At 50.8% G+C, this 51,781-nt stretch overlaps 3 protein-coding genes across 4 annotated transcripts; 1 reads left to right on the top strand and 2 right to left on the bottom strand.

The window, feature by feature from the left end:
* Positions 1 to 1,981: 1,981 nt before the first annotated feature.
* YIF1B (Yip1 interacting factor homolog B, membrane trafficking protein) lies at positions 1,982 to 9,149 on the top strand. 2 transcript variants are annotated; one of them, XM_080828738.1, is made up of 8 exons: positions 1,982 to 2,102; positions 5,580 to 5,818; positions 5,903 to 6,007; positions 6,196 to 6,274; positions 6,409 to 6,466; positions 7,556 to 7,711; positions 7,806 to 7,899; positions 8,762 to 9,149. In XM_080828738.1, exons 1-8 carry the CDS (start codon positions 2,051 to 2,053, stop codon positions 8,915 to 8,917), a joined length of 939 nt encoding a protein of 312 aa, XP_080684864.1. In that variant the 5' UTR covers positions 1,982 to 2,050; the 3' UTR covers positions 8,918 to 9,149. The 2 variants fall into 2 exon arrangements, with proteins under 2 accessions (XP_080684864.1, XP_080684865.1); XM_080828739.1 differs by having other exon boundaries at positions 1,990 to 2,093.
* A 103-nt stretch (positions 9,150 to 9,252) lies between these two features.
* LOC308358312 (immortalization up-regulated protein) lies at positions 9,253 to 10,050 on the bottom strand. Its single transcript, XM_080828478.1, has 4 exons — positions 9,926 to 10,050; positions 9,698 to 9,804; positions 9,525 to 9,599; positions 9,253 to 9,411 (listed from the first exon to the last, which is right to left on the bottom strand). The coding sequence occupies exons 1-4, from the start codon at positions 9,945 to 9,947 to the stop codon at positions 9,298 to 9,300; spliced, it is 318 nt and encodes a 105-aa protein (XP_080684604.1). The 5' UTR covers positions 9,948 to 10,050; the 3' UTR covers positions 9,253 to 9,297.
* Positions 10,051 to 18,875: 8,825 nt separating this feature from the next.
* Positions 18,876 to 48,948, bottom strand: SPINT2 (serine peptidase inhibitor, Kunitz type 2). Its single transcript, XM_080828477.1, has 7 exons — positions 48,459 to 48,948; positions 25,621 to 25,791; positions 23,326 to 23,385; positions 21,986 to 22,039; positions 21,215 to 21,376; positions 20,838 to 20,876; positions 18,876 to 19,575 (listed from the first exon to the last, which is right to left on the bottom strand). The coding sequence occupies exons 1-7, from the start codon at positions 48,562 to 48,564 to the stop codon at positions 19,409 to 19,411; spliced, it is 759 nt and encodes a 252-aa protein (XP_080684603.1). The 5' UTR covers positions 48,565 to 48,948; the 3' UTR covers positions 18,876 to 19,408.
* Between the last annotated feature and the right edge of the window lie 2,833 nt (positions 48,949 to 51,781).

The following is a 51,781-nucleotide window of genomic DNA, read 5'->3' as shown; positions in this document are numbered from 1 at the left end:
AGGGCGCCTGGTGGAATGAGCACTGGGCATCACTAATTCTACCCCAAAATTAATAATACACTATATGTTAACTAACTTGAATTTAAATAAAAATAATGATAATAATTCACAACAAGGGACACCACAAGGCAGGTGTCCCCTATCCCTCATGGACAGAGTGAGGATCCTTAGCTCAAATCTCTGTTCAGCACCTACTTTGTGTCTGGCCCTTTGGTGGGGATACAGCAGTGACCCAGACAGCTCTAGACCTAGCCCGCAGTGGCAGGGGGTGGGTGGGGTCCCAGCACCTCAAGTTCTAGACCTTGGCCTAGGGGGCCCAGGGGGCGGAGGGGTGGGGTGCTTCCAGAGTAGCAGCCAAGAAGGTCAGGGGTGTGATGAGGGAAGCACAGACAGAGTGACTGGAGCTGGGACGGGGGACACCGAAAAGACTGCGGATGGATCCCCCAGGAACCCAGATCCAGCTTAGATGGGGTGAAGAGAGCTTCCTAAGGAAAGGGATGTGTGAACTGAGGCATTAAGGGAGAACAGGAGTGAGCCGGGGTCCCTCTTCCTAGCAGAACCACAGTACACCCCTCTATTTAGGGGGGTGGGGGTTCTTCCCTGGTCCCTGTTTTTCTCCACATACACCTCCAGCTGTAACTCAGGCCCATTGGAGGGCAGCCAGGAATCCCGACCACATAAGAATGGCAAAGGAGCAGGGCTTGGGGCCTGGCTTGGACACACCCCAGCTGGTTCTATTTATGAAGCTGTGACAGTTCTAGGGGCAGAGCCCAACTTGAGGCTGACAACCCACAGGAAGAGACACTTGATAATAAAAACAGTAACGGCAGCTGCCAGTGATCACAGGCTTACACTATGTCAGGCCCTGTGGACACAGTGGCCTTGTAGTGAATCCTCGACCTCTCCTATATCGTTCCCATTAAACAGATGAGAACATTAAGGCTGAAAAAGGGTCCAGTCGCACAACTGGTAAGGGGTAAATATGAGGCCAGCTGGAAGCCAAAACGCTTCCTTTATTAATACTGTGAATATCACAAAATAGTCACGGAAGAACTTAAGACAGGGAGAGCTGCGGATGGAAAATGGTGGGGGGAGAACTGGATGCTAAGCCAGGGGTCCAGAGGAGGAAAGGGGGTACCTCAGTCATGAAAAAAGGACCGCGACTGAGCCAGGACTCATAACTGAGAGGCCAGACCAGTCCTCGAGGTCCCTAGAAAAGACAACATCTCAGAGGAGGAAAGGGAAAGCCACAGTGACAGGGTCACTTGCTGACATCCTTCCGGAGTGCTCTCACTGCCCAGAAGTAGCTTCTACCGTTACTTTTGCCTGAGATAGGCGGAGGGGACTGAGAGACAGAGAAAGGGGAGAGAAAGGGGGACACTGAGGGACAGAGAGGCTAAGGAGCCTTCATTTTTAGGGTTGCTCGCTTGCGGGTGTACCTGTGCGTGCTCTGTGTGGCGGGAGGTTGCGCAGTGGTTTCGGCAGACCCTGCAAAGCCAGGTCGCGACGCAAGAGCATTTTTACGACACCTGGTTCTTCCTACCTAATTTATCGGGTACCCTTTTCTCATTCTAAATACTCACCTTAATACCTAAGGTCTGCCGAAATTGTACAAGCGTTAGAGTCTGCACACTCCGCGTAGCCCCCTCGAGAACACAAATGGATCTCTCCTCCCCCGCTCCACACCCTTCCCTGGCTCCCCAGTGCTCTCAGCGACCCAAATCGATCGTCTGTCTCCATTTCCCGTCGGTCTCATCCCTCGATGCCTACACTTCCCATCATGCACGATAGAGCCAACTCCTAGGATTGTCTTCGGCTCCGCCCTCCCACTTCACTAGTGCTGACTCTCGCCTTCCGCCACCGGCCTCCAGTCCCCGCCTCTTACCCACTGCCAAACTCGTAAAGGCCTCCGCGAGGGGCGTGGCCTCTGAGCTATCGTGACACTCATTGGCTGTCGCGTCGTCTGTGGGCCGTGGCTACGGGAGCCGGGCGGGCACATTTCGAACCGTGGCTGGGGCGGCGGCGGCTGCGGCGGCTGCGACGGTGAAGGATGCACCCGGCAGGCTTGGCGGCGGCGGGGACGCCCCGGCAGCGTAAGTGGCGTACGTGGCCAGTCGAGGAGATCGGGGCGGTGGGGGTGGGGTGGCTGGCGGGGGCGTGGCGGAGCCGCCGCGGCAGTTGGCGAGGTCGCTGCAGGTCGGAGGTCACGGGGTCAGGGAGCTGGAGCTTCGGGGTGTGCACTGCGCTGGGATGCCAGGTCCGGGTAGGGGGCGCGTTGGGGTCGATCCTTCTTTTCTTTAGGAAATTCCTTTGGAAGAAAACAACTTTGGGCAGGATATTGTGCTGTGCAGGAAAACGGGACTTTCATTCATTTGCAGTTAGCGATCCTCCTTCTCCCCAGCCTTCGGTGGCCTCGGGCTGTCGCCCACGCTCCGCAGGACAGCGTTCAGAGCCCTTCGTGAGCTGAGAGGACCCTGTTTACCTCTCATTTAAGATTTGAACCTGTAGATCTTGTACTCTACACTCCTTTTTCCGTCTCTGTTAATTTGTATCTCTCTTGAAGTTCTTCATCTCGGCGAGTGTGCGTGCATCTCATTTCTTCATTGAGCATATTCTGCCTCAGCTCCCCTTGGGCCAAGCAGGACCTGTGCTGGAATCTGGATACCCGGTCATAACCAGCCTAGCACTAGTCCTTGGTAACTTCCAACTCCGAGTTTAGCGGTGAGACAGACGCTAAACTCGGAACAAGCAAGTCAGGGGGAAAATCTGGGGAGTGATTTTTCCCTGTAAAGGGAAAAATCCAGGATGCAATGGAGGTTCAGAGGCCTGATGCCCTCATTCCTCCCTTCAGCCATTAATAGGGTGCATGGTGGGCCACGTGGTGGGTGATGCTGGGGCCACAGTCCTGGTTCCTGTCCTCAGGGAGCTACCAGTACAGAGCCTCCGTGCTATGTTGCAGGTGTTAATCAGTCGTGGGAAGATATTCCACAATGCTGGCACTGCATGTTCCAAGGCCTGTGTGGGCCAGGAGCTTGGCAGAGTCAGGGCCCAAGAGGCCAGTGTATGACTGGGTGCAGTGAGGCCCAAGTGGCAGCAAACGAAGGTGGCTGGCCGGGCTGGGGTCATGCCGGGCCTTGTAGGCCTGTAGATTTTATTCCCAGCACAGTGGGGACTGATCTTAGGCAGGGGACAGGAAATGTTCTCTTGCACATTTAAGAAGATCACTGTGGCTGCTGACTGGAGAGAAGGTTGGCGGAGCACGAATGGGCAGGGGGACTTAGGAGGAGGACATTTAAGTCACGTTCAAGACCAGGGAGTCTGCAAGGGGAGGGTAAACATTGAGACATAGTGGGTGAGAACTGGCAATTAGTTGGTTGGGTGCCAGAGAGAAGGGGAATCAGAGGCTTGGACACTGCGGGGAGGGCACTGTCAGGAGCTGGACGGACCTGGGTGTGGGGCCAGGAGAGAAGTGGTGCCTGGAGACAGGGCCCACCGCCCAAGGCGCACAGTGGCTGGGAAAGCTGCGGGCGGGTGAGAGGCAAAGCCAGAAGTGTGCGAAACTGGGCCACACGTTTCAGGAAGCTAAAAAAAAAAAAGTGCTGGGTGGAGAGGGACCAAGCTGGAGACCCTCAGCTCCGTAAAGGCAGGACTTTTGGTCTTTTTGATCATTGCCCTGTCCACCACGCCTGCAGCAGAGCCTAACACACAGGGGTGCTCAAGAGATGTTTGTGGGTCTCAGGAAAGAGGAGGTGGGTGCAGTGTCTCAGAAGCCAAAAGAACAGAGAGCACGGTGACGTCACATGCTGCTCGAGCCAGGTGACAGTGGCTAATGGCCTCGGGCTGGCAGTGTCGAGGGGTGTTTAGGAGGTCAGTGGGGGGCAGAACCCCAAATACTGAGAGCTGAAGGGGGGCAACAGGGAGGAAGGAGGGGCTTGCACTAAAGGGGCAGGGGGAAATGCCGGTGAGCCTTGGGGCTAAGTGGGCTGGATCAGTGCTGCTGGCTTTGGGATTGGGGGCCCTTGGATCTGTCTTCAGGCGACAGATAACTGAGAGGAAGAGACGAGGGCCTTGTAATTGACAGTAGGGGACAGGGATTGACAGGCCAGGGGCTGAGGAGTTTGTGAGCATCACTGGGCCTTGGGCCATGAACTGTTCCACGGAAGGGAGAACTGAGATGCGGACAGAGTCAGCACACAGATTATCGAGTTCCTCTCCCCCATCCGACTGTAACCCTCTCACCCGCTCCCTGGGTCCACGGTGGTGCTTGGGACACAGGAGGAGCTCACTCAGTAACTGCTGGGTTGGCGTTGCTTCGGGGTTGGGAGCAGGGACCCTGGGGCCAGAGCGCTGGGTTCAAATTCATCCTCTCCACATTCCCTTTCTCTTCCCTCGTCCCTACCCTACCCTGACTAAGCACGCCTCCAGCAAGTCCTGACCCTCCGAGCCGCAGCCCCCTCTCCGCCACTGCCCCCACCCCTCCATCCCTTCTTCTCCCCACCGACTCCCCCACTGGAGCAGCTCCCTCCCTCCCCCTGCCCCCCCACCCCAATCTGTTACCCATAAGAAGCCAGAGGGACCTTTTAAAAACTTGAAGCCTGGCTCTGCTCCATTCTGGCCCAATGACTTTGGGCAAGGGCCTGAACCTCTCTGAGGCTGGCTTTTCCTGTCTGTAAAGCAGGGGCGGGGGGTGGGGGTGGACAATAGCACTGACGCAGATAAATGAGTTAGTCCATAGCACGTAGAACACAGCCCAGGATGTGGCAAGTGCTCACCTGGGATTTAATTACCTTTAACATCGAGCAGGCCCTCCTGGGCTAGAGTCCTGTCCTGTCACTCGCTCCGCCGGGCGCTGCGCACAGGTCATTGCCCCCTGTCCTGGCCTGTCACCACCTCTGTAACGTGGGGTGGGCCCTCATTTCTCAGCATTTCATCAGCCCTCTACTCCAGCCCTGTGTTAGGGGCTGGGGATCCAGGCATGAACAAGACCAAGCTCCCCACCTTGGGGGGCTCCCGTTTGAGTGGGGAGACAGTGAACAAAATAAAGCAAGTGGCCAATGTATGAGCTAGTGTGTTCTGGGTATAGTGAGTGCACCAGGGAAGGGGGACGGGGAGTGCTGACAAGGACCATGTGGTCGAGACAGGATGGTAGGGAAGGCACTGCAGAGCCAAGACCTCAAGGAGGGGAGGGAGCTGGGGCTGGTGGGGGGGGGTGTGTGGGGGGAAGCATTCGGGCAGAGGAACAGCCCTCGCAAAGGCCCTGAGGCGGAGCATGCCTGGTGTCTTCGCTGGACACTGAAGCCCACGTGGCTAGAGCCAACAAGGAGGGGAGCGCAAAGGGAGACACTGACCGAGCCCGTTTGTAAAAGGCTTAGGACAGGATCCTGCGGACAGCAGGCCCAGCACAAAGTAGCTCTCGACATCATCGTCACTGTGGTGATTTGGATGGATTGAGGACAGGCAGACAGAGCCCGCCCCGCACCTGCCTCGACGCCCATCTGACCTGCAAACCAGTGCTTCACGGCAGCTGGAGGAGAGCGCCTACGGCCTGAATGACGCCCCCCCACCCTCTTCCCCTGCAGCGTCCAAGCGGAGGATCCCGGTGTCCCAGCCCGGCATGGCCGACCCCCACCAGCTCTTCGATGACACGAGTTCGGCCCAGAGCCAGGGCTACAGGCCCCAGAGGGCACCCGGTGGCCTGGGCTACCCTGCAGCCTCCGCCTCGCCCCAGGCTGCCTTCCTGGCGGATCCCGTGTCCAACATGGCCATGGCCTACGGGAGCAGCCTGGCCGCCCAGGGCAAGGAGCTGGTGGATAAGAACGTGAGTGCCCTGGGCTGCCCCAGGTCGGGGGAAGGCGGGGGCCGTGAGGCCAGGGCTTCAGGCTTGGGTTCTGCTTCCCCCTAGATCGACCGCTTCATCCCCGTCACCAAGCTCAAGTACTACTTTGCCGTGGACACCATGTATGTGGGCAAAAAGCTGGGCCTGCTCGTCTTCCCCTACCTGCACCAGGTCAGCACTGCGCCACGGAGGGCAGTGCCATCCGAGGATGGGGCTGGTGGGGGGTGGGGATAGAGGGTGAGTCAGAGGCCAGGCAGGTATTGGGTGGGGGGGTAGGTTTGCCCCGAGAGGGGGCCTGGAAGCAGCATGGGAGGAGCCCACTTTGTGGGTCCCACCTGCTCCCCTCACTCTCCCCACAGGACTGGGAAGTGCAGTACCAGCAAGACACACCTGTGGCCCCCCGCTTTGACGTCAATGCTCCTGACCTCTACATTCCAGGTCTCCCCCTCCCCATCACCGCCCCGCACCCTCCTCCCTCTGGGTGGGCACGTCTAGGGCAGAGGTCTAGGTGCCTAGTGGCCCGGGATGGTCCATCTTCCTCTGACCAGTGTCTGTGTGTCTGCCTCCCACAGCTATGGCTTTCATCACTTATGTCTTGGTGGCTGGCCTGGCGCTGGGGACCCAGGATAGGTAAGGGAGGCCTGGGGTAGGCAGAGTGGGGTGAGGTTTGGGGGGCTGAGGGGCAGCCAGGAAGGTCTCTTGGATCTCCCTGTCTTGGAACAGCACCACCACGCACCCATCTGGTCCAGGACAGAGCCCTTCAGGTCGCAGTCAGCGTCACCCTTGCCTCCTCCCCTGCTTTCCACCCACGGGCAGCTCATCACCACACCTGTGGCGGGTGACTCCATCCTTCTTAGCCTCCACCACCAGATCCAGCTCCTCCTCACTGCCTCCTAACCCGCTGCTTTGCCCACATGCCCTCTGTACCATGACTCCAACAGCAGCCAGGAAGATCTGGTCTGAGACCTGGGTCTGGCCTGTCTACTCTGCTCAGAAGCTGTCCAGAGCTCTCCCATCCCCAGATCTAGCCCTGGCTCCTTAATCTCACACACTGCACTGCCTCCCTGCAGTCTCTCTCTGTCCCTGACTCTGCTTCACCATTCTAGTCCTCGTTCCATCCTCCAGAGGGCCTGGTGCTGTCCGTCCCCACCCCAGAGCCTTTGCACATCCAATTCCCTTTGCTCCAGAGTGTGTTCCTCCCTTGCATCACCTGCTGAGCACCTGCTCACCTGCGATGTCTCCACTCTGGTGTCAGTTACTCGGGGAAGTCTTCCCTCCCCCAACTGGGTGAAGCCCCCACATCTCGCTCATAGGCTCCAGTTCATTTCTTTTGTGGCACTGAAAACAACTGTCATTAGAATCAGTTAATTGTTGTACTTAGGATATGGCAGAGGCCATGGTGCTTCCCCGCCAGTCAACTCCTTATTCCTTAGGCCTCAGCTCAGGTGTCTTCTCCTCTGGGGTGCCCTCTCTGATACCTTCTCCTGAGTGGGTCAGGTACCTCCCATGCCCTGTGCTTCCCTCATCCCAGCCCCGACCTCTCGGGGCTGTCACTGAGGACAGGTCCACCTTCCCTGGCATGAGGTTTCCAGGAAGATAGAGTCCAGATCCCTCTTGGTCACTGTTCAATCTCTAGCCCCACCCAACACAGGCTGTCCCCAGCTGGATGCTCTGGGAGGGTGTGAGCCGGCCATCAGGGTGACAGCCTGGTGCTCGCAGGTTTTCCCCAGACCTCCTCGGGCTGCAGGCAAGCTCTGCATTGGCCTGGCTGACCCTGGAGGTGCTGGCCATCCTGCTCAGTCTCTACCTGGTCACTGTCAACACTGACCTCACCACTATTGATCTGGTGGCCTTCTTGGGCTACAAATATGTTGGGTGAGTAACCCCTTCCCCACTTCCCACCCCACTCCCCACCACCACCCCAGCCCTGAGGCCTTGCCCTCAGACCAGCCTTCCCCTCTCTCTCCAGGATGATTGGCGGGGTCCTTATGGGCCTGCTCTTTGGGAAGATTGGCTACTACCTGGTGCTGGGCTGGTGCTGTGTGTCTATCTTTGTGTTCATGGTAAGCCAGGTGGGGCTGGGGAGGAGGAGGGTTGAGGGCACAAGCCCTGAGTCGGGGTCCCCTGGGGCATTCAAGCAGAGGATGTTAGGCAAGGGGTTGAGGTGAGAGCCCCGTTGCTGAACTGAGGAGGCTTTAAGTGCCTGTCTCAGCCTGGGGGTCAGCAGGGCTTCCTGGAAGAGGGGGTGTCTAAGCTGGGGCAAGAAGGCAGAGCAGGAGCCAGGCAGCCTGTCAGGCTGGGCTCTCACCCTCACACCACCCTTCCATGGTGGGCTCTCCTGCCAGTTTGTTAGGATGAAAAGAGGTTTGGTACCCTTGGAAACAGCTTCTCTGGATCCCCAGCAAATTCTTTCCTCTCTTTAAACATGTTTCCCGTTTTGCAGAAAGGGGGGTGTTGATAAAGGCATCCCAGGGCCCTGGGAGGAGGCAGCGTGAGCATGTGTGAGGAGCAGAGGGCAAAACTGGTTGGCCAGATCTCACCCTCAGAGAAACTTTGACTTAGAGGTCATTACTTAAAGGTTAAAAACAAACAAACAAACAAACCTTCCTGGATTGTGTTGAAAACTGTCATCTGGCCAACATAAGCTGGGTGGCAGCAGCCACGGCTGAGCCTGCAGCCCTCCTCGGGCAGGGTATGAAGCTCCGGGTCCACTCAGCTCGGAACCCTCACATTTGCTCCCGGGCCTTGGGGAGAAGCAAGTCCTCACCATCCCTTAGAGGAGATGTGGGGGAAAACCTAGGCTCCCCACGAGCAGAAAGACTCGAACCCAGCCGCCCCGGTGGAGGGAGAGAGGCAGGGCTTGGGAGTACCTACCGGCGCCTCCGCCCGGCCCGGGACTCACGGGTGAACCCCCTCCCGCCCCAGATTCGGACATTGCGGCTGAAGATCCTGGCGGAGGCGGCGGCCGAGGGCGTCCCGGTGCGCGGGGCCAGGAACCAGCTGCGCATGTATCTGACCATGGCCGTGGCGGCGGCGCAGCCCCTGCTCATGTACTGGCTCACCTTCCACCTGGTGCGGTGAGGGCGGCCCGGCCCACGCCCCCAGCTGCTGCTGCTCCTCGCGGCCGCGCGCCGCTGCCGCTCCTCCGCCCGCCCGCCCGCGGGGGCTCCGGCGTCGCCCCCACCCCGAGACCCTGCTCCCCCGCCCCCCCCCCCCCCCCCCCCGTCGCCGAGGTGCCGAGATCTCCAGCTGCACCCGCCGCTCGGTAGAGCGGCCGCTGTTCCGGAAACAATAAACGGTGATGGGCACGGCGTGCGCACCTCTCTCTGGCGCGGCCGCCCGGCAGGGGGCAGGCCCGGCCCCGAGAAGGGGGACGGGCGGGGCGGGGCCGGTACCCAACTTGGCGACCAGAAGGCGACCCGAGAGCCGAGAAAAGGTTTAATAAGACTTCACCGGGCCAGTCAGTGAGAAGCCTCCTTCTTCGCCTTCCCTTTCTTTTCCTTCTTCTTTTTCACCTTGGGCTTCTTGACCTTGGCCTGCGTGCTTTTGTGTCCTTGCGAGGCGGCCGCGTGAGGCTGTGGGGCCGAGAGTGGAGGGGATGGAAGGGGAGAGCCAGGGTTAGGACGGTGAGACGACTGTCCGGGACTCTCCCCTCACTTGGGGCGTCTGCTCGCGGGGAGCCTCTTACCTTTCCTTCCATGTCCGAGTCGCTGGAGCTGCCGCTGCTGCTACTGGAGTCCGAGGAGCTGCGGTGACCGTGGCCCTGCCAGTTGGGAGGCGAGGCAGTGAGGCCGGGACCCCTGACCCCGCCGCTGTCCCCTTCATCCTGGGAGGGATGTGCCTGGTCCTAAGGTGACTTACCCTTGGTTTATCAGCCGCCCCTGTCTCTGACGCGCCCTGAACTTTGTGGGGGCCGTGTTTATGGTCTCCCCCCTGGTTCGTCCCCTGGGGCTTCTTGGAGTCTAGGGCTGTGGAGAGAAGTTGGGTGGGTGGGTGGGTGGGTGCAGGTGCTGCGCATGCGCCCTTGGAGGAGGTTGCTGGATTTTAGCCTGGCCCCCTGCGTCTCAAATGCCCCACTTCCCAGCTCACCTGCGGCCAAGTCGAACTCCATGGTGGTGAGAGGAGGTCTGTGGAGAGGGCTTCGAGTGCCCGGAGGGCAGGGGGAAGGACGAGGGGAGAAGCAGCGGGAACTGCCTGCCCAGGGACTTCTGAGGAGCCCCACCCAACCTGGGTCAGAGTCCTTAGCCTTGACTCATAGCTCCTCCCCAGCACCACCCAGCTTTTTTTCTGTGGGAAATGGGGTGGGTGGACAGGTGATTGCTAAATTTCCACCTGGTGAGCCTTGGCAAGTGAGGGGGTGGTGCTGCGTGGGCAGCTGTAGATATCTGGGGAGAGGGCTGGAGCTGTCATCTGCTTTCCCCAAAGGGTCAGATGCCTGCTTTTGAAGAAATAAGAGGGCGCCTCCCAGGGCCCTCTGTACCATTGTAACGCTAACACTCTGTACTTAACTGCAGGCCAGGCACTGTTCCAAGGGCCTCACGCACAGTAGCTCCTTTTTTTTTTTTTTTAAGATTTTATTTTATTTATTTATTTGACAGAGATCACAAGTAGGCAGTCAGGCAGAGAGGTGGGGGTTGGGGGGAAGCAGGCTCCTGCTGAGCAGAAAACCAGATTCGGGGCTTGATCCCAGGACCCTGAGATCATGACCTGAGTGAGCCAAAGGCAGAGGCTTAACCCACTGAGCTGCCCAGGCGCCCCACATTAGCTCGCTTTAACCACCCTGGATGGCTGCGTGAGAAGCTATGCCGGAAGAGGTTAAGTGCGGGAACTTGGAAACAACCTGAATTTGAAGACCCACTGTATCACTCAGTAGTGGGATGAGCTCAGGAAAGTCATTTTGCCCATCTATGCCTCAGTTTCTTTGCGTACATGGCAGCCTCCTTATGGGGTTGTTGTCATGGATTCGTTTCTAGAACTGTGCTCGGCACAGACTAAGTGCTTTTAAGATAATGTTTAGGCTTTTTTAAATTAAAAGGCATGTATTAGTTACTATCCCTATTTTACCCATGAGACCACTGAGGGACCAAACAAGGTGACAAGGGGCCAATGTAGTATGAATGGCTAGAGCTGGGATTCACACCAAGACAGTGTGGCTCAAGTCCAAGGCTCTGGCCCCTGTGGCTCTCCCTGGAAGGCTCCCCAAGCTGGGCTGTGCCAGTCAGGCTGCTGGGAGGTGGTGGGGAGGGGAGGCCCGAGCCATCCCCTCCCCTTGCTGTGAGGCCAGCTCTGCCACCAGCAGCTGGGCCTCCACCCTGGCAGGGCCCAGGCAGGAGTGACGGCTGGGGCCTGGGGATGATGAGAACCCGTGCACTCAGGTCTCTGCTCCAAAGTGCATTCCTCAGAGAGGTCTGCCCTGACTGCTGGCTCCACACGGCCTGTCACTTCGACCTCTTTCCCCTGCTTCATGACCAGCTTAGCCCGTAAAGGCAATTAAAAGTTATCTTTATCGTCAATTCCTTCAGCATGTATTTGCTGAATACCTACTATGTGCCTGGCATAGCTGAGGGTGCTGAGGATACAGAGGTTAACAAAACTAGCAGAAGCCCAGCCACCCGGAACTTGACATTCCAGTGGGGTAAACAAGGTGTAAAATGTACAAAATCTTAGAAAACAACTGGAAATGAAGATTTCTATGAACTGGTAAGTGGATGTACAAAATGTGAATACATAACAGGACTCTGCTCCACCATACAAAGGAATGCACTGACATGTACTGCCTCATGCATGAACCTCAGAAACGTTCTGCCCGGGTGCAAGCAGCCAGGCCCAAAGGACCACATACTGTTGGCCATTGCTCACATCGAGTGTCCAGAGAAGGGTTACTGAGGCAGCAGGTCAGGGGTTGCTGGGAGCTGCACAGGAAATGGGGATTAACTCTTGAGCATGAGAGAGCTAATTGTGGGGGATGAAAACACGTTTGAAAACTGATTTATGGTAGTAATTCCACCACTTGGTAAAAATGATTAAAAACTGGGGCACGTGGGTGGCGCAGTCAGTTAAGTGTCCCGCTCTTGACTTAGGCTCAGGTCGTGATCTGTGTGTGGTGGGATCAAGCCCCATGTTGGGCTCCACGCTCAGCAAGGAGTCTGCACAAGATTCTCTCTCTTCCTCTCCCTTTGCCCCTCCCCCCAACTTCTCTCTCTAAAAATAAGTAAATCTTGAAAAAAAAAATTAGAAACCCCTGAAGTGTACATTTAAAATGGGTGAGTTTTATGTAACTTACACTTGAGGCATAAGTAATATGTGCTAAGAAGAGAAATACAGCAAGAAAGGGGACTAGGGGATAACTACATGGTATGTGGGAGAGAGATTGGATTTTAGGTAAGAGTTACCAAGGAAAGCTTCACTCAAGTCTTTTTTGAATAAAGATCTGAAGATGAGGGGTGCCTGGGTGCCTCAGTCGGCTGGACATCTGCCTTCAGCTCTGGTTGTATGATCCCAGGACCCCGGGATCCAGCCCATCAGGCTCCCTGCTCAGTGGGGGGTCTGCTTCTTCTCTCTGCTGCTCTCCCCTCTTGTGCTCTCTCTCAAACAATCTTTTAAAAAGATTCTCTTAAAAAAAAAAAAATCTGAAGATGAGGAGATAAACCATGCAAACACATGGAGGAAGTGTTCTAGGCAGCGGGAATAGCAAGTGCAAAGGTCCTGAGACAGGAATGTACCTGAGTGATGAACTGCAAGGACTTCCCAATGGCAGTGAGAATGGAGGGAAAGACACAGGAGAGGAGGAAGGATGGTAGGGGTAGAGAGTTGGGGGACTAGTACATCAAAGGCCTTTGATCTTTACTCCTCTGAATAAGAAGTGGTGGTAAACAATGATTACGGCTTTATGCATAACTGGATGCAGTATATGAGAAGTGTTTTCCCAAGCAAAACAAATTCCATGAGGGTTAGGGACCTTTTCCGCTTTGCTCAGCACCCAGAACAGTGTGACTCAGAATTTGGTGCTATCATTTTGTGAACTGGTGAGGTTACATGATGCCAGGCCCTCTGCTAATGTAACGGCAAGGTAGAGCAAGCACAGAGTGCCTAGGAGTTTGTGTTACGGAGGTCAGTCTGCTCAAGGTGAACCCTCGCTCTACGCCTTACTGCCCTATGCTAAGTAAGTCAACTAGTGTGCACCACAGTTTTGTCCTCTGTAAAACGGCAGACTTACTTCATGAAGTATGGTTGTTTCTGGAGCCTGCCCAGCACAAGGGAAATAGATGCTCAGCAAATATGAGTTTTTATTACTCACAAACACAATCTCATATGCTTATCTGTGAACCTGGCAGCAGGATCCCATGTTCTATATGAGCAGTTGAGCCTCAAAAAAAAAAAAATGGTCTCGTGTCCAAGGACACTGACCTAGTAGACTGCAGATTGGTAGTGGGAGACCTTCCAGACCTAAGACAAAGTAGCTCCTTACCACTTGGCTCAGACTGTGGGGGAGGGTGAATGGGCCCAGGGAAGGGCATGGCCTGATCCTCCACATTCCCCTCCCCCCCTCACTCCTGCATCACAGTTAGGATGTGGCCACTCTTACAGAGACCAGAAAGAGCCTTAACAAGATAGCTGTACTTTTCTCTTCCATAAAATCATCCAGGGACCCAGACTAACTCTAGTTGTTCTGCATCCTTCCCGGGTGTGGCCAGAACAGAGAGGGACACTGGCCACCACCATCAGATTCGTGGGAAGGGAAAGGGCAAGTGGAGGGCACACCAGTCCCTTTCAAGGGCTGCACCCAGAAGCAGCACCTGTCCCTCTGGCCCCATCAGACACAAGGTCACATCTAGCAGCAGGGGAGGCTCAGAGAATACAGCTCCAAGCTGGGCAGCCACATATCTCACAAAAATCTGGGGACTTCTTTACTGAAAGGAGGAAAGGGAAAATGGTCACAGGAGCCTGGTGGTCATGACTCCCTCTGGGCGGCAGTGAAAATACCCTCATTTCCTGGCTCTAACCCAGAAGACTTACAGATGGAAGCCAGATTAAAGCTGGGAAGGTGAACCCAAATGCTCGATGAAAAACAGGGCTGAGGGCCTAACACGAGCACGCCCAGCCTTCTGCTCTTCTCTTCGGAAAATAGCCCCTACCATTCACTACTCACCTAGAACGCTAAAGGGCACAGGGACAGTAGCTTACGGCCCTCCCCAGGCCCGGCCTGCCCCCGACCTCTAATGGCTCTGCCCTCCTCTGCTTGTTTCCCCCTTATTTCTGCCCAACAGGACTCAGTGCTAAGGGTATAAGCAATGCCTTCTCCCCTGTAGGAAAAAGGAACTTGTGTTCCCAACTTGCCTGCAATGCTGCCATTCCCTAGATCAGCTCCCACTTTCTCTAGCGTTTCACCAGCAGACCCTCTCTGGAGGCTCATCCCAGCCCTGAAGTTTGTACTTAAATCACTGCAATTTAGGAAGAGACTGCCGGATGCCAACTTCAGTGGCTAGGGAAGCCAAGGTGGGGTAGGACCAAGGAGTGGGCCGCTGGGACACAGTCCTCCACGGATGTGCTGCACTCAGTCAACTGCCACGGCTCCCTGGAAAAGCAACTTGCGCAAGGCCTGCTTTCCTCTCTTTCCTGAAGTTTACGTGAACGGAGTGCCCTGGTCCTATAAACATCATAATCCTGGGACTGGGATGTTTTCTTTGAACTTAACCACATCCCAGGAGATGGAGACTTTTAAGCACACAGTATACAGGGACTCAGTTTCCTTTCCCACAAGACCAAAGTGCTGCCCTGGCCCTGGACATTCTGGAACACTAACGATCACATCTTAATGGACCACCCTTTGGGACTGGCCAAGGGGTGGACAGCCTGGCCGGGGAAAGCCGAGCTTGGCCACCACCCAGCTGACTGTTGTGTCTGGGATTTGCTTTCACTCTATTTGCAAGCTAACAAGTTAGCCCGTAACTGTTTTCAAAATGCTGGCAGAAGCTGGAGCTTCCTGGATCAGAGACAAAAAGCCTTATTACTTGCAGCAAGCAGCCTGAACATCAGCGTGTGTTGGTTTCCTTGGCCCCATGGGGGACAGTGGGTGGTACCCCAGGAGCAGGACGTGAGCTGGGGGAACCTGCTACTTGACAGTAAGCGCCCAGCAAGCCTGCTCCTTGTCCTAGAGGGAGCTGTTCCCTCATCCCTCAAGGTGCTCACTGCAGACCCGACCCTGAGAAATGGACCAGGTAAACAGCTGTCAGGGTCACACACTCCTGGCCTGCCCAGGAGGCCTTGTAGCAGCGTGAGACAGACGCCCTGGAGGCCTGTCTCTACCAACAATCCATCCTTCCTGCCTCCTGGTAAATTTTCATGAGTATGCCACTCTGATTAATCTAACAGCCCGAGAGCAAATTTATTCAATTTCTCTCACACATTTATTTAAAGTGACCTACGAAAAGGACTGCAAGCAGCAGCGAGTCCTGCAGATAGGCCAACCTTCCGTCCATGATCCTGGAGGTTTCCAGCCTTGAAGGAGAGGGCATACTTCAGCCAGCCAGGATGTAGTCGGAGACCAGTCTATCCCCCATTAGGACCCACGCAAGGGACTTCCGACCGACGTGCAGCTCTTTTTTTTTTTTTTTTTAAGATTTTTTTTTATTTATTTGACAGAGATCACAAGTAGGCAGAGAGGCAGGCAGAGAGAGAGAAGGAAACAGGCTTCCTGCTGAGCAGAGAGCCCCATGTGGGGCTCGATCCCAGGACCCTGGGATCATGATCTGAGCCGAAGGCAGAGGCTTTAACCCACTGAGTCACCCAGGCGCCCCCGACATGCAGCTCTTTGATGTCCTTACCAATAATTACAAGGCCCCATAGCAACCCTCCTGCCCAACGGGGAGACATCGTGGCTCATTCTTTCCCACGTGCGAACACAGAATCCTGGAGCACAGTGCGCTCCAGGGGAGGATCTGTTAAGCCGGACTTGTACCCTCACCACAGGACACTGGCAAGAGGCCGGGGCTGCTTGGGCCTCCCAAGTGTGATTCTGTCATCAGCCAGACTGGAGCAAGGTCATGCAGGTCCCGGTGTCTGTCCTTATCTAGGGTGGGGCCCACACTCAGGGGCTGCCACTGAGGGCACCAGGCACTGCACGATCATCTGGGCCTAGCCATGTCACTGGGCCACGCTGCCCGGCACAGGGCTCAGGGGACCAGGTGCCTAGCAGGTGGTGGTGCTGGATCTAGAGGACAGGCACTGGATGCACCGCCTACCATCCTGGATCTGAGGGATTCCCTCCCCCGAGGGCTTTCCATCCCAGTAGGTAGGGCTGCCCCTCTCCTATCACCAACTCACCCCCAGACCTTTTGTTTGGAAGGTTCCTGTGTGAACGCAGCTGGTGTGTTTACACAGTTCCACACACCGTGTGGACCACTGCAGGGAGACTCGGCGCGCAGGGCACTGAACGACCAAGTGGTCAGTCACTGCCTTTGCGATTAGGACCAGGCAGTCCCAGAAGAATCCAGGCAGACTCTTCAAAATTCACTTCAGTTCTTGAGGGCCCCCTCTGGTCGGCCAGCCACCCAGAAGGTGCACCGATCAGGTGGGCCTGGGTTTGACGTTGGAGGGGAGAAAAATGCATCTTACACGCAAATGAGGAAAGAATCCCAAATTTTCAAAATAGTTTCTGTAGCTCCCAATCCCTCTGACCTGATCTTTACCTAGGAGATGGCCTAGAAATAACCCCTTTCTAGGGGCAGCCACAGTCGGTGAACAAACTCCTCACTCAAGTGTATGGAGCAGGAGGGAACGGTGACAGGTCTTTGCTGAGTGACTTTTTAAAAATCCATTCCACTGCCTGGTGATACCAATAGCCTAGGGATGGCAAGGACTGTCAAATGGCCACTGAACACCTTGGCTACTGGCCCACTGTTAGGCAGTCTTTCCAACAAGTGTACCACTGTTAGCCTGTAAATGGTCCAGAAAGTCCAGATAGTCCTGGTTTCATTTCAAGGGCCACAGTGGCGTGGCTCGAGTCGGCTGCCCAGGCTGGAGAGCAGCCCCATGGCCTGAGAAAGACACGGTGGTTGAGACACCACTGGCCAGCCAAGCAGGGGCCACAGGTCCAGCGTAGTCCATCAGCCAGGAGCAAGGGGACCATGGGGCCTCCCATTCCGTGAGACAAACGGGACACGTGTTGGCAGAAGTGAGTCAGCATGACGACTTCTTCATGGGAAACGTGAAAGGACACTGTATGAAAAACCTTAAAGTTCAACGGTCTGGGTGGTCTTGATCTTCCTACAACACAAAGCGATTTCCAACAGTTTCTTTTAAAATCTAAACACAGGGGTGCCTGGCTAGCTCAGTCCAGAGGTGCACATGACTCTGATTTTGGGGCTGTGAGTTCGAGACCACATTGGGTGTAGAGATAATTTAATAAAATCTTTAAAAATAAATGAATAGGGGACACCTATGTGGCTCAGTCGGTTAAGCATTTGCTTTCGGCTCAGGTCATGGTCCCGGGGTCCTGGGATCGAGCCCCGCATCAGGCTCCCTGCTCAGTGGGGAATCTGCTTCTCCTACTCCCTCTGCCCCCTGCCTTGTACTCTCTCTTGCTCTGCTCTAATACACAAAATCTTTAAAAACTAAGTAAATAAAAATAAAATCCACGACTACGGGAGAGACAAGTCTTGCTAGAATAGGTGGAGAAAGGCCCCCTGCTCAGCCAGAGCCATCACTGGGCTTGAAGTCCCCCGTAGGGAGCTTGAGGGTGGCAGCATGGGTAGAGAGGAGAGCTGCCAGCTACCGAGGAGGAATAAAGAGACAGGCAGGAAGGCAGAGGCGGACACCAGCTCTCTGAAGGAGGCTTGCTGAGCACTTCCCTTGGGCCACCCAGCGCCTATGATCTCACGTAACCCTCACACCCACCCAGAGTACAGGTGAGGAAACTGGGGGTTCCAAGGAGTTGAGTGACCTGCTCCCTGCTGCACACCTGGAACGGTGGGTGGAGAGTCTCTTCCCAGTACCGCCTCCTCCCGGGACCACAGGCTCTAACAGAGCTGGGTCCTCATCTATCTGGGATACAGCAGGCAGGTTTCATCTGCTCACCATCCTCTGAGGCTAGATGGCCAGGCTGCCTAGAAAGCTTGGCAGGGAGAGGGCCAGAATCCCCGCGTAACGTCTCCACAAATAAGGAAGGCTACAAAGGAGGACGTAAGGTATTTGCCTAACTTGCCTCTGGAACAGAGGTCTAAGCCCTATGGGGTACAAGTCTCTCTGCCAGTGCACAGAACGGGAGCTTTCTGGCCCGAGGGGATTTCTAGAAGAGTGAAGGGAAGGAGGTCCTGCTCAGCTTCCTGAGTCACCTGTGCAAGTGGAAGCCCCAGGCCACCTGCCTGACCCCATGGGTTCCCCCAACACTGCTCCACGTTTGGGACTGTGTGTGTGGACAATGGGGAGAAGAAAGGAAGAGCCTCCAGAGTTTAGAAACGGAGGGAACGCCCACAGGCCGGCAGCAGAATGGGGCCAAGCCTGGAGGCCGAATTCAGCCAGGTGGTGGTACCCTGTCCCCATTTCACCGCAGAAGCACATGGGAGACCCGAGAAAGATTGCAGAGCCACGGGGAGAGATGACAATCATGGATGCCAAAATGATTTTGGTCAAAGCCACTCCAGTCTCAGGAAGGTCGAGTTTTCCCCTGGCCAGGACACACCCTCAGTCCGGTCCTCCTGTGCCCTCACAGGCAGTGTCTCAAGGTGTGGGTTAGTCTATAGTGGGTCATTATTTAAAAAACAACAAAACAAAACAAAGAAAAAACAAAAACCAACTGAGTGGGGTATGGCTAGAATTTTTCAAAAGTAACAGAAGGAAATGCCAGAGATTATCGCAGGTGGTAAAGTTAAGTATTGTTTGGTGAAACTTTATGGGCACTCAGTGGCGATGCAAGATGTATTTCATTCAAAAAGATTTGAGAGATGAGATTTTTTTTAAGGGGTCCATTTCTAGAATGGGACATCTCACATAGCGCTCTGTTAATTCTGGTAGAGTTTAAATCAGCAATCCTACAAAGAAAGAAAGCACTTGCTGAAATTTATTTTAAAAGGGAAGACCCTTTTTATTAAACTTGTACATTTTCTTCTCTTCCTTTCAGAATCCTAATTTAAAAAAAAACTTTTGTTTCTGTTTACAAAAACAAAACAAACCAAAAACACATACATCGAACAAACAAAGGAAACTATGAAGACATTACTTTTGCGGTGGGAAAGGACACTACAGGATTCCATGTAAGCCCAGAAAACTAAGACCTGGAGCAGAGAACTAAAGTGAAGAGCAGCCGACTCCGGCCTGGGGCCAGACCACGTGCAGTCTGAGGCAGAGCCCTCCTCCGAGAAGGTTCTCAAAGCAGACCCAGCCAGGAGAGCAGAAGCCCCCTCACCTTCTGGAGTAACAAACAGACCCGAAGCCCTAATGATCATACAAGTACAAACCAATCACTCTATTTTAAAAAGCACACACACACACACTACACTTGTCTCCCCTCCCTCCCCAGGTTCTCGCCATCAGCAGGGAGGCCCGAGGAAGGGCGGCCTCTGGCTGGCAGGGCCTTCACAGGACGTAGGTGTTCTTCACCAGGTGCTCCTTGTCATCCCCAGTGCTCCAGACGGTGCGGAGGGTGCGCTCCTGGTTCCTCCGGGCCACCCGGATCAGGCAGACCACAGAGGCGCCCAGCAAGACGATCAGGACCATCACGAAGAGCCCCACCAGGACCACCACTGGGGAGCAGAGAAAGGCTTCAGAACCGGAAGGGCGAGGAGAAGCACAGCCAGCGCACGGCCGCACGGGGCGCACGCAGGACTCGTGCACACGGGCTCAGGGCAAGGACCAGCAGCCCTTGTGCCAGACCTCCCTGGACCCCACCCCCGGAGGGTCTGGAGGAAGGACACCACCCACCTGAGGAGTCCTCAAGGAGTCTACAGTCCTGAGGAGGAGGTTACTGAGAAAAGGTGGTGCCGTGCTATGTGCACCCAGTGGCTGTGTGTGTTCTTTCTGAACAAAAAAAAAAAAATCCCACTTCCACTTTGTACTTCCACCTCTCGGGGGCAAATCGTGCAGGAATCCAAAGCCTCCAAATGGGTACCAGGATGTAAAAAGCACACACCTCTGGCTCGTGTGTAAACATAAAACACTGAGGTTTTGTGTTCACACAGCACAGCCTGTGTAGGCATCAGCTAAGATGCCTTCCTTCAGGTGAGGCTGCAGCTAAGAATGTGGCCTGCTGTGCCAGCGCCCCGGCTCCCTCTCCCACATGAACCCGTGTGGCTACAGAATGGACAGGGGCCATTCCTTCTCCACCCGCAACCCTCCATGGCTGGGCTGCTTTCTGCCCCATGCCTGGTAACCCAGATTCCAGCTTCGCTCGTCTAGAACAGAGCAGACGTGCAGGCCAGGTCTGGGCTCCTGAACAGGAAAACAGGTGGAAAGAGGCCAAACCAGTGTGGCCAGTCCTTGTGCAAACACCATCACCCATGACTCAGGCAAATCAGAAACAAAAGCGAGAGGCGGCCCGGGGTCTTGTCAGACCAGCCTGCTTGGGGACAACAGCATTGGCCCTGCCTCGCTCGGCCCACACACAGTAAGGGCTCTCCAACTTCCTGTCACCCATGAGTAACTCAGCACACCCCTCAGCAGCTAAGTTCCCTCCAAACCTAGAGAGAGCCTGAGGCCTGTGTGCAGCAGAAGGCATAAGCCCAACAGTAGGACTTGTCCTCCAGTCACCCCGGGGGGCTGCCCGGGTGGCTGCGGGTGGAGACTGCCTTCCTCCAGCTCCTCCCCCCAACATTTATTATAACGTGTGGTGGGACAAACATCCACCATATGTCTCAAGCTGCCTGACCGTTCTCATGCAAAAAACAGGACTTTCAACCCAAAAGGGGTTTAAAGTGAAGGATTATGTGTCAGAGACAACAGGAGCCTGCAAAAACACAGCTGAGCTTAGTCAGGGCAGGCAGGTGGAGGAGGGCCGGAGGCCTCTTACCTTTAGAGCCACGGGGGAGGAAAGGGTACAACTGCTTGCCTGGAAAAGAACACATAACGCCAAGGTCAGCTCACGGTCCTCCTGCCCCCCAGAGCTGCCACCAACCAGGGGTTCACAGGAGGCTCTTTCTGAGGGATTTCTTCCAGCTCTTTTGAGGTTCTGAGGCTTTACTATCCTGGTGGGGACCTAGGACACGCCTGTACAACAGCTGGGCCCAAAGCCCACCTCTTCCCCACAAGGGAGCCAGAGAATGGTAGCGTCCAAATGGCAGCACTGCTGAGGTCTTCTTTTAGGGACAGGGAAATGGACCCATGTCCCCTCAAGGGGCCTCGTCCACACACCACTGTCTCTTGCGTTTAGGAATCAGGCAGGCTCACCAAGGCAGTGGTGCATGCACTCCTCCTCAGAGAGGTAGCTGTTTTTATTGCCCCGGCACCCTCCGTAGATGAAGCTGCCACAGGAGTTCTTCTCTGCATCAAAGTACCAGCGTGGGAAAGACGCGCGGCAAGGCCCAGTGACTGCTTTGGCAGTGCAGTATTCTGGAACGACACAACCCAAAGCGTACGAGTTAGCAGGGCTCAGATCTGAAGCGGAGCTGGAATGTTCCCGAACAGTCACACTGCTACCAGCCAACAGAGAAACAGCTCTCTACCAAAGGAACCTATAAATTACAGACAGGGCCAGTCCAGCCCACTTGACAGTCCTCCATGTTTCTGGGGAATCTTTCTCTTTACGGCCAGACATCTGTAAGGATCCATCAGAAAGGAGATCACTCTACGTCAGGCACCATTCTAGGCACTGCACGTGTATTAACTTGGTCCCTAAGAGATCTGTTGTGAGCAGCTCATTTCATACTTGGGAGGCAGATGCAGGCCCCTGCCCGCCGCCACACAGCTGGGGAGAGGCAGAGCCAGCCCACCAGACTGCCTCTCCGAAGTCAAGCTTCGCCACCCACATGTGTGCCACAGCCACTTCCAGCAGCCCTGGGGCATGCTTGTGATTTCTAGCTTGTGAGTTCTATTGCCTGGGAGATGTCAGGAAAATCTGCTCTATACCTTCCTTAATGGAAATACTCAAGTGTGTCTCAATTCCCAACTAAGAAAAAAACCATGTTTTTCCCATACGCAAGTATTTTTAAAAAGTTTTACCTTCGTAGTCGAAAATGTCACTGGAGAGGTCATCAGAATCCTGCCTTCTGGAAACTAAAACAGAAACATCCAAGTCAGGGAGGCTGGGATGGACACAGCACACATAGACTGGCTCGGGTGGGGACTAGAAGGGCCCACTGAGGAAGCACGGACACTGGCACCTAGAAGTGGAGTCCCCTCCTTGGGTAGGTCTGTCGCCTCCCAGGCCTCACAGGCTCTATCATACACACTGCAATGAATGCTGGATGGGGAGGCCTGCCTGTCACCTCAGGGGTTACTAGGGAAACTCATCCCAGCCACAATTTCTGGGGTGATGAGGAAGACGGTCTTGTTCACTCTCTGACATAGTGAGGAGTGCCCTCCTGGAGATATTTTCTTCTACAACAGGATGGAAACTAGAGAGACCATGCCAATGCCTGAGGTTCTAGATGACCCTGGAGGCCAGCTTGGGAATAAAGAGTGAACCCAGGCAAGCAATGGTCAGGAGAGTCAAAGGATTCCTGGCCTAGGACAACTCAAGAGTGACTCGAACAAGCCAGCAAACCACTGACCTAATAAATGCTCACTCTCACATGAGCACTGGTGCCAGAACCAGAGGACCAAAGTCAAGGCTGCAATCAGTGCAGAGCCACCGGCCAACGTGGGGAGGGGGGTGCTGCCCTCAAATGAGACAGGGGCAGATTCCCTCCCTCCACAGCAGGTCTTGCCCAGCAGAGCCCACTGCCTGGGAACTGGCCTTCAAGAAAGCTGGGCTGGACTTGCCAGTGCATCTGGACCACTCACCCCAGGTTCCTGATGCATGCAGAGTCCTTTAAGCATAAAGGAGGAATGGGGCAGCTGCTGTCAGCACTACAAAGCAAGCTAACACAAAGCTCGAGATCAAGGACTGCTCTGGGAATGGAAGCGGGGGTGGCAGAAGACAGAGGACTCGGTATGGGGAGGGGGACGGCAAGGACAACCAAGAACAAAGGAGACAGATGAGGCAAGGAGAGGCAGGGAGGGGCAGTGAAGACAACACAGCAGGCAGAGGCCAGGGGACTCGAGGCCAGGCCAGCCCAGAGAGACGGAAGGGTTCTGAGCCGCAGGCAGCAACAGCCACAATCCCTTGTCCCCCAGGAGGAAGCAGAGCAAGCCGGAAGCCCCACAGTGACCCTCGGCCCCCTTATCCGCTGGGCAGTGTGAACTCCCTAGTGAGAGGACACCAGCCAGGAGCTAGAAGCTGCTGCCTAGGCAGAGCCCCAGACAGGGAGGTGGAAGCCCTCACACGACTCCCAAATTACAGATGTCCTTCCGTGGTCCAGATGGCCCTCATTCTATCCTAGACTGCTTTAAGAACCTACCACTTGGGACAGAGGAATCCGCTCCATTCCTTCTGGTGGCCAGCTCATCAATGGTGTTCTCTGCGAGGGGACAAACACAATGAGAAAGTGCACGTCAAGAATGCACCGTAACACAGAACAGGCAGAGTCCCCTGAGCCGCCATGGTCCCAAGTGCCTCTCACCGAGACTCCCGTTTCTCCTTTATGTGGGCCCTTTGATGTACATGCTGGACCACAAGCCTGCAAGAACTTGGAAATAAGGAACCAAGACGGCCCCTGTGGGCTCAACTTTAAGATCCCTCACTGGTAATCAGAGCAAAGATGTATGAAATGACTTTAAAAATACAGAATGGGGAGCGCCGGGGGTGGCTTGGTGGGTTGAGCCTCTGCCTTTGGCTCAGGTCATGATCTCAGGGTCCTGGGATCAAGCCCCGCATCGGGCTCTCTGCTCAGCAGGGAGCCTGCTTCCTCCTCTCTCTCTGCCTGCCTCTCTGCCTACTTGTGATCTCTGTCAAAAAAAATAAAAATAAAAATAAAAAGACAGAATGGCTTCCAGGGCCAAATAATCTGCTTAACTGTATTAACTCACCCAATGAATTAAGAAAGTGAGGTATGCAGTAGTCTGAACATACTTCATGCCACCAAACTGTGGGAAATAGGAAAATTTTAAGCTACGCGTATTTTCTCTCACATACACATGAAGTGATGGGGTGGGGTGGAGAGGCCAGCCAGCGAAGGAGGTACAAAAAGGGAAGCACTGGCAGGGTCCAGAAGTACAGGACCTGGCTCCCCTGCCTCCCAGAGGTTCCCAGCAGACCCAGGGCAGAGGCACGGGGCCGGCATCACCTGACGCCACTGAATATCCATATCACAAGTCAGCGCCCCTCACTCCGCGCCTCTGCACAGCCAGCAATTTTCTGGGAATCTGGCTGTGCAGCTTGCCTGCACGGACTAAAGGTACAGCCGACTCAGAGACGCGAGTGTCAGGTCCCCTGGGTAGTTCTGGTTCTCATTATAAATTAATAAACTGACATTCTCATGATCATTGGCTTCCCACAGAGGGTGCCTGCTTGGAGAGAATATGCTGGCAAAAAAGACTCCAGCGACTCGTTCCTCCTCCCAAACCCGCAGGCAAGCTTCCATGAGACATGCAGTGGGGCCACACTCGGGAGCCCACACAGGAGCTCTCTGGGCCCCCCGACCACGGACCACCTCTCCAGCAAAACACAACCACCTGTGACCCTTTGTAGCAACATCCTGTTGGAATGCCCACTGTTCACTGCCTATGTTCTTAAAATTTCAACCATTTTCCTGAAAAGTAAGGAGAAACTAAAACAGGCAGGCATGTTTGCTACAGATAACTCTTAATGGAGAAGGAAGAGAAAAGGTAGCAAAAAATATTTCCCTTTAATTCCTGCTCCCATACCAGACCACAGCGGACAACAAAAAAAAATCCAATAAATAGTATTTTCCTCAGTCACCATCTGTTAAGGTTGCCCCCCAAAAGGTGAGGGACTTGGCTGTATGATCCCAAAGCAATACCCGGCCTCTCAGTTTTCTAAATACTTATTGAATGTCTGCTGGGCAGTGCAACACAAAGATCAACAAAACATTCCTCAAGGTGCTCCGTCACTCTGGGCTTGCGTGCTCGAGCACGGTTTTGAACCTCAGGCCACAGCCAAGGCCACTGATGTTTACCCCCCTTCACGTACAACTTTAATAAGCATATCGGCTTTCTGAACCCAGAACTCAAAGCCAAGGGAGATTAGAGCCAGTGTGTGAGGAGACATAAAACCCAACAAGGATGCAGGGCTCATCTCTGGAGCAGGGATCCCAGGACCCCAGGATCATGACTCCAGCCGAAAGTAGACACTTAACCGACTGAGCCACCCAGGCACCCCAAGTATGTTCCAGTTTTAATTTGACTCATACCTTGGCTGGCTGGGTAAGCTCAAGTCATCTGTCCCAGAAGTAAAAATAACCCAAATGCCCAGGGAGTGGGTGGGCAGCCTGTGAGTGGCCTAGAGGACTCGCCTCTGCTAGGTCTGACTTACGCTCAGCAGGGGGAGAAAGGAAGTCAAGGCAGCCATGTCCCCTCCCCCCAGCTCCAGCCTGTGGTCTACTCTCCTTTCTGGGAAGAAGAGCGAGAAGACCGCTATGAAACCACCGTGTGGGCGACCTTCAAACTGTGCCTGTTTCTTCTGCTTTTTAAAAACATACCCCAAGTTCAGCCACGAAGAAAGGGCAAAAGGCATCACATCCCAGTTAATAAATTATCTCCAGGCTACACCATTTTCCCAGGGAATAATGTCTTACCTGTGACACCAGCACATTTCTCAAGACAGTCCTCTTTGGTCATATAATTATTTTTATTCCCGTCACAGCCACCATACACAAACCGCTGGCAGGACCCATCAGTGACATTGTACCACCATCTAGGGAAGGAGGCCCGGCATCTTCCCACTTTCTTCGGAACTCGACAGAAGTCTAAAACACAAAGCAGAGACCAGTTGGCTTGGCAGGGCAATCCTGCCAACAGAGAAGATGCACCGACCTACAGGAGGAGGCCTGAACCCCAAAATCCAGCACAGCTTCTCTGCGAGCCCTTTCTTAAGTGCAGCCACCAGGCTTAGTGACTCCTTCCTTGTATAGGCAAGAAACACATCATCTAACAACAAAGATACCAACCCACCCAACTTAACTGTATTTCAGTTCCATGTTCCTTCTGTCCCTGCTCCCGATTATTAAAGACACACAACATCCAGTGTAGAAATAGGCCTTCTAAGGCAAAAAACCCACACCAGACACCAAGGAGGAACTTAGTACTGAAGGATGTGTCTTAAACCTTCCTTATCCACTGTTTGACCAGGTCAGCCACTTCACACTCAAATTTCCACAAGAGCCTCATAAAGACGCTCTTCACTCTAGCCCTCCCGCCTCCCAAGGCAACTGACAGCACGCCTCTGCTCCAGGCTTTTATCTGAACATTCCAAGAGGAGCCCCCAAATCGGACCCTACTCTAGTACAAGGGAAACAAACCAAAAAATGTTATAAAATTCCAGCCAGGTACAGCTGCCTCCAAAAGGCCTAGATAGCTCCTGTCTCTTAAGAAGGTAGAGATAGGGACGCCTGGGTGGCTCAGTTGGTTAAGCGGCTGCCTTCGGCTCAGGTCATGATCCCAGCGTCCTGGGATCGAGTCCCACATCGGGCTCCTTGCTCCGCGGGGAGCCTGCTTCTCCCTCTGCCACTCTGTCTGCCTGTGCTCGCTCTCTCTCTCTCTCTCTCTCTCTCTCTCTGACAAATAAATAAATAAAATCTTAAAAAAAAAAAAAAAAAAGAAGGTAGAGATAGGGGCGCCTGGGTGGCTCAGTGGGTTAAAGCCTCTGCCTTCGGCTCAGGTCATGATTCCAGGGTCCTGGGATCCAGTACCGCATCGCACTCTCTGCTCAGCAGGGAGCCTGCTTCCTCCTCTCTCTCTCTGCCTGCCTCTCTGCCTACTTGTGATCTCTGTCAAATTAAAAAAAAAAAGAAGGTAGAGATAAGCAAGTGCTGGAGGTATATCGTCTGCACCAAAGACAGACTTTCTCCTGGAGGAATCAGGAGGATAGAAAGCAAGCTGAAAAGGGAGTGACCCGACTATGTGACTCACCGTCTGCCCGGTACCACCCTATCTCTTCCTGGGATCATGAGTCCACATCACCTCCCCTACTTCCCTGGCCTCCACCCATCTGTCTTCTGCCACAAGGGCATTCCAATCTGAGCAGGGTGCTTAATAATCAGCTCAAATAAAAGTACCCCAGGGCCCAGCACTTGGGTTATATGCTGCCACTTACTCCTAATTATTTTCATGTTTGTTAGATTTACTTCACTAACCAGGGGACAGCTTTTGAAAGCAGAGGGCAAAATCTTGTTTCTCCTAAAATATAACAATGGGCATGAAACCAAATGTTCCACAAAACATCGATTTATGGGCAAAAAGGGTTGTAGTACTGAGCAAAAACCTCAAGGAAGGGGCGCCTGGGTGGCTCAGTGGGTTACACCTCTGCCTCCAGCTCGGGTCATGATCTCAGGGTTCTGGGATCAAGCCCCACATCGGGCTCCCTGCTCAGCGGGAAGCCTGCTTCCCCCCCCTCTCTGCCTGCCTCTCTGCCTACTTGTGATCTCTGTCTCTCTGTCAAATAAATAAATAAAATCTTAAAAATAAAAAACAAAACTTCAAGGAACTCTCACACACACCAATAAACCACAGGAAACTAGTATAGCAGAAAAAGCATATTCTGAACTTAAGAAACTTTCTGTTAATTTGAAAGCAACCATCCTTTAAATCACCAATTAAAAAGTACCTTATCTGGATACGTCATATGAACAGAATCATTTAATATGTCCAGAAAAGGGAAATCAAGAGAGACAGGAAGTAGATTACTGCCTGCCTAGGGCTGTGGGGTTGGGGGATGGTGTGAACTGCACACGGGCACAGGGATCTTTTGGGGATGATGGAAATGTTCTAAAATTAGGTTCTGGGATGGTTGGACAACTCTGTAAATGTACTAAAAATCACTGGATTGTATGCTCAAAAACTGATTTTATGGTACGTGAATACTTTAATAAAGCAGTTTAAGAAAAAATAGGGGCACCTCCTGTCCATAACACATTAACCAGGATCAGCTGGGTGTGCACCTGGAGCAGATACTTTTGACAACATGCCAAAGGTCACACAACACATCATCAACAAGGTCCAAGGAAAACACTGTAGGAAAAGGGTTCTCTGGTGTAGAATTTGCTCAATCCCGGCTGTCAAATGTCTGAGGCAGCACTGCTGTTAACAGCAAGACAAGACAGAGCAGAGCCACACAGCAACGACATGTGACTCAAAGTGAAAACAACCTAGAGGTGGCGGGAGGACCGGGGGGACGACACACAGTCACAGACCCCGACTGCTACAGAGGTAACAGCCTATCCGACGCCCTGCCAAGCTGAGCGCCTGCAACTCACTCGGACTGCTTGGTGTCCTTGCTTCCTGAGCAGTTTCAGGAAGTCTTTCAGACGAAAAACCCGAGAGAAGCACTGCACACTCTAAATGGGTTAACTGTATCATAGGTGAACTAGATCTCAAAACAAAACCCCGAGAGAATGCCCAACATAGCTCGAAGCAGCTTAGGTGGGACCCACCAGACAACACCACAGCACAGAAAGCCACAGGCTGACCACCAACCTCGTCAAGGGTGGAAATTCGGTAACTTTTCCTAAAGCAAGGGGGCCAGGTACACGCTCTATGCAAGGCTGAGGGTATATGAACAGGAGAAAAAACCTCTCTAGGGCTGGAGAGCATTTAGCTTAGTGAAGTCACACTGCCCAGAATCGGGCCCTCATCTCTGTCACTCAGACACTTAACTCGTGGTGGCCCAGCTGACCAAACGCAGGGACGCGGTCACCGGCTGACAGAGCGCGTAGGAGGATGCTGGGAAAGAACGGTCAAGCAGCTTGGATGTACCCATCAATGAGCAGACCACCTCAGAAGGCAGGTGGAAACGGAGCCGGTCCCTTGGAGTCAGAGTAAGGAGAAGTGTACTGTAAGTTTCTCTCCTCCACTAGGACCTACCAGGAACGCCAGACGCTCCCGGGAAACAACTCAGGACACATGGTCAAGATACCAGTCAAGGTGTGCCTCTGGGACACTTCCTTTCCGGACTGGAACATTCTTCAAGTAGATGTGATGGTCTCTTTACAACAAACCCTGTGGGCCTGGGAGGCCACTATGTCCCAGAAAGCAGTTCTCGTCTGCTCTTAATGATGACACATTGACTTCACACAGTTGAAGTTTCAGAAAACAGCCTTATTTTTAGGTTCCCTGGGTGGGGTAGGAGGAGATGGGGGACACGGGATGGGAGGGACACTTCACTTTTGTCACAGGGCAATTTAGAAATTTCTCTCTTTTTTTTTAAGTAGGCTCCAGCTCAACGTGGGGCCCAACATGGGGCTTGAACTCACAACCCTGAGATCAAGACTGATCAAGAGTCAGATGCTTAACTGACTGAGCAACCCAGGTGCCCCTAGAAATGTCTCTTTATTGAGAGAGAACCTGACTAAAAACACAGTATGCCTGTAAATACAGAACATTGACAGTTGCTGAAGCTAAGTAATGGGCCATGTGGGCTCACAGAACTGTGTGTATATTTGAAAACTTCTATAATAAAAAGAGAAAAAAATCTTACCTGTTTTTCACACAAATTTGATTAGAATATAACTAAGAGCTCCAAGTAGTAAAATAATCAGCTGAAGCTAGGTTCCATAAAGGTGAAATTTAACCAAGTGTCAAGACAAAGTCCTTGGGGTGCTCAGTCTTTAGGTGTCTGCCTTCGGCTCAGGTCATGACCCCAGAGTCCTGGGATGGAGCCCCACACTGGGCTTCCTGCTCTGCGGGAAGCCTGCTTCTCCCTCTCCCACTCCCTGTGCTTGTGTTCCCTCTCTCACAGTGTCTCTCTCTCTCTGTCAAATAAACAAAATCTTAAAAAAAAAAAGTCCTTTCTCCGAGTCTGGAAGCTCCCTGTGAAATGGAGAAAATTCTCATTTTGCCCTATGCTTTTAAGCCTCTATGATAGAAATTTTCACTATTTAGACTTAAGTGAACTCATGAAAAAGCATTTTGGTTTTGTTTGCTTGTTTGTTACAAAGGAGACAGTGTCCTTTCAGATGCACAGGCCACACATTCTTCAATTCACCTCCACCCCAAAGAGCATCAGTGCACTCTCCTTCACTGTTCTCCAAATGGCTTGTACAAAAAGTCAGAAATACTTTGGTATGTAACACGGCTTCCGTGACTTATCATTTTCCTTAAAGGTTTTTGGGTTTTGTTTTTTCTTTTTTTTTTTTTAAAGATTTTATTTATTTATTTGACAGACAGAGATCACAGGTAGGCAGAGAGGCAGCCAGAGAGAGAGGAAGGGAAGCAGGCTCCCCGCTGAGCAGAGAGCCCAATGCGGGGCTCGGGCTCAATCCCAGGACCCTGGGATCATGACCTGAGCCCAAGGCAGAGGCTTTAACCCACTGAGCCACCCAGGCGCCCCTTGTTTTTGTTTTTTCAATTAAAGCACTGTACTTTGGTAAATACAGATTAAAATAAAAATGAACCAAAATGGGGGCGCCTGGCTGGTGAAGTCAGTACAGCGTGTGACTCGATCGCAGGGTTGTGAGATCAAGCCCCAAGTTTGGTGTAGAGATTACTTAGAAATAAAATCTGAAGGGAAAAAAATAAGAAAAAGAACCAACATGCTGAGCATTATTTATGTCTTGAAACCCCTCTGCTACCTTCAGTAAAGCATTACACTAGGCACACTATGTGCACAATTTTTAACAGTCACACTAAAACTGCGGATCATGTAGTAACTCGATCACTTTACAAATGAGGACACCGAGGCTTGGGGTGGTTAAGTCAACCAGAAGCAGAGCTGAATCTGAATTCACACTGGTTCCATTAGAGCTGGGCATTAACATGACATTAACATGACAACCCCTCCCTCAGACAGGCAGTATAGTAACAGGCAGTGGGAAAACATGAAACTGAAGATGCCTAAAAACCAAAACATTCCTCAGGGCCCTTAACGCGATCCGATCGGAGGGCTCAGCAGGCCAGGCCCTTTGCTGGGCCTGTTTATAGCCACTCAATGACAAGGTCTTGGACAGCACCACACCAACTGGCCAAGGCTGAGGGGAACTTGGTAGAATCAATTTTCAGGAAGTTATTCTTTAATAAATAATTCTATTACTATTAAGAGGTAAGACGATATATTGGTCTTACAACAGAACTGGGAAACGATCATGAAAAATGTCTCTAGCCCTATTTCTATGCTCACAAATGCTAGTGCAAAATGAATGTATATCCTGTAAGTTTTCAATGCAGAGGAAAAACGGAGAGAAGCTGAGGAGCACCAGATCTGGAAATACTCGCTTCAGAATATTAGAAATGGAACTTCTGTCTTCAGGAAACCTTAACATTCTCTTGGAAAAGCATCAGAAATGGTTAAAAATCACGCATTATCTGAAATCTGAAGCTAAATTACAAAACTCTGGCAGGCATTTGGAACATTAGCTGTGATAAAACTGCCAAACAGCCTGGTCTTTGTCATGGAGAACAGGCTACTCTGGTTCTCAAGGCACCAGAGCTCTAACCAGGACCACAAGCCAATGGCTCAGACACCTTCACACCACGTGCGCTGGGCTGGAATAACCTGCTGTCATCTGCTGACCGACAACATCGCAGGGATTTCAGGTTCCCAGGCACTACCAATCTAATTTAATTTTACAGGCTTAAGAAGACTGTATCTAGGGGCACCTGGGTGGCTCAGTAAGTTAAAGCCTCTGCCTTCGGCTCAGGTCATGATCCCAGAGTCCTGGGATTGAGCCCGCATCCACCTCTCTGCTCATCGGGGACCCTGCTTCCCCGCCCCCACCCCCTCCCCCCCCCCCCGCCCGCCTCTCTGCCTACTTGTGATCTCTGTCAAGCAAATAAATAAAATCTTAAAAAAAAAAAAAAGACTGTATCTAATCATTCTCCAAAAAGGCACTACTGCAGTGCCTACTCTAGAAAATTAAGTTATTTTATTTTTTTTTTATTTTTTTTTTTTAAAGATTTTTTTTATTCATTTACTAGACAGACAGAGGTCACAAGTAGGCAGAGAGGCAGGCACAGAAAGAGAAGGAAGCAGGGTCCCTGCTGAGCAGAGAGCCCGATGAGGGACTCGATCCCAGGACCCTGAGATCATGACCTGAGCCGAAGGCAGAGGCTCAACCCACTGAGCCACCCAGGTGCCCCGAAAATTAAGTTATTTTAATAAACTACTTCAAATATTCTGAAAAGGGGCACCTGGGTAGCTCAGTGGGTTAAAGCCTCTGCCTTAGGCTCAGGTCATGATCCCAGGGTCCTGGGATCGAGCCCCACATCTGGCTCTCTGCTCAGTGGGGAGCCTGCTTCCTCCTCTCTCTGTCTGCCTCTCTGCCTACTGGTGATCTCTGTCAAATAAATAAATAAAATCTTAAAAAAAAAAAGTTTACAAATATTCTGCAAAGAACAGAAAATACTGTAACACCAGTGTATCTACTTCTCAGCTTTACCAAATTCCACCCCTTGGTATACCCCTTACTTCAATCCTACCTGATCTCTCCCTTGAATCACCAACCATCTCCAACTCATTCTTTTGCTGTTTTTTAGTTCTGTTTTTTAAGATTTTATGTATTTATTTAAGACAAAGAGTGAGAAAGAATACGGCCAGGGCCGGGGAGGCGGTGGAGGACGGATGATAACAACAGAGGGAGAGGGAAAAGCAGACTCCCCACCAAACAGGGAGCCCAATGCAGGGCTCCACCCCAGAACCCTGGGAACACCCACCTGAGCCAAAGGCAGATGCTTAACCCTACTGAGCCACCCAGGGGCCCCTTGTGTTTTTGTTTTTTTTTCCCCCAATATATACATATTTTTAAGATTTTTATTTATTTATTTGACAGACAGAGATCACAAGTAGGCAGAGAGGCAGGAAGAGAGAGAGAGGAGGAAGCAGGCTCCCTGCAGAGCAGAGAGCCCGATGTGGGGCTCGATCCCAGGACCCTGGGATCATGACCCAAGCCGAAGGCAGAGGCCTTAATCCACTAAGCCACCCAGGCGCCCCTCAATATATTTCTTAAGGATTTTATTTATTTGACAGAGAAAGAGAGAGAGTAGAAGCAGGGGGAGCAGCAGGCAGTGGGAGAGGGAGAAGCAGACTCCCTGCTGAGCCGGGAGCCCCATGTGGGGCTCGATCCCAGAATTCTGAGACCATGACCCAAGCTGAAGGCAGACGATTAATCCACTGAGCCACCCAGGCACCCCGACTTATTTGTGTTTTTATGCCCCTTCAGAGTAAGTTTACTTCTAAAACAAGTACTTCTTTCCTAGGAGTCCGGCTCTTGATACACTTTTTACTCCCCTGGGTGCTACACACTGAAAAAACCTGACATCTTGCCTCACTGTCTGCCTAATAAGAGAGAGCCTCAGATCATCTCACCAGCCTGAAGACACTCATGAAATGGTTCTCTTCCTCCCATCTGTTTTTCTAGAGCAAAGCTCAGTAAACTTTTTTTTATGGTGCGCCAAACAGTGAACACAGGCAGTACCTCCTTTGCATGATAGTGTGAAAAGCAACAGGAAAATCTGTAACTCTAAGTCCTTTATATTTGTCAAAACATTAAAAACTGTGGGTTACAAATATATAGAAAAATAGTAAAATTAGTATTTACTTAGTACAATGTGGCTAAAGTATTAGAAACTTGACAATTAAGGTGTTTAAATTTCTTTGTGAAAAAAAAATTACCAAGAGTAGTTTGAATAGTGCTGCGATGGTCTTAAGCCATGTTAACTCCGGATTCGGAACAAGCATTATTTTCAATTCATCTTAGTGAATTGTCCTACATCTTTCTAGGTTTGGATCAGTGTCCAACGTTTTATCCTTCATTATTTCAATGCCTCAACTGCTCTGAGAGCTGCTTTACTTTTTGTGAAAGTTTTTGCCACCATTCCTTCCACTGGGAAATCATCCTTTTTGTCATCACTTTCCTCATTTCTTTTTTTCCTTATTTATTTATTTGAGACACACACACAGAGAGAGAGAGAGATCACAAGTAGGCAGAGAGGCAGGAAGAGAGAGAAGGGGAAGCAGGCTCCCCGCTGAGCAGGGAGCCCGATGTAAGGCTCGATCCCAGGACCCTGAGATCATGACCCGAGCTGAAGGCGGAGGATTAGCCCACCGAGCCACCCGGATGCCCCTAATTTCCTCATTTCTGTCACTAGGGCTCCTCTGGCTGTCTACCGGGTCTCCCAAATCAAGATAGTGTCCACACTCCCGAGGCTGGTGAGTGCTTCCATCACTCTACCTCTGTTCCATCGGAATCGTGCCTCCAGCATTACCACTTTTTCTCTTGGCTGCTCTTTTCATCCTTTTCGGCCAATCCCCTCTATCGATTAAGCATTTTTGTAAACTGTAACACAGAATTATCACTGGGAAACAAGCAGGCAACACGACCAAATGCTTTGCCTTGTGTGTGAACAGAGTCACAGACGTGCAGTGGCCAATCACCACACATATATGTCATCTACACAGTGATCTGTGCTTGAAGAGCTAGTAGCTGGAACTTGTACTTGACCCAGGTACCCAGAGTTAATATACTGTGGTAACTGAAATCTGTGCATGTTGAAAACCACGCAAACAAGGTCTGCCTTTATTCAGGCTTTATGGGTCACAGTCTGTTCTAACTTCCCCACTGTGTCATTACAGTATGGAGGCAGTCTTAAGACACACATGTAAATGAATGAGCATGGCTGTCATTCCAGTCAAACCTTACCTACCAACACTAAAATTTTATCATGTAATTTTTACGTGTCTTTTTTTTTTTTAATTTTTACGTGTCTTGAAATATTCTTGATTTTTTTCAAACATTAAAAAATGTAAAAACCATACTTAGCTTGCAGGCCATACACAGGCAGCAATCCCAAACCACAGTTTGGTCTCTTCTCTATAGTGTTTATAAAAACACCCTGTTCAGATTTTCCACCCCTGTCATTACAGAACTCAGCCGGTCTTATATGTGCAGTCAGAAGCTATCAAACAGACTCCCAGGGTTCACATTTCTAATAACACTGCCCATGCATTCCTCGGGATTATCCTTTGCCAAGAACTTGTAACACACCCTTCCATCACTAAAAACAGCACTACTCTTTCCATTAAAGCAACTTAGAATTCTAAGGACAATGGCCAAAGAGAAGTTCTGTTATAATAATCTTCAGACATTGGAAAATCCTATTTATACACAGAAAAATAAGAGTACAGGTCACTCCTCAGTATCAAAAAACAAAGAAAGCAATGAAGAGTCACCTAATCCAAGTGTTTTTAAGAATGGGGGCAAGGATTGCCAAATCCACAAAGGGCCTGGTGTTCACAGACCTTTAACAGCTGCAAATTCACCATCAAGACATCTGGTTTGTGCTGGTTCAGTAACTTGTGAGACCTGCACACAAGGGGATACTCAGCACTGTTCAAAACAGGTGAAGGTATGTGTGCTGGTATAGAAAATACGGAAGACTAAGAGGGGGAAAAAAGGAAGAGAATGGTTTATTATTTTAATTCCTTTCTAAGCTTTTAATTTAGATGCGTGTATGAATGCACCTTTAAGGAAAGGGCCTGAAGGAGGGAGAGAGTCCTTTCCAGTTTTTCTTTTCCATCTGGATCTTTCAGCACAGTGTGAGTATTCTAATCTTGTGAATGCATTACTTTTGTTTTTTAAGGGTCAGCAGTAGTTTTATCAGAATAGTGGATTACGGTCCCTTCTGTTTAAAACTTTCAGTTAAAAAACTTAAAACTATAGGATAAATAGGGGCACCTGGGTGACTCAGTGGACTAAAGCCTCTGCCTTCGGCTCGGGTCATGATCACAGGGTCCTGGGATGGAGACCCGCATCGGGCTCTCTGATCTGCTTCCCCCTCTCTCTCTGCCTGCCTCTCTGCCTACTTGTGCTCTCTCTCCCTCTGTCAAATAAACAAAACACAATCTTAAAAATAAATAAATAAAAATAAAGGTTGTGTTTATTTGATAGAGAGACACACAAAGCGAGAGAGGGAACACAAGCAGGGGGAGTGGGAGAGGGAGAAGCAGGCTTCCCACTGAGCAGGGAGCCCCATCTGGGGCTCCATCCCAGAACCCTGGGATCATGATCTGAACCAAAGGTAGATGCTTAACAACTGAGCCACCCAGGCGCCCCGAAAGGGGGTATTCATTTTTTTTTTTTAAAGATTTTTTATTTATTTACTTGACAGACAGAGGTCACAAGTAGGCAGAGATGCAGGCAGAGAGAGGAGGAAGCAGGCTCCCTGCTGAGCAGAGAGCCCGATGCGGGGCTTGATCCCAGGACCCTGGGATCATGACCTGAGCCGAAGGCAGAGGCTTTAACCCACTGAGCCACCCAGGCGCCCCCTGAAAGGGGGTATTCTTAATAGTCACTCTGTGACATATGGTGCATAAACTGGAACCATCCAAGGTAAACTGGGCTAAGCAGCCATCCTATACAGAAGGCACTGACTGGAGATGCGGTCATCTGACCTCCAGGGGTTTACAAGTAGAAAAGACACACTTGGGCAGAAAAACAGAACAAAACAAAACAACAACAAAATCACACAAGGTAAAATACTACAATCACATCTGAAATTCAAAGAGCTTGTAAGCCAACATAAGGTACAAAGGAAATGACCAAAGGCTCTGGGATAGGGGAGTGACACATACCGGAGGCATTTGACAAAAGCCTGTAGGACAGATCCTCTGTTCTGGTAAAGGATCTGTGTGCGCAGGAATCCCTGGCTGCCTCTTACGAGCCCGCTGTCTTACCTAGAGGCAGTTCTAACCTTCCTGTGCCTATTTCCTCACTCATAATGTGGGAACAATAGTACATGCAACAAACGCATACTAACCTAACAAAGCCGGAAAATATATAAACCCCATATACTTTAATTCAGAAAGCCACATATTCACTGACTTAGGCCTGGCTGCTTTAAAAAAAAAAAAATGCATGGGACGCCTGGGTGGCTCAGTTGGTTAAGCCGCTGCCTTCAGCTCGGGTCATGATCTCAGGGTCCTGGGATCGAGTCCCGCATCGGGCTCCTTGCTCGGCAGGGAGCCTGCTTCTCTCGCTGCCTCTGCCTGCCTCTCTGCCTGCTTGTGTGTACTCTCTCTCTGACAAATAAATAAATAAAATCTTTAAAAAAAAAAATGCAGATTTTTAGAGGCTTGGAGTATGTAAACCAGAAGATAAGGCGAAGCTCTGATTATGGATTCAGCCTATCTCTGACACAGTAAGACAAACAGATTTGGTCAATCCCCCACACCCCTCACCGTACCTCCCTTCTGGTTTTTCTTTTTTTTTTTTTTTTTTTAAGATTTTAATTTATTTATTTGAGAGAGAGATCACAAGTAGGCAGAGAAGCAGGCAGAGAGAGAGAAGGAAGCAGGCTCCCTGCTGAGCAGAGAGCCCGATGTGGGCTCAATCCCAGCACCCTGAGATCATGACCTGAGGCAGAGGCTTAACCCACTGAGCCACCCAGGCGCCCCCTCCCTTGTGGTTTCTTAAGTACTAAGAGTGCTGGTTTTTGACCTGGGTTCCTGACACAAGAGCTAAGAGCCTGGGAATCTCTGTGGTGTCATAATGAGATGATTGGGGGTGGGGGTGGTAGAGAGCTTCAGGATGGGGGCTGACTGCCAGAAAGACAAGGGAAAGACTGACGAGTTGGAACTTTAAGCCGCACCCCGATCCTGCAGGAAGGGGTGGGGGATGGGAGTTTGAGTTAATAATCAATCATGCCTACATGATGAAGCTTCCTAAAAGACCCTAACCAAAGGAGTTAGGAGGTGTGTTGGTGAACACATCATGTACCAGGAGGCTGGCTCACCCAAAACTCCACAAGGACAGAGCTTCTGTGCTGGGGACCCTCCCAGACTTCACTCCTTGTCTTCATCTGGCTGTTCATCCTTATCCTTTATAATATACTGGTAAATGTATCTGAGTTCTGTGAGCCATTCTAGCAAATTATTAAATCCAAGGAGGGGGGGCGCCTGGGTGGCTCAGTGGGTTAAAGCCTCTGCCTTCGGCTCAGGTCATGATCCCAGAGTCCTGGGATCGAGCCCCGCATCGGGCTCTCTGCTCAGCAGGGAGCCTGCTTCCCCCTCTCTCTCTGCCTGCCTCTCTGCCTACTTGTGATCTCTGTCTCTGTCAGATAAATAAATAAAATCTTAAAAAAAAAAAAATCCAAGGGGGTTGTGGGAACCTTTGATTTATAGCACACAGGTTGGAAGTACATGTGACAACCTGGGACTTTCCACTGAAGGTGTGGGAGAAGCAGGTTGTGGGACTGAGCTGGTAACCCAAGGGCTCTGTGCTAACTCCGTGGAGTTGGTATCAGAAATGAGTTAAATGGGTGTCCACTGAGAACTGTGGAAAAGCCCATTCCATCTGGTGTCAGAAAAATTCTGCAGTAAACAGTTTTCTCTTTAAAATCTACTTAGTTTAGCAGTAAAAGCTGAGAATGTTAGCAAGATAACTACCCTGAGGACATTAGAACGTAGCCCAAGCTTAAGTGAGGGTCTCTCTGTGATTTATACATATTCTGGATTTAGTTAGTATAAAAGTGTTTTCTGGCAAGTGTGTCAGCAAAAAGTCCCCTTCTGTGTGTAACATCTAGACTTATGTTGCCTGCTTCAGAATGCACCATTAATCTTGAGGCTGTCCTGACAATGGCTTGTCTGGGAAAAGGCACTTGAATTCACTATTGAGTAATAAAGCAAGGAAACTCATCAGCTTTTCCTCCACAGTCCCTACTGAGATAAATTCTGGGACCATGCACAGATACTTCTTTTTTTGCAGAAGCAACCCCCCCCCCCAACTGAGCAGGGAGCCTAACTCAGAACTTGATCCCAGGACCCTGGGATTGTGACCTGAGCCACCCAGGCATCCCCACAGATGCATTTCTTTAAAACAACTCAAATGGGACTCAAATGGGAGGGATTTCTTTTAAACACAGACCAATAACATAAGAGTGTTGTGAAGACTGAAGGAGTTTTATATTTCATTATAAACTCTTAAAACAGGGGCACCTGGGTGGCTCAGTCTGTTAAGCATCTGCCTTCAGTTCAGGTCATGATCCCAGGGTTTTGGGATCAAGTCCCCCATCAGGCTCCCTGCTCAGCAGAGTCTGTTTCTTTCTTTCTCTCTCTCCCCCTCCCCCAAATAAATAAATAAATAAATAAGAAAAAAATTAAAAATAAAAAGCCCTTAAAACATCTAGAACAGGGACGCCTGGGTGTCACAGTGGGTTAAGCCTCTGCCTTCAGCTCAGGTCATGATCCCAGGGTCCTGGGATGGAGCCTGCTTCCTCCCCTCTCTGCTTGCCTCTCTGCCTACCTGTGATCTCTGTCTGTCAAATAAATAAAATCTTAAAAAAGAAATTTAGAACAAAGCTTTGAATAAAGAGTAGATAATATAGTTTTATGAGGCCAGACTAATACAGGGACAGTGGGAATGAAGGTACAAAAAGGATGACAGAGTTCACTAGAAAGTCCAACTGAGTATGGTGGCTAAGGACACAGGGGTATGGAAAACCTCAAGTCAGAGTCGATAAAACCAATTCAACCATCACCCTTCCCTTTGTTTTTCCACTGTGTGACCATTTGCCACACCTGACGTGAGACCTTCCTGATCTTCACCGGTGTAGGACAATGGCAAACTATCACACAGATCAAAGTCCTGCAACCCCACATTATCCTGAGATTAAGTGTGCAGGGCCTGGGGAAAATAAGAAAAAATGTGCCCTGGTTACCCATTTGGACCTTCTAGTATCTCTTCACTGAAGAATGACAGAATCTTTAAAAGCTCTGTGTAAGCGAAGAGGTACTGAGTATCTGGAAGGTACTCATGGTTGTTTTAATCCCACTGTGCCAAATTCCGGAGTTGACGTTTACTTTATGATCAGCTTTATTTCAAAGGGATCTAGGAATTCACCTATTTGGGTTAGCTGGGGAGGTTCTACATACTTGAGTGCTTCTGTTTTCAGTAAAGAAAGCTACCAATGGGGCACCTGGGTGGCTCAGTGGGTTAAGCCTCTGCCTTCGGCTCAGATCATTCATGATCTCAGGGTCTTGGGATGGAGTTCTGCATCGGGCTCTCTGCTCAGCGGGGAGCCTGCTTCTCTCTCTCTGCCTACTTGTGATCTTTCTCTGTCAAATAAATAAATAAAATCTTTTAAAAAAAGGAAAGAAAGAAAGCTACTAACTACCCATCTCCTCTAGGTTTGGGTGCCTGAAGTTGTCATTATTAGGATAAATAATGCAAAAACTTTAAAATAACCCTTGGGTATTTATGAGGAAAGAACATTTACAATGACAAATCCAACTTAAATTGTAAGACTCATATAATATCTCATTTTAGATATAAAACCTAGGCATTTTTTTTTTAATTTATTTATTTGACAGACAGAGATCACAAGTAGGCAGAGAGGCAGGCAGAGAGAGAGGAGAAAGCAGGCTATCCACGGAGCAGAGAGCCCGATGCGGGGCTTGATCCCAGGACCCTGGGATCATGACCTGAGCTGAAGGCAGAGGCCCCAACCCACTGAGCCACCCAGGCGCCCCAAAACCTTGGCATTTTAGATATAAAATATCGAGATAGAAAAGTTTACACTTTAGAAACCACTGGCACAAGGCAAACCACCACTCCTACCCACTGTCACCACATATTCCTCAAACAAGACTATAAATTCTACCCTTACCTACAATCACAGTAGCCCATCTGAGTAACTTGGAAAGGCAGTTTCAATGTCTTTCATGGGACTCCCTCTAAGTTTTTTTTTTATTTGACAGAGAGAGAGATCACAAGTAGGCAGAGAATTGGCAGGTGGGGGGGGGGGAGGCTCCCTGCTAAGCAGAGAGCCCGATTCGGGGCTCGATCCCAGGACCCTGAGACCATGACCCAAGCCAAAGGCAGAAGCTCAACCCACTGAGCCACCCAGGCACCCAATTCAAGGGAGTCTTAACCTTTTCTGAATCATGGACCATTTTCACAAATTGATGAAAGCTAACATACCCTCTCCCTGGAACAGTGTTTCTCAAACTTTTTTCATTATCATCCCTGAGGAACCTTCTCAGACATGTTTTTCCATTAAATGTCCCATTACATTTCAATACCACATACATACTCTGCATCTGTTTATGAGTGGTCCCTTGAAAGGTCATAAACCATGATGGTAGTATTTTTCACCCCCTTAAGTGCATGTCCTGGACTCTAAATGACAGACCCAGGGACACACATAAAATATGCCATATGAACTCAAGGACTTTAGAAGCCAAAGCCAGGCCCCTTTGGGTGAGATCCATTTCAAAACACTAGTGTGTAAAACAACAGCTAAATTTTTTTTGCCCTCATTTCTAAAATAGATTTCTAATCATGAAAAATATACTTCAAATAATTTCAAATTAACTAAACTCTAAAGTTACGGGGCCTCAGTATCCATGTTCCAGCATCCCTTTTCAGTTTTCAAAAAGATCTTGTCAGAAACAATACATGAAATGGCATTTGTGACCTGGACTGCACAGACACCCATAATCCACATGCTACTGCTTCTGGGGTCACTGTGAAAACTGCGTTAGTCATGTGACCAGTGAGTCACCAAGGCTTCCTGAGGTCCATGAAATCAGGGGTCACTCCCCTCTCACATGAATCTCTGGCTACCACATCACTTACTTGGCCTCAGCACATGGCACAGGCCTGGATGCCCTGCCAACTACCTTAAGTGTGAGAGTTGTAAATGACTGTGAGGAGAGAAAGATGAGAAGTGCATGGGGAGCTGGTGAAAGAGGAGAAGTCTGGTTTTTTTTTCTTTTTTTTTTAAGATTTTATTTATTTATTTGACAGACGGAGATCACAAGTAGGCAGAGAAGCAGGCAGAGAGAGAGGAGGAAGCAGGCTCCCCGCTGAGCAGAGAGCCCGATGCGGGGCTCGATCCCAGGACCCCGGGATCATGACCTGAGCAGAAGGCAGAGGCTTTAACCCACTGAGCCACCCAGGTGCCCCGAGAAGTCTGTTTTCACTTCACAAAAGAATCTTTTCCGTGGACCTTCAGTGGACCTGAAAGTGAGGCCCTCAATGTTCTTTAGGGGCCATCACCATCTGAGCTTCGAAGGCCATGTTTTCAGCACTAAGCACACCAAATCTTACCTTACTTTTCTTACAGTACTCATCACCAGATACATATTCACTGCCATTTTATGACTGTACTATCTTTCTTTCATTACAAGGTGGCTGCCATGCATTAGGTCATCTGTTTTGTTCAGTGCTCTGTTTCCTGGGCCTTAAACTGTACCTGGCACATAGTAGGTGTTTAAATAGGGGTGCCTAGGTGGCTCAGTGGGTTAAGCATCTGCTTTTGGCTCAGGTCATGATCCCAGGGTCCTGGGAACAAGTCCCACGTGGCTTCCTCCTCAGCTGGGAGCCTGCTTCTCCCTCTCTCTCTGCCTGCTGTTCCCCCAGCTTGTGCTCTATCAAATAAATAAATAAATAAAATATTTTTAAAAATATATGTCTTGGGGGCGCCTGGGTGGCTCAGTGAGTGGGTTAAGCCTCCGCCTTCGGCTCAGGTCATGATCTCAAGGTCCTGGGATCGAGTCCCGCATTGGGCTCTCTGCTTGGCAGGGAGCCTGCTTCCTCTTCTCTCTCTGCCTGTCTCTCTGCCTACTTATCATCTCGCTCTGTCAAATAAATAAATAAAATCTTTTTTTAAAAAAATGTCTTAGATAAACCAGTGAATAAGTATCTCAAAGTATCCCGCAAATTGCCTTGATTGCAAGCAAAACAAGTGCCTCTTCTGTGAAGGGCAGAACACTAGAAGATGCTAGGGACACCTGAGTGGCTCAGTCGGTTAAGAGCCAGGCTCTCGGTTTGGCTCAGGTCAGGATCTCCTGGGGTAGTGGGATGAGCCTTGCAGAGTCAGGGCTCCAGGTTCAGCGGAGAGTTTGCTTAAAGATTCTCGCTCTCTCTCCCTCCCTCCACTCGCAGGGGTGAGCTCAAGCTCTCTCTCAAATAAATACACCAATCTTAAAAAAAAAAAAAATACTAGAAAATTCTACTTTGGAGAACCCTCAGCCAATCACTAACACCAACTGCACTTTAGCTCCCCATGGATGGGGGTGAAGAGAAAGGAGTGGCGACTACGAACATGCTTATTAGAAGTGCTGGAAGTTTGTCCTTTTAGTCAAAGTGCTGGGGAAACTGTAATTAACCCAAGAGGTTGATGGAAACTGAAGATCACTAGAAAATGCAGTAGAGGCTCTCAAATGAAGGCTGCTGCACTTTTCTCCAGTGGAAAGTCCCAAGAACAATCAACAAAGCCCAGTACCCATTAACTCCAAGCTCTGATGAGCCCAAGGTCAGGCATAGTTATTGGCAGCAGGAACTACACTTAAACTTCCCAAAGGAATTTTTGAGGTTTTGTCCTGAAAAGGAATACACAGTTGACCTTTTTCTTGATGACTTTCTTAATATTTTTTCTCTAGTTCTCTTTAAGAATACAGTATTTAAGGGGTGCCTGGCTGGCACAGTGGGTTAAAGCCTCTGCCTTCAGCTCAGGTCATGATCCCAGGGTCCTGGGATTGAGCCCCACATCGGGCTCTCTGCTCAGCAGGGAGCCTGCTTCCTGCTCTCTCTCTGCCTGCCTCTCTGCCTACTTGTGATCTCTGTCAAATAAATAAGTAAAATCTTAAAAACAAAAACAAAAACAGAAGAATACAGTATTTAATACATGTAACACAAAATATGTGTTAACTGACTATTTATGTCATTGGTAAGGCTTAGAGAGCAGGCTATCAGCAGGCTACATCTTTGAGGAATCAAAAGTTAGATGTGGATTTTCAACTGCGGAGTTGCTCCTAATCCCTGTGTTGTTCGAGGGCCAACTGTATTATCTATCCTTAAATTGAGTGAAATCAAAACTACATATTTTGGGACACTCCAGATAACAGGACTTATCACCTGGGAAGAAATTAAAAAAAAAAAAATTACACACATCTGTGGCCAACTGATAAGGGCTTTTCCCTCCCTAACAGCAATGACACACACACCTGCACTATACAATTTATAAGGAGCTGTTTCCTCTACCTCCATTTACAAAATGGAACATATTCTTAAGATGGGGGAGGTTACAACTTAAATGCTTAGAGATACGGTGGGCAGGCCAGGTACATAAAGACTGAGTAGTGTATGTCCTTTCCAAAAGGAGCACTATGGGTGCCATGCGGGAACACTGATCTGGTGCCACTGATCTTCACATTTTTCAGGCAGAGCCATAACCAAATTTTTCCATAAAAAATTCCCAATTTTCGGGGCGCCTGGATGGCTCAGTGGGTTAAGGCCTCTGCCTTCAGCTCAGGTCATGATCCCAGGGTCCTGAGATCCAGCCCCGCATGGGGCTCTCTGCTCAGCAGGGAGTCTGCTTCCCCCTCTCTCTGCCTGCCTCTCTGCCTACTTGTGATCTCTGTCAAATAAAATCTTAAAAAAAAAAAAAATCCCAATTCTACAAACTACAAGTCACATAAAGCCTGTTGGAGGCCTCTTGGGAACGGAGGGTTTATAATCTCAGTGTGCTTTCCATGGTTGACTGGCGCCCTCCCTGAATGCTAGAAACACCCAGAGCAGTATCAGCTTTCCCCCACCTCCAGCTGCAAGGGTCGGGTTTCAGGACACCCTCTGTCCAGAGTCCAAGTATCCACTACTTACCACACCCCTTGCCATCTGCCCTCCAACACCCAGTCCCTGCCCAACACTGTCAGCCTTGAACCCCATGGCACTCCTATCACTTGCTTATCACGACATCAGCCCAGACTCCTGACTTACTCCCCTCATTCCCATACATCCTATACTGTTCCCATCCCTCTTCCCCCTAACTTCCAGGGTTTGGGAACTTAGCAACTGCCTTAAGCAAAATCTCTTATTTCCTCATCTCCTCTCTGAACATTCTCATCAAGTTCTCCTTCCTCTAACCAAACCCTTCCTCCTCGAGGACATTTCCAAGAGGGTAGGTCTCCTTGCTCCTGGTGCTGCTTCTACACTGTTCTTCTGCCCTCTCCAAAGTCCAGCTATTCATCACCATCAAAGCAGACTGTACCCCACCTTGTGCATCATCTGCCCAGATCACTACTCCTCATTTCATGACTTTAACTCCTGGCTCACTGTCTCTTATGCTGCCTCCCTCATCATTCCCAGTGATTTCCATATGCAGGTTGGTGACCCTCAGACCATCCTGGCCCCTTGGTTCCTAGACCTCTTCTCCAGTGATCTTGCCCTCCCCTCAGCTTCAGCCCACAATGGTTATGCCTAGACCTTGTCTCAAGAAACACAACTTCTTGGAATCTCAGTTTCAAGCATCTCACTCACTGCCCATCATATCCTTTCTTTCCAGTTCATGCCCTCCAAAACCTCAACTCCAAGAATTCACCGACCCTATCTCCTCTCCTCTACCCCTCAGCCCCCTCACGTCTTCACAAAGATCAAATTCCTTGACCAACCATTACCATCACCCCCTCACACACATTCACTACACACTCCCCACCTCACCGTACTCATCTAGTGGCACCTATGCAGTTGCATGGGGCTGGAGAAACACGTCACTCTTAGTGGAAGACCCTGTTGCCTGAAAAAAAATCAAAACTACCTCCCGGCTCAAATTAAACTACTGAAAGCTTTCAAACAAACAGAACTTCAGATAAGCAAGGTCATTAGTTCACCCAACGAGACAAGAGTACTTCTGAAAGGTCAGGAGGTCCACCCAGCTGCAGCAGCCAGAAAGGCCACCAGGAAAAGGGAAGGCCTCTGAAGCCAGACTTGACTTTGTCAATTACGACTGCGTGATCTTAGGCAAGACCTGTAGCTTGACCACCCAACCAGGCTGTTTCAAGGATCAGAACTCAGTAAGCAAGAGAGGTTAACCCTAAACTCAGTTTTGATTAAGTCCCAGAACAGGTAACTAAAAGGCACATCCTAAGATGATTATGTCATTGAAAAAAGTCATATCAAATTCTAGTTCAGACTGCAAGTATGTTCAGCACCTGAATTTTTTTTTTTAAGATTTTATTTATTTGTCAGAGAGAGAGAGGGAGAGAGAGAGAGCGAGCACAGGCAGAGGCAGAGGGAGAAGCAGGCTCCCCGCCAAGCAAGGAGCCCGATGTGGGACTCGATCCCAGGACACTGGGATCATGACCGGAGCCGAAGGCAGCTGCTCAACCGACTGAGCCACCCAGGCGTCCCTGAATTTTTTTTTTTAAGATTTTTATTTATTTATTTGACAGACAGAGATCATAAGTAGGCAGAGAGGTAGGCAGAGAGAGAGGAAGGGAAGCAGGCTCCCTGCCAAGCAGAGAGCCCGATGCGGGGCTCGATCCCAGGACCCTGGGATCATGACCTGAGTTGAAAGCAGAGGCTTTAACCTACTGAGCCACCCAGGCACCCCCTGAATTTTTTTTCTATGAGTTGTTTTACTTTTTAATATTTTAGATTTTATTTATTTATTTGACAGAGAGATAGGAAGAGAGTATAAGTAGGCAGAGCGGCAGGCAGAGGGAGAGGGAGAAGCAGGCTCTCCAATGAGCAGGGAGCCCAACACGGGGCTCCATCCCAGGACCCTGCTATCATGACCTGAGCTGAATGCAGATGGTTAACTGACTGAGCCACCCACCCAGGCGTCCCTGTTTTATCTATCTGTTTTTTAAGATTTCATTTATTTATCTGAGAGAGCACGCACAAGCGGTGGGGGGGGGGGGAGGCAGAGGAAGTGAGAGAAGCAGACTCTCCACTGAGCAGGATGATGGCATCAGGACCTGAGCCAATGGGAGACGCTTAACCGCTGAGCCACCCAGGTGCCCAACACCTACCTCCACTCTTGATTCCTTGACCTACAGAGCTGATTCTCTCCCCAATGACCCCTGACATCCCCATTAGCTCATTTTTCCCTCTCTGCCTCTGACGTGGGTAAATTAACAGACTTCAGAAGTCACCACAGGTGGGGCGCCTGGATGGCTCAGTGGGTTAAGGCCTCTGCCTTCAGCTCAGTTCAGCTCAGCAGGGAGACTGCTTCCTCCTCTCTCTCTCTCTCTCTCTGCCTGCCTCTCTGCCTGCCCGTGATCTCTATCTGTCAAATAAATAAATAAAATCTTTAAAAAAATAAATAAATTACAGAAGTCACCACAGGTGATGAGCAGCACACACACCCTGCTTTTTTCTCTTTCCACCCAAAACGCTGGCCTACAAAGCCACCGGGCTCCTGCCTACTTCTCCCACCTCACATCCTCCTCCAATTCTCTCCCCACCGACTTCTACTCCAGCTAGGATGATTCTGCGTCTTTTCCCTGAATACTACCAGGCTTTCCTCCAACCTGGAGGCCTCTGACTCCATTACCTCCAGACTCTCACCCACCAGAGGTCTTTGTGTTAGGGCTCAAGACGTCACCCTCCTCAGAGAGGCCTCCCCTGACCACCTGAGCTAAAACAGCCCCATCATCTTACATCATGCTGTCTGTGTACTTCACCTTGTTCATTTACTTCTTAGTAATTTAATACTGCGGTGACTGCTCTTTATCTAAATGTTTACTCACTGTCTCTGTCTCTCCCACTAGAATATAAGCTAAGTGCTGGGACCTGGCTTGTCTGAGTCACAACTGTTACCACCGGTGCCAGCATCATCCCTGACACACAGCAGGGGCTCAATAAGTTTTGCTGAATCAGTGAATTCTTCTTTGAAAAGAGGGGTTTTTTCCAAAGCCTGGCTGTGCTTGTCTGAAGCATTTGAGGTTATGACAACACTTGTTCAAAATGACCTTCCCAGGCCAAACTTCTGGAGAATGTAGAGATTTAAATAGGGCCTTATTCTCCACCAACTTGTAAAGACCAGTTCCACACCCCAACCCCAGCTTCTCAAGGCCAATACTCTTCTTAGAGCAAGGGGTCTCCACTCTTGCACCTTTGCAAAGTTTCTCCCCTCCAACACTTTGCTTTTCTTCTCCTTCCTGAGAGGCATCATTTTAGAGGCGCTCTACTGCAACTGAACCAGGTAAGATTTCTCGAGAGGCTGTGGTCTAGTATCTAAAGAGGTGGACGTGGGGGCTTCTTGCCAGAGGCTAAAACTGCCATTACGTCACCTAATCCAATCCTCACCCTCTCAGGCCCGGCCTCTCAGGGCTCTCCTGGGCCGCAGAATTTTCCTCTGCCAGGAGAAGGCTGGTCTTCTGTTGGGCCTCTCACCCCCTTCCTGCCACAGGAAGGGCCAATGCCACTCCTTCCTGGTCAATACCCCTAAGTCTCCTCCCTCACCCGCAGGAAACTTTCCCAACTCTCCCTCCGCCGCCCGTCCTCAGTCCCAGGGGCTCCCAAACCTCAGCCCCAGGCTCAATCTCCTACAGCCCGCTCCACCACACCCCCTGAGCTTCACCAGGTCGCCCCCAATTCCCTCTCCCGCCTATTCGCTCGGCTCAGACCTTGCCCAAGTCCCCTCGCGCCCCGCCCTCCGCCTGTCGGCCTTCCACTCCTCCCGGGAGACCCGCCCTGGCCCTCACCGTGGACGCCACGTTCTCCGTCGGCCGCCTCAGCCCGGAAGAAAAGCAGCGAAGCCAACAGGGCGAGGAGAGCCCCGCACAGCCTCAGCCCACACAGCTGCGCCATGACGGGTTCCACCCGGCAGCGCAGGCGAAGCCTAGAGCCGCTGGCCGTTAGGGTCTCGCGATCAGGTGCGGGAAGACCCTCGCCGCGCACGCGCGCTAGAGAGCCTCGTGTTCAGGTGCGGGCGCTCCCAGAGGTCTGCGAGGTGCTGCGCCGGCGCTCCTGCCGAAGCCTCCGGGAACCGCCCCCCCACCTCGCCGGATCTTCGGTTTGCGGACACGCTGCCTCCTACGGCCACGACGCCTCTGTCCGCCCCTCACTCGCCCCTCGCCCCGGCGACACTCAGCGACTCTTCCACGGTTCAGAACCCCGCCAACCTCCCAAACACTCGGTGGGCGTTAGAGCCAATGGCGGCCGCCTCCGCGCAGCTATGGAAGGTGGCTGGTCAGGAGGGGGGCGGGGCGCACCTGGCGAGGCGGGGCGCGTAGAGCGCAGGCGCAGGGAGCAGGCACCTGAGCGAGGATCCTCCTCCCTCCGCGCACCTGGGTTGGCCCCAGGATGGGGGCGGGGGGCGGGGCTTGCGTTGGTTCCCCAGGGGTAGGACCTAGCCTGTGGGGAGAAGAAAACCTGCTGAGCCCTGGGGCTCCTGCTACCCTGATCCCGGGCTTGGTGACGTCCTACTACTGAAACAAAGGCAGAAGAAAAATTATTAAATTTCCTTAGAGCCCATTGACCAGTCCTTGAACAGGCAGAGACATTCCTCTAAGGACTCAGTTGCCTTGATGTTTTGGCTAAAGCCAAAAGATAATTCTAGCTTGAACCTCCCCTCCACCTCCACTCCTGGGTGGGACTCTTGTGATAAGTCTTCCTAGAATCTCCCAACTATCTTAATGTTAATCCCTTGCTAGAGGGGAAAAACAACCTTAACTTGAAAATGGCAGGGACTCCAGTATCTTGCAGGTCCTCTTTAGCATATGAAAGTTCTTTTGAAACCTCCCTTTTTCCTTACCTCCCTCTCCCAACTCCTAGGTCTGTAAGGGGCCACTCCTCCTGACCCTGTTGCTCCTCTTTCTGCCCGAGGGTCCTGTCCCCCTGCTTTAATAAACCACCATTTTGCACCAAAGACGTCTTAAGAATTCTTTCTTGGCCATTGGCTTCGAATCCTAACATCGTCTCTCCTACATCAGTACCTTCACTCTTGGGCTAGGCCTCAAGGTAGGAGAAGAGGGTACAGAAATCTCTTCCTGGAAATCTGTGGTTCCTGAAAATGTGGCAATGAAGCTTGCCTCATTTTTGCCCTCCTTTGAGGGTGAGGGATTTATTCCTTCCTAAATTGAACGTTCACTCAACGCCTACTGGGCACGTTCCTGGGAACCCAGCAATGACCACGCCAGACTCGTCCTTCCTCACCAGACAGGAACAACCAAGAGTAGTGATGACAGAAGCACAGGACGGACTGATTAGAATGATTGGGGATGGGACGGGGGAGCACAGACTGAATGATCAGGGACTGAGGTAGTGGGAGTGAGGAGGTGGCTTTGATAATGAACCCTGAAGGATCAGAAGCGCTGATGGAGAAACATTCTAAACATCCGGAACAGCAAATGCAAAGGTCCGAGGCAAGGAAGGCAACAGTGCCGTACAGGATCCAGGGCCATTCCCAGTCTTCAGGCTCCCTCCTGCCCTAACGTGTGAGGAGCCTTAATTGGGTTATCAAAATGGTGTCTACCTGAAGCAGTTGAGCTTTTGTGTCCTTTTTTTTTTGTTTGTCTGTTTGTTTTATTTTTAAGTAGTCTCTACACCCAGCATGGGGCAGGAACTCAGCAACCTCAAGATCAAGAGTCATGTGCTATACCAACTGAGCCAACCAGGTGTCCTCACCACTTTTTTTTTTTCATTAAAAAATTTTTTTGCCCACCATCTTCTTTAATCTTTTAGTGAGGTCCAAGGACTCAAGGTCAAGAGTCTCAATGTGAGAACAAAGATCTCTCCAGCACCTGAATCCCCCGGCCCCACCCCATTTCTCTAAGCCAGGACTGTAGCCGGAAAACAGGGCTGTGGTGAGAGTTGAGGCTGGAAAGGAGTCACAAGTCTATTCATTCACGCATCTGTTCATTTGGCATATTCATTGAGCACCCACTATGAGCCAGGTACTGTTGTAAATGCTGGAGAAGATACAACAAGGAACAAAGCAAAATCCCTGTCCTGTTGGAGCTCTTTTTTTTTAAAAAGATTTTATTTATTTATTTGACAGAGAGATCACAAGTAGGCAGAGAGGCAGGCAGAGAGAGAGGGGGAAGCAGGCTCCCTGCTAAGCAGAGAGCCCAATTCAGGGCTCGATCCCAGGACTCTTGAAATCATGACCTGAGCTGAAGGCAGAGGCTTAACCCACTGAGCCACCCAGGCACCCCGGAACTCATTTTGTAATGTTGGGAACAGTGGTAGGAGTAGGATATTTGACACCTAGAGGGGATAACTTTTATACTTCCTCCTCTCTACCAGAAAATTATTTTCAATAACAATCATGTAAGAGTCATTAATTTGTTCTTTAGTCTTAAAATTAACAATTGAGGGGCTCCTGGGTGGCTCAGTGGGTTAAAGTCTCTGCCTTCAGCTCAGGTCATGATCTCAGGGTCCTGGGATTGAGCCCCGCATCGGGCTGTCTGCTCAGTGGGGAGCCTGCTTCCTCCTCTCTCCTCTGCCTGCCTCTCTGCCTACTTGTGATCTCTGTCAAATAAATAAATAAATAAATCTTAAAAAAAAAAAGAAAGAAAGAAAACTATTACAAATACAACGTTTACTAAAGGACACAGTAATAAAAATAACTAACTGGAAGCCTATTATTAACACTCAATGGGGGGCGGGGGTTGCCTGGGTGACTCAGTCGGTTAAGTGGCTGCCTTTGGCTCGGGCTCTTGGGTTTCTGGAATCCAGCCCTACATCAGCTCCCTGCTCAGCTGGGAGACTGCTTCTCCCTCTGCCTCTCCCCCCTTCATTCTCTCTCGCTCTCTCTCTGTCTCTCTCCCCACCTCTCTCAAATAAATAAAATCTTAAAAAAACAAAAACAAAAACTGGAGTGTGAGTGGCTCAGTCAGTGAAGCAGGTGACTCTTGATTTCAGCTCAGGTCAGGATCTCAGGGTCTTGAGATGATGCCCATGTTGGGCTCTGAGCTCAGCAGAGAGTTTGCTTCTCTCCCTCTCCCTCTGCCCCTCCCCCCACTTCTGCTCTATGTTTCTCTCTCTCTTTCCAATAAATAAATAAATCTTAAAAAAATAGAAT

This window comes from Martes martes (genome assembly GCF_963455335.1).
Source record: "Martes martes genome assembly, chromosome: 17".
NCBI classification, from domain to species: domain Eukaryota; kingdom Metazoa; phylum Chordata; class Mammalia; order Carnivora; family Mustelidae; genus Martes; species Martes martes.
Note: the sequence above shows the minus strand (reverse complement) of the source record. Positions and strands in the feature narration are given on the sequence as shown.

Coding starts and splice junctions, on each gene's coding strand:
- LOC308358312 (XM_080828478.1), bottom strand. CDS start 9,947: ATGGAGTTCGACTTGGCCGCAG. Junction 9,805..9,925: donor GGAGTTCGACTTGGCCGCAG/GTGAGCTGGGAA, acceptor TTCTCTCCACAG/CCCTAGACTCCAAGAAGCCC. Junction 9,600..9,697: donor GGGCGGCTGATAAACCAAGG/GTAAGTCACCTT, acceptor CCCAACTGGCAG/GGCCACGGTCACCGCAGCTC.
- SPINT2 (XM_080828477.1), bottom strand. CDS start 48,564: ATGGCGCAGCTGTGTGGGCTGAGGCTGTGCGGGGCTCTCCTCGCCCTG. Junction 21,377..21,985: donor TGACATTTTCGACTACGAAG/GTAAAACTTTTT, acceptor GTGTCGTTCCAG/AATACTGCACTGCCAAAGCA. Junction 19,576..20,837: donor CCTCCCCCGTGGCTCTAAAG/GTAAGAGGCCTC, acceptor TCTGCTCCCCAG/TGGTGGTCCTGGTGGGGCTC.
- YIF1B (XM_080828738.1), top strand. CDS start 2,051: ATGCACCCGGCAGGCTTGGCGGCGGCGGGGACGCCCCGGCAGCGTAAG. Junction 6,467..7,555: donor GCGCTGGGGACCCAGGATAG/GTAAGGGAGGCC, acceptor TGGTGCTCGCAG/GTTTTCCCCAGACCTCCTCG. Junction 7,900..8,761: donor TGTCTATCTTTGTGTTCATG/GTAAGCCAGGTG, acceptor CTCCCGCCCCAG/ATTCGGACATTGCGGCTGAA.